Below are 71,237 nucleotides of genomic sequence, written 5' to 3' on the forward strand. Positions count from 1 at the left end.
AGGGTCCAGCGTTGCTTTGTGTGTCCTTAGTTTCTTCCCCTTAAGGCTGGGAGTCTAGTTGAAGCTGCTCATGATTTCTTCTCTCACCATGGAGAAGTTAACTTTTCTGGGGTGGCTGGTGCACTCACTGTGAATGGGAACACTGGGCGTCTCCCAGACTTTCCCTCTTCCCTGCTTGGCTCCACCCCTGGAATTGCCACATGCCTTACCGCAGGAGTCTCTAAACTATGATTGGATTCGGTTCAGTGCCAAGGTGCTGGTCCTAAGGGAATGTGACATAGGACTGATAGATTTTGGTGGAGGAAGAGATGGAGGTGAGTGGAAAGTTTGGAGCAGGGGGCAGCCTGACTGGAGAGCCTGCTGGAGGTAGGGTCTATGTCCCTGAAAGCTCATTCAGCTGTTCCATCCGTCAAGTAGTCAGTCGACAAGCATTTCCCAGGTTGCCTCTGTGCCAAGCTCTGATGGTGGCCTCCACCCAACCAGAATGGATGAGGCACTTCCGCTTAGAGGGCTCCCTATTGAGGGGGTAGAGAAAAGGAGAACTTCCAATGGCTGAAGACTATCACATGATAGGGGTAGGGGTGGGAGAACAGCATTTTAGTAAGACAGAACAGCATGTGCAAAGGCCTGAAGAGCAGATAAAAATCAACATGTGTATATGCACCTGGATGTATCAAAATACAACCCTGCCCTTCCTTGGACTTACGATGGGGTTACACCTGAATAAACCCATCGATGGCTGAAAATATCATTAAGTCGAAACACCTAACCTAATGAATATCATAGCTAAGCGTAGCCTACCTTAAACGTGCTCAGAACACTTATGTTAGTTTACAGTTGGGCAAAATCATCTAACACCAAGCCTATTTTATAATAACGTGTTGGATGTCTCATGTAATCTATTGAATACTGCACTGAAAGTGAAAAGCAGAATGGTTGTCTGGGAGCAGAATGGTTGTAAGTGTATTGGTTGTTCAGCCTTGTGACTGCACGGTTGACTGGGAGCTGTGGCTCGCTGCCGCTGCCCAGCATCATTACAGATAGTTAGCCTGGGAAAAGATCAAAATTCAAAGTTTTTCTACTGAATGCATATCACTGTCAAACCATTGTAAAGTTAAAAAATCGTAAGTTGAACCATTGCAGGTCAAGAACTGTCTGTACATGGAAAGCTTCCAAGGTCTGGATTAGTGGAATCTTTTAATCCATCATCCTCAGAATAAAACCCACACCCTCTGATACAGTGTCTAGTCCAGAGTAAGGGATGAATAAATACATAATAATAGACAACATATTGAAAGGGAGGGGAATAATGATTAGAGAATTTCTTGGAGGACATTTGATGCAGAACAGCTCGGGTATCCTATATGAAGACCAGGCCTCTTCACGGTTATATTTCTGCAAGACCAGTCATGTACTATGTAAAGTAAAAGCAGTAACCAATGTCAAAAAAAAGGATCATAAATTATTTTCTCTTTCTACTCAGGAAACTTTAATCAAAGCCCACATCTCTATACTTAATGTGAATGTATCTGGATGTCAGCCCTTTAGTGGTTACAAAGTTTTCACAAGTAACCTAATGTAATTCTGAAAGACACATCATTTTGACTCATACTTAAATTTGTGAGAGTATTACAGCCAGAGAAATAAATTATACTTTAACCCTTAAAAAAAAAAAAACAAAACCCACACCCTCACAGCGGCCTTGTCTGTCTCTCCAACCTCATCCTCCTGTACCCATACATGGCTTATTATCCTCAGTTGCCCCTTTACAGTCCGTGGCTTCCTTTCATTTCGGCCTCAGAGCCTTTGCACTTGCCCAAGATAATAAAGCGAATAAGCTCTGCCTTTTTGTTCCCTTTGGTCCGTCTGATTCCATCTCATTTTTCAGGTCCGCCTCCTCAGAGAAGCCTTCCCTGACCTGCCTAAAGTAGCTTCCCCTCCTCCCAGAAAAAAATACTTAAAGTCATAGAACATGTCTCCTTTTTTTCCTTGCTTATAGCCCATCTCACTTGCTGGACTATGATTCCATGAAGGCAAGGATTTTTGTCTTTTCATTCATGGCTGCATCCCTAGCATCTAGAACAGTGTCTAGCCTACAATAGGTCCTCAATACCTATTTTTAAGTTAATTAAATGAATGTGAATGTATTAATATATTACTTGAATAATTTGAAAAACGTAAGCAAGTTATATTGAGAAACTCTTGCCGAGAAGACATGATGAGAATCTGTGGCCATTGGATCAATGGGGACGTTAAAAGAAGACAGGGAGGAGGGAAGCCTGACCTTACTCTTGCCAGAGAGGCAATGGGAAGGGGGGCTCGAAGTGGGCCCTGGGTCTCAAAGGTTCCCAGGAAAAGAGGTGGGACATGGAGTCTGGGAGAGGGGGTGGGTTCTCCTTGGGGGACATTTGCTCAGAGCTAGCTGTGCAGGGGGGGGTGGGAATAGGAAAGGAAAGGGTGCTGGTGGCGGCGGGGAGTGGTGTTCAGAACAGGATGGGGGGTTCATGGTAGAAATGCACCTTTAGGCAGAGGGTCTTTGAGGCAATTTATCAGGAACAGTGGCTAGCAGTGTCCTACAACGACAGTGGAGCTTATTGGAACAGGTGTACATTTTTTAATTTTAGGAGTTATATATGTAGTGAATATAAGAAAATGAAAACTGTGATTTTTGTGATGGTTGCTTTGGATGAGGCTAAAATAATTATTAAATAAAAAAACAATGAGAATGTTTAGAGTCAACGTGGGAGTCCAGTTGTAGGAGGATATGCCTATGCTCGTGGGAGAGATCATGATTGTTGGCACCTCCATGGTTCCCCTCTCCTTCCCGTGCACACCCCAACTCTTCCTTGTGGCCCAAATGTACTTCTTTGAAACTACATCACACCTTGAAATTACACAATTTTTTTTTTTTTTTTGCGGTATGTGGGCCTCTCACCGTTGTGGCCTCTCCCATTGCGGAGCACAGGCTCCAGACACGCAGGCCCAACGGCCATGTCTCACGGGCCCAGCCGCCCCGCGGCATGTGGGATACTCCCGGACCAGGGCACGAACCCGCGTCCTCTGCATCGGCAGGCGGACTCCCAACCACTGCGCCACCAGGGAAGCCTGACATTACACAATTTTTAAGATTTAATATCTGTTTGCTCCCCCTGACCCCTAACTCCATGAGAAAGGACCACTGTATTCCTGGAGCTATTATAGGACTTGGTACATAACAAGTCCTCAATGAGTGGCTGATGGAGCATAAAGGAAGATGGCAGAGGGGACTGTGTGTGATGCAGGATCCAAATGAGGGGCAGGAGGACCCCTGAGAGACCTGAAAAGGCTTTCAGTGAGGCTGGACTGGGGGTTGCTGAAGTGGGTATTGGGGGTTTATGTAACAGAAATGGGGTCCCCGAGAGGCAGGGATGAAGGTCTGTGGGAAGAGGAAATGGAGGCTCCTAAAGGGTGGAAATGGGGGCTTACATAGCAGCCAAGAGGACTCTCTGAGATGATGGGGGATTAAGACCAGGCAGAGATGGGAGTCATGTGAGGAGAGGCTGGTGGCTCCCAATAGGTAGAGATGGTGGTCACTGTGGGAGGGGGAATGAGAAGTTTATGACAAGGGATGGGAATCCATGCTGCACAGTTGGGGCAGGAGTCCTGTATCTGCTGGAGATGGGGGTCCTTGCGAACGAGTTGGGTGGTCCAGGTGAGATGAGAATGGGGGTTGGTGTTGCAAAGGCAGGGGTACTGTTGTTACCGAATCCAAGCTCGGTCTGCTCGCCGCACGACAGGCCAATGATCGGGAGACGAGGTGTTGAGGCAAGGAATAGCGACTTTATTCAGAAAGCTGGGTATCCAAGAAGATGGCGGACTAACTGTGGTGTGCTCCAAGGACAAAGAACAAGATAAATTAAAAGGGCCAATAGTGCCAGGACGGAGAGTTACAGGACTCCTATCACTCTGTCACAATGCGACCATGGCAATGTCCCAGAGCTCACCCAAGCCGCATGCCCTGTCCCTTTCCCATCTCATATAAGGAAAGACATTTGCCTCGTTTTTCTCCCGCTCAGCACACTGAAAGTATACATGCTCTGTCCAGTCAGCAGATGACTTGCAGGTTCCCTGGCTATAAAAACAGACAGGCAACCCATGCTCATTGTCGACTTTCCCTGGCTATCAGGAAGTCAGCCCGCTGTTCTTGCAGCGACCCTTCTCTTTAAGAAACTCTACCTTCCTCACATTCTGCCTTGGGTCTGGAAATTCTTTTCCAACTTGCGCTCGGACCATGACATTTTGGTGGCCCATACGGGGATATCTCTTGGGGGGATCTCCTCCTCCACCTCCTCTCCATTTCTTGGGACCCTCTGTGAACAGGCAAGTTGCCAGGGAAGCAACATAGGAACTCTGGCCAGGGCCACACCCTGGTGTGTTTCAAAGACTCACTTCACCCCAGTAACTGCCGCCCAGAACGGGTGAGGGTCCCTCTGTCTTCCTTCTGGCTGAGGACTAGGCCAATTGATATTATGCGGGCGCAGATCAGGCATTTAAAAGCCATTAGTGCGCCTGCCACCTGAAGACTCCCGTGAAAGGATAAGGGGGTCACGGACCAGATCAGGCTGTTAGAGCATCTGCTCCCAGCAAGACAACTTATGTGCACCGTGAGGCACATACTGGTTCAAGCAAAACACTGAGCTCCCTCCCCTTGGCCACCACCTTCCCGGCAGAATTCCTCAGACTGTCTTCTCTGTTACTTTCACTTTTTTCTCAGTCCAGGTTGACTTAAAGGAGCCTAGGTGTTGCCTCCAAGGAGTGCCTTTTCACGTTTCAGGGAATCGCCAAACAGTGAGTCACCCGGTGGGTCCCGGGAATCTCTCTCTCTCTCTCTTTCTTCCCCTGCCCGAGTCACACGATGCCTCAGTCACACGGGTTTGTGCCTTAGTCGCATGCTCAGGGGTCACCTCTCACGGTCGGATGCGATTGTTCGGACAGTCGGTCCATTTTGTGCATTAGTCGCATGGAGAGATCACTGGGACAAAGGGGACGCCTTTCTGTCAGCCGGTGACTCTCAGTACCCCCTTTCTACGGCATATAGGCTAAGAATGGGTTCTGGTACGTCTCGGGAGCCTCCCTCAGACTCATCCCTCGGCTGTATCCTCAGGAACTGGAAAAAATTTGACCCTGAAAATCTCAAAAAGAAGAGGCTCACTTTCTTTTGTAACATGGCTTGGCCCCAGTATAAACTGGGGGACCAAGAACAATGGCCCCTTAATGGCACACTAAATTATAACACGATCCTCCAACTTGATCTCTTTTGCCGGAAACAAGGAAAGGACTCAGAGGTTCCTTATGTCCAGACCTTTATGGCCCTTAGTCAGAATCCAGATCTGAGGGACTCATGCCGCATGTGTCTTTCTGTTGCCGCCTTATCCCCCCGACCCCCTCTGTCTCCCTCTTCAGCAGATCTCCTAGACGACCCTCTACTCGACCTTTCCTGTCCCCCACCCCATCAACCCTCTTTGCTTCAGCCCCCGCTCCCCACCTCAACCCACAGCTCCCCGACAGCCACCCCCTTATAAGGGCAAAACCCCCTCCCCCCTCCCCACACAAGATCAAGGACTGCCCAACGCCAGGAAACAGATTCTGATGTGCTTCCCTTGAGGGAAGTAGCAAATGGAGACATGGGCACTATTAGAGTCCATGTTCCCTTTCCCATGTCTGACATTTCCCAAATTCAAAACAAGTTAGGTTCCTTCAGTCAGGATCCCACCACTTTTATTAAGGAATTTCAGGCTCTCACTATAGCCTTTGACCTGACCTGGCAAGACATTCATGTAATTCTGACCGCTTGTTGTACTCATGAAGAGAAAAACAGGATATGGACATTAGCCCAAGCTTGGGCAGACGAGGCAGAATTCTGTTTCCAAAGCCTGGACGGATGGTGACCCATTTTGGGCTGGCTAAATGACTCTCTTTGTAACTACACTCTCAATTTCAATCAGACTAGCCTGGAGTGGAATCCCTGGTCAGACGAAAATAAATATGATGTACATGAAGGTAGTTTCACTTTGTGCTGGGGAAATTCAAGGGAAAATGCGACTAAGAAGTATATTTATGAAGACCATATTCCCATAAACAGCTCAGCCCTGGGAACTAAATATGTGGGGATCGGTGTGACCACCGGACACTTACTTAGTTTAACCTCCCAGCAAGATCCTCCTCTAAAATATAACATAATTCAGCTAACATTCAGAAAGTTGTTATGCCAATCCCCCCGTCACACTCATAATCAGTCAGAGCCCGGATTCTCCCCTTTATGTATAGATGATTACTTCCTCGGAGTTTGGCCTTCCCAGTATAATCCTAGGCCATGGACCCCAGTCTATTTCTAGAGGAAAACTCCCAAAAGGTCTGGCTCTGGGGACCCACAATGGGGGTATCCTTGAAGGGCACCAGATTTTCATTTCTATGAGGTAACAGGGTCTATCTGGATCTTCCCACACTTTGAAGGGGCTCCTGCACAATTATTGCTGTGGTCCCAGAGATGACCATTATGACTATAAAGGATTTAGCTTCCTCAGGAGGTATTCCCAACCTTGGGTACTTCCTCGAGGAGGCCTTAAGACCTGTCCGGAAGAGACAAAAATGAACCACTGACTGGGGGCAACAAGCTTATGATAACCCAATTCTTTTTTTTTTTTTTTAATTTTTTTTTTTTTTGGCTGCGTTGGGTCTTTGTTGCTGTGCACGGGCTTTCTCTAGTTGCGGCGAACAGGGGTTACTCTTTGTGGTGGTGCGCGGGCTTCTCATTGCAGTGGCTTCTCTTGCTGTGGAGCATGGGCTCGAGGCATGTGGGCTTCAGTAGTTGTGGCATGTGGGCTCAGTAGTTGTGGCTCGTGGGCTCTAGAGCACAGGCTCAGTAGCTGTGGTGCACAGGCTTAGTTGCTCTGTGGCATGTGGGATCTTCCTGGACCAGGGCTCGAACCCGTGTCCCCTGCATTGGCAGGTGGATTCTTAACCACTGCGTCACCAGGGAAGTCCCTTTTTTTTTTTTTTTTTTAGATAACCCAATTCTTGATTGGCCCAAAATAATACATTGTGTCACCATCATGGTCCAGGAATCTTGGAAGGCTACAGTAGCAGCCATTGAGGAAGAGCAGTCAGCCCTAGGCTCTTTGGTTGAGGTGGTTTTACAAAATAGGAGGGCCCTTAATGTTATAACAGCTGAGGCAGGGGGTGTCTGTGCCCTATTAAATGAGACATGCTGCTTCTATATTAATACCTCTGTCCAGGTTGAAGAAGACCTTCAGATTCTAAAGAAAAACATCAAATTCATTGAAGGTTTAAAACAGAGAGCAGGACAGGGCCCCAGCTGGCTTTCCAGCCTCCTCTCCTCTATGGGGATCCAGATATGGACATTGTTGCCCTTGTTGGGACCATTAATCTTGAAGCCTTTGTTTTGTTACTTGGCCCCTGCATTATTAACACATTATCTAAGTTCATCTCCTGACGGGTTCAAAAGATTCAATTCCAGATGGTGCTACAACAAGCGTACCAGCCAACTGGCACACGGACTACATTGGAACAAGCCGCCTTATCATTCCGTGGGCTCTCATCTCCCTCCGTAAATACACCCTGACAGAGAGCAGGCATCGGGAACCCAGGGCCCCTACAAAGCCCCCACCCAGCAGGAAGTAGCCAGAGAGATCGTCGCCCCTTCTCCTTACTAAAAGGGTTCCCGATCGCCTGAGAAGGAGCTAGGCAGGTAGGTAGACATGAGCAGGATATCCAATAGGGCCAAAAAATTGGTCCTATAAATAAAGAGAGGGGGGAATGTGGTGTGCTTCAAGGACAAAGAACAAGATAAACTCAAAGGGCCAATATTGCCGGAACAACGAATTACAGGACTCCTATCACTGTGTCACAATGTGACCATTGCACTGTCCCAGAGCCCTCCCAAACAGCATGTCCCTTTCCCATCCCGTATAAGGAAAGACATTTGCCCCATTTTTCTCCCGCTCAGCACACTGAAGGTACACATACTCTGTCCAGTCAGCAGATGACTTGCAGGTTCCCTGGCTATAAAAACAGACAGGCAACCCATGCTCATTGTCGACTTTCCCTGGCTACCAGGAAGTCAGCCTGCTGTTCTTGTAGCAACCCTTCTCTTTAAGAAACTCTACCTTCCTTACATTCTGCCTTGTGTCTGGAAATTGTTTTCCAACCCGCACTGGGACCACCACACTAACGTCCCAGAATAGCATCTTATTGGGGTCTGTATGCCAGTTTCATTTATAGAACAGAGAGGGGGAGGAGGTGAGGAAGTAAGGTAAAAAGGCCATAAGTCTTGCAAACTATCTCATGGCTTGGCCAGAACTGGAGAGGGGATGTGTTAATTTCTTCTTTTCTGCAGCCATTCACAGATGGGTAGGGTCTGAATGTTTTCCTGTGAGCTGAACAAAGGCACTTTAACATTCAGGCAGAGGGTCAGGGTTCCCTGAGGTAAGCCATTATGTATGCTTACAGCTATAGACAGCATCCTCTTAGTGATGATAGTAACAAAAGCATCCAAAAGCAAAGATTAAAGTAAAAGAAACAGATCCAACGTGGAGTCAGATTTTGCTCTTCCCTGTTACTCTGCGTACAGTGGAAATATTCAGTCCCTGTTGCAGAGTTGGGGGTCTAGGCAATTGGACAGAGGTCTGTATCACAGAGTTGGAGTCAGGTCCAGTGTGGTGGGGCTGGAGGTCCAGAAAACAGGGTTGGGAGATGCCTGTGTGCAACAGGGATGGGGTCAGTGCACAGAGTTAGGGGTTCAAATTGAGACAAGCTGGGACCTGGGACCCTTTGCTGCAATGCTGCAATGCTTGCACCTGGACACACATCTCCCTGAGCAACAAAATACAAAGAAACTATATGGGACTAAAAATAACTGCGTGCGTGCATGCACGGTTGGGGCAAATTCTGGACCCCAAAGATACAAAAAGACAAAAAAACCCAACTGCCATTTGTGAAGAACCAGGAACAAAAACTGGGTGTTGGGAGCAAAAGCAGGGTACTGCACATGTCCCCTTGCACACAATACCACCTAAGTGGTGGACAAAACACCTAAGCCACCCCTCCACCTAACCCCTGGACACACCCCTACCTTCACCCCATATAAGGAACAAGCTTGCCCTCCTTCAGCAAGCAAGCAAGGGAACCTGTCGTTTGCTCTCCCTCCCCGCTGCTGCAGCAAGGGCCCCAATAAAGCCTTGCCTGAATTTCTTATCTGGCCTCTAGTCAACTTCCATTCATTGGGGAAAGCCAAGAACCCTGGTTGGTATCAAAATGCTGCAGAGATAGGGGTCCACGTGTCCAATAACTGGGTTATCCAGGTGGGGCTGGGAGAGCCCCGGGATGCTGGGGGTCCCGCGAGCCATTCCTGGTTTTCCGGGATGGTGGAGGAGCTCCGAGGAGGAAGGAGGGCGCCCCCTGGCGGCCCCGACGCCGCCGCCACCACGGCTCCCACAATGCTCGCGCAGCCCGGCTTCGGGCTCCAGCGGCGGCGGCTCCAAAATGGCGCAGACGATCTTCGAGGCCCTGGAGGGTGAGCGGCGGCGGGGACTGGGGAGGCGGCTGTTCCGCCTTGCGCCTCCTCCCGCCGCGAACTCGCAGCGCGGGGCCCAGGGCGCGTGGCGCCTGCGGGGCGGAGGGCGCCGGGCCGGAACAGCCAGCGGGGCGGGAGGGCCACGGATGGGAACAGCCGCGGGATCGGAGGTCGGCAGGGGTGGGGGAGCAGTGGGGCCTGAACAGAAGCGGAGTTGAGGCTCAGTGGTGGTTGTGGGGGCATCTCGGGACCGGAACAGCCGCGGGAGCCTAGGCCCGGCGGCGGCTGCGGCGGCGGGTGGGGGGGGGGTAGGGTGGTGCGTTCAACCGGACAGGCACAGCGGGAGAGAGAAGGCCCTGGGAGAGAGCACCGAGAGCGGAACAGCCGTAGACGGCTGGCGCAGCGGGAGGGGAGCCTCGGACCAGAACAGCTGCCGCCGCTAGGGCCCGGGCGGCGCGCGGTTGGGGCTGGGGGGCAGTTTCCTGGAGGGAACAGCCGGGGGATAGTATGCAAGCCAGGACGGGAACCGCGAGGCGAGCATGGCTGCACCGCGGACGCGAGGGCTGGGGAGGGCTGCATCCAGGGGGACCGTGGTGCAGCAGCGGCTGCGGGAGGAGAGGGGCTGAGTGAGGGGTCCTGACCATTGAGAACTTGTATTGAGCGCCAACTGTGTGCCTCGCGCTCTGACATAGTGTCTTCAATTCAGACCAGGAAAGGATCGGCGCCACCTGTGTGCAAGGCCAGGCCTTGGACCGAAACCAGCAAACACGGGGTGACTACTTCGTGCACCATTATGGGGTGCAGAGTATTATAAACCCAGACCAAGAAAGGATGGGTGCCAACGGTGTAGTTGGCCGGGACGCCAAGTTACCAGACCCAAACCAGCAAACACCGCACCGACTGGTTGTCCCATGCTCTGCGAGATCCTAGGATGTGAATGGTCCTCAGGCTCTGGGAATTGTGAGCTTTGGAGACAGGCAAACACTGAGAGCCTCCATGTGCACTTGCTAGGAGTTGGAAAGGAAGCCTCAGAGAATTCAGGGCCATGGCACAGAGTTGATGCTAGGGGGATACAGACCCAAGAATGCTCTTGGAGGGATGAGATGAGTATACACATAATTAGAGTGCAAACTGAAAGTAGGCTGGACTAGTGGTATGTGGCCGAGGCTTTGAGTCCTGCAACTCCCCAGGAGGTCTCAGCTGTGTCTCTTAACATCTTGGAGGATCAGCTCTCTCACCACGAAATGTGTAATCCTCCCCACATCTGGGAAGGTTAAGTTTCAGGAATACTCGTTGGTAAGGGATGTAGAAATTATAGAATTATAGAAAAGGTAAACAGTAAAGATAACCTCAGCTGGTGTTCAGTGCTGTGATGGGTGATGGATGTGGAAGGCCAGGGTCATTGGTGGCTCCCTCTGGGAGGCCAACAGGATGGTGTGAGGCCTGCTTTCTCTCTAGGTTCATGGACTTCCTCAGTGTTTGAGTTTTCACTACAAGAATGTGTTCCTGTATTGAGTGATGAAGAAGGTAAAGGAAAAATCAGTTCCCGGGACTGTGTGATGCGTGCTGGGCTAGGAGAAGGGCAGCAGAACTGTGGGGATCCAGAGGTGACCCAGGCAGTGGGGACTGCATTTGCAAAGCCCTGGTGGGGAGAGAGGTCTAGGATTCACAGAAGTTCATGTGAGCAGCTAGAGATGAGGCTTCTGAACTTTGTCTTGGCATCAGTGTGGAACTAAGAAAGGGTTTCCAGCAGGGGAGCTGCACAAGCTAACGTATGTTTATTATAAAGTTCACCCTGGCTGCTCTGAGAACAGACAGGAGGGGTCAGAGTGGCCGAGGGGAGGTGAGACCACTGCGGCTGTCCTGCTGGGAACTGATGGTGGCCTGGGCTCTGGGGACAGCTGTGGGGATGGAGGAAAAGTGGATCTGAGAGATATTTGGGAGACAGAGTAGGCTAGACTTGCTGAAGGACCGGAAATCAGGGTGTGAAGGGAGATAGGTTAAGGGAAGAATCCCTTAAGGTTAAGGGGTGCCTCAGGGGCTTTAGCTGGGTGGACAGTGGTGCCCTGTTCTTATTGATGAGGATTACTAGGAGAGGAACAAACTTAGGGGTGGGGAATGACACATTTAGTTTGAGTTTTACGTAGACAGTATTTTTTCCAAAGACAATTTCTTTAGAGCAGTTTTAGGTTTGCACAGTTGAGAGGAAGGTACAGAGACTTTCTGTATGCCTTTGATCCTATGCATTCATGACCTCCCCTTTAATCAACATAACTCATCAGAGTGGTACATTTGTTACCAAGGATGAACCTGCATTGACACATCATAACCACGCGAAGTCCATAATTTATGTTAAGTTTCACTCTTGGTGGTGTACATTCTTTGGACAGTTGTATAATGACATATATCCATCATTGTAATATTATTGTACAGAGTATTTTCACTGCCCTAAAAATCCTCTGTGCTCTGCCTATTCATCCCTCCCCCCACCCCCGGCAACCACTAATCTTTTTATTGTCTCCATAGTTTTGACAGGCAGTATTTTTTATTTTATTAAAAGAAAAATAGTCATTGATTTATTTTGGCTGCACCGGGTTTTAGTTGCAGCATGCAGCATCTTAGTTGCAGCATGCATGTGGGATTTAGCTCCCCCGACCAGGGATTGAACCCGGGCCCCCCCGCATTGGGAGCGTGGAGTCCTACCCAGGCTGGACCACCAGGGAAGTGCCAATATATTTTTTAAAATAAATTTATTTATTTTATTTATTTATTTTTGACTGTGTTGGGTCTTCATTGCTGCGTGGGCTTTTTCTCCAGTTGCGGGGAGCGGGGGCTACTCTTCGTTGCGGTGCGCAGGCTTCTCATTGCGGTGGCTTCTCTTGTGGAGCATGAGCTCTAGGCACGCGGGCTTCAGTAGTTGGGGCTCGTGGGCTCTAGAGCGCAGGCTCAGTAGTCGTGGTGCACGGGCTTAGTCGCTCCGCGGCATGTGGGATCTTCTCGGACCAGGGCTCGAACCCGTGTCCCATGCATTGGCAGACGGATTCTTAACCACTGCGCCACCAGGGAAGCCCCCAATATTTTTTTTAAATTAAACTTTTTATTTTGACATACTTTTTTTTCCTGTAGATTCACGTGCAGTTGTAGAAATAATACAGAGAGATTCCATTTATCCTTTACTTAGTTTCCCACAATGTAACATCTTGTAAAACTATCCTATAGTCTTATAACCAGTCGACATACAGAACAGTTCTATCACTACAAGATGTTGCCCTTTTATGGCCCCACCCACCTCCTTCCCCTGCTCCCCATCCCTGACGTCCGCCAACCACACTAATCTGTTCTCCATTTCTAAAATATTATCATTTCAAGAATGTCATGTAGGGCTTCCCTGGTGGCACAGTGGCTGAGAGTCTGCCTGCCAATGCAGGGGACACGGGTTCGAGCCCTGGTCTGGGAAGATCCCACATTAAATGGAGCAATTAGGCCCGTGAGCCACAACTACTGCGCCTGCGCGTCTGGAGCCTGTGCTCCGCAACAAGAGAGGCCGCGACAGTGAGAGGCCCCCGCTCGCCGCAACTAGAGAAAGCCCTCGCACAGAAACGAAGACCCAACACAGCCGAAAATAAATAAATAAATTTATAAAAAAGAATGTTGTGTAATTGGAATCATAAAGTATGTAACCTTAGAGATTGGCTTTTTTCACTCATTGTAATTCCCTGGAGATCCGTCCAAGTTGTTGCTTGTATCAACAGGTTGCTCCTTTTTATTGCTGAGCAGCGCTCCGTGGTATGGATGCACTGTAGTTTGTTTAACTGTTCACCCACTGAAGGACATCTGACTTGTTTCCAGTTTTTTACTATTATGAATAAAAGTGCTATGAACATTCATGTACAGATTTGCACACAAATGCTGACATACAGTTTTGCATTAGATGATAGAAGATTTACTGAAGCTCCTTCTGGAGGAGCATGAACCCCAGGTTTGAAACTCCAGATATTAGGGAGAACTAAATGAGGGCAAGTGAGGATTCTCAGGGAGAGTGTAAGAGGGAGAGGAGAGAGAGCCAGATGAAAGGAAGCCTTCAAAAATAGAAACATTTAGGGGATGGACAGGAGAAGAGAGTAAAGGAGGCTGGGAAAGAGCGAGCAGAGAGGTAGGGGAAGACCCAGGAAGGGTGGCGCCCTGGAGCCCGAGAAGGGAGTGTTTCAAGAAAGAATGTCTGATGCTGCCAGGTGGTCTTTGGTGATTCTGGTGGAATGATGGGGGCTTAAGCCCCACTGGAGTGGCTGAAGGAGGACTGGGAGGTGGGCAGAGGAGATGGAGGGTGTAGCCAACTCTCATCAGATGCTTGATGTTGAAGGGAGGAGAGATGAGAACATGAGTTCGAGGGAGGCCATTCTAGAGAAACCTGAGTGTGTGTAGCCGCTGCTGGGAAAGAGTTGTGGGCACAGTGTGAGATGGGCCAGCTAGCGGAGAACGGCTTCTGAAGGAGCTGGAGGAGGTGGAGAGAAGGGCTGGCCACAGGAGGCACACAACCTGCACTGTGACGGGGAAAGTATGCATTCAGTTTGGCTGCAGGAGCTAATGGTTCTAGTTACCTTTCAGTTAGAAGCTGGGGCAGGTGTCCAGGTGAGAGGTTGGCTGTGAGGACAGAGAGAAGGAGGCGCCCTCTGGGTTATTGGGGAGGGAGGCAGTGTGCCTTGGTGGCCACTCAGATGTGAGGAGGCCTGTCTTCCAGCTGGTGACACGGCTGGACCGTGTACTACTGAGAACCTCAACAGTGACAACTGGTTGGAAAACATGGACGTAGGCAGCTTCTCAAGAGTCCCCCCGACCACAGTCCAGATTACGCTGTTTATTGAGGAACTGAAAAAACAAGCACACATTGGAAAACAAGAGAAGCCCAAGTGCAAACAGATTTGTGGGATTTGTGGGGTGTGGATGGGGAAGACTTAGTAACATGATTTCCAGAGGGCTTGTTGCATTTCGGATTAGATTCAGCCATGAGTAAGAGAGAAGCCCAACCCAGCAGTGGCTTAAACAGGCTAGAAGTTTATTTCTCTCATGTGGGAGTCCAGAAAGAGGCAGTCTAGAGCTGTGACAGTGGCTGTGTTCTACAAGGTGCTCAGAGACCCAGAATCTTTCCAGTCTTTTGCCCTGTAGTGCCCTTGTCCTCATGATCTGGGATGGTGGCTAGAGTTCCCACCATCATCTTCTTGTTCTAGGAAGCAGGATGGAGGATCGGACAGAGAAGGGGGGTCACGTGCCAGGCAGCTTTTAAAAAAACTTCCCCAGAGCTCCCGTTGACCAGAACTTAGACATTCTCTAGCTGCAAGAGTGGCTGGGAGGTGTAATCTTTATTCTGGGGCCATGTTCCCAGCCAAAAATCTTGGGATCTATTGCAATAGAAGTTGGAGAGAAAGCATTTCAGTGCACAGACAGACATTTTTGCCGTGGGGGCCTTGCAATGGGTCTGGCTTGTAAGGGTGAAGTCAGGGCGGGATGCTGGGCCCACCTTCCAGAAAGCCTGCTTTTCTTTCTTCAGGAATGGACAATCAGACTGTCCTAGCTGTCCAGTCACTGTTGGATGGCCAAGGAGCAGTTTCTGATCCAACAGGCCAGAGCGTCAATGCACCCCCTGCTATCCAGCCACTGGGTGAGTATCTGCTCAGGTTCACCAGTGGGAAGGGTAAGTAGCTTCCTGTGAAAACAGGTGGGGCTGATGAGGGGGTGTGGGAGTGAACTGCCCACTGTGGTTCCCAGGTTGTCCTCTCACGTCTGAAGCCTCTCCCCTTCCTCCCAGCCTGGATCTTCAGGCTCAGACTTTTCTCTGCTTAGCTCTGAGGACAGTCTTTTTCAGTCACTTAGTGAATGTGGGGATCATGACAGAGAATGACTAGGAGCCCCGATGCTTAGCAATGCTTGTCCCTTTGACCCAAAGTCATTTCTCAGCTTCCCCTCTATGAGGCTAAGCATGAATCTGTCCAATTTACAGCCCAGGCCCTTGCGACACACAGAGGGCAACGAACTTCCTTTAGAGCCTGTGTGAGTCTAGGTGTTCATCCATTCATTCTGCAAAGATTTTTGAGTACTTGGGAACCATGCTGGGGACAGAGAGACACACACCTGAGTTTGAATCCTTGTTCACATAGTTTGGCTCTGTGACCTTGGGCAAGTGAGTTAACCTCTCTGTGCCCTCAGTTTCCACATCTGTAAAATGGGGATAATAGTCCTACCTCATAGGAATCTTGTGAGGGTACTTGGGATTCGGTTTTAGCTGTTATAAATAAGAAATGCAAGTTTCTTGTAGTTTGTACAAGATTAAAGTTTATTTCTTTGTTGCGTAAGTCCTGATGACTCAGACCCCTTCTTTCATATGGCTCTGCTGCTCTCATCATGCGGTCCAAGATGGCTGCTCCAACCTCCCACTTTCACTTCCACACTCCAGCCAACAGGAAGGGAATAAAGAAGGAAGTAGAAGTCATACCCCTTCCTTTTAGGAGGAAGTTGTGTAGACAGTATACTTCTCTTCTCCTATTGGTCAGAATTCAGTCACATGACATGTCTAGCTGCAAAAAAGTCTGGGAAATATGGTCTTTAACTAGATGGCCGTGTTTCTCACTAAAATTTGTATTACATTTTAAGAAGGAAGAGTGAATATTGAATGACAATTAGACATTTCTGCCACAACATATCAAGAGCTTGGCACAGTGCATGACCTGTGGTGGGCCTTCAATAATGGATGGTGTTACTGTAGCTGATCATTGATTTAGTTTCTCATGCATTCAGCAGACATCCACTGAAGGCCTCCTATGTGCCCAGAAAATATTTTAGTTATGGTGATAAATAAGAGATATTTCCTTCCCTTAGGAAATATGGTGGTGATGGGAAAAATGTGATAAGAGAGGCTTGCCCAGAGGAAGGAACTGTGAACACTGCTTGAGGAGGGCTTCCTGGAGGAAGTGACATCTGAGCTGAACCTTGCAGAATGAGTTGTTCTGAGAGAGGCAGCTTGGCAGGGAGGACAGGGGATGCAAGGGCACTGAGGAGTGTGATCATGCAGCCCATTTGGGGACTGGTGAATAAATTTAGGCAGGATAAAGATTCTGAATGTCTCAACTTTTGAAGCGAACCCACCTTACGATTTCCTGATTTCTAATTTTTTGATTCCTGGGCGAACCTGGCTGGATATTCCTTCAGGTGCCAGCATGGTTTGAAAGCTCGTAGGAAGCACAGAGTTGATGCTTGACCCTCACGCGTTGAGTCATGGAATGCCGTTACTTTGCCTTTCTCATGGTCCAGCCACGGGCCTCCCGTTTCTCTCTGTGATGCCCCCTCCTTTTTTCTTGCTTTTTTTCGTTATTTCCCTCCCTCTGCTGCTCTGTGGGCATGACCCCTAGATGATGAGGACGTCTTTCTCTGCGGGAAGTGTAAGAAGCAGTTCAACTCACTGCCGGCGTTTATGACCCACAAGCGGGAACAGTGCCAGGGGAGTGCCCCACCCCTGGCCACAGTCTCCCTGGCTACCAACAGCATCTACACACCTTCGGCAGCACCCACAGCAGTCCAGCAGGCCCCGCCTCCTGCCAATCGCCAGGTATTTATCCATTCGTTTGTTCATTTATCTAGTCAAGTCTTTTTTGAGCACCCACTGTGTGTCAGGCACTGTGTGGGCACTGGGGGTACAGGGGTGGACAAACAGACCAGGTCACTGCCTTCATGGCATTGAGTGAGATAGATAGTACCCAAACAGATGTGTAGAGATGTACTTTTCCCAGGATAAGTGCAGAGAGATAAGGGATGTCAAGACAGGGATGGGAGCTTTTGCCCTTTTGTATGTGGGGCTCTGGGACGAGCTCTGTGAAGAGGTGACATTTGTGCAGAGACCTAGGGAGGTGAGAAATAGTCATGAAGCTACTTTGGGGAAGAGTATTCCAGGGGGCCGGATCAGCAAGTGCAAAGGTCCTGAGGCGGAAGCATGCTGGCTTTATTCCAGGAACAGCAAGGAGGTGAGAGTGGCTAGAGCTGAGTGAGTGAGTGAGGAGGGTGAGAGGTGATAAGGTCAGAGAGGCAATAGGGGGATCCTGGCAAATCGTGTCGGTCTGTGGGCTTTTACTCTGCATGAGATGGGAACCATTGGAGGGTTTTGAGCAGAAGAGGGATATAGTCTGATTTACACTTTAACTAGGTCACTGTAGCTGCTGTAGGCAGTAGATTTTGATGGGAGTCGAGAGAAATCCAGGAGCCTGATTAGGGTGCTACTGTACAAATCCAGGCAGTGGGTAGTGGTGGCTTGACCAGGATAGTGGCAGTGGAGGTGGAGAGAAGGGGTGAGATTTTCAAAATATTTAGAAGGTGGAGCTGACAGAGCTTGTGGATGGATTGGATGTAGGGTGTGAGCTTAAGAGGAGTCAAGGATGACTAGAGTTGGAGTTGCCATTAACCGGAGTGGGGAAAACAACAAGGAGAAGGTTTGTGTGTGTGGGGGGGTATCAGGAGTTCAGCTGCTCATGTTGAATTTGAGATGCCCATTGGACCTTTAAGTGGAGGCAGTGAAGATGCAGACAGATACACAAGTCTGGAGGTCACAGGGCAGGCTGTGGGTATCTGGAGAAGCTTTCAGAGTTCTCAGTCAGGAACACAGTTCTGGAGCAAAGACACTGTGGGTGGGAGCTCAGAGGGATTAAAGACTCCTCTAGGGAGGGTGGGAGGAAGGGAGATGCAAGAGGGAAGAGATATGGGAACATATGTATATGTATAACTGATTCACTTTGTTATAAAGCAGAAACTAACACATCATTGTAAAGCAATTATACCCCAATAAAGATGTTTTAAAAAAAAAAAAAATAGGGGGCTGGGCATGTCCCAGGTTGCCAGGTCACGGGGTCAGGTTTCCCTCTGGCTTCCTCTTGTCTCCTTATTCCTCTAAAACATTATCTTCACCCATTGTATAGACATAATTCCTGCCATCAAGATAAAAGTGTTCACCTCCAGATCCATAGGACATGTACATTTTCAAGTTACCATAGACATCTTCTAACACAGAACAGTCGTTTTCTCACTCCTTGATTATGAGTTTTGTTAGTAGAAAATGTTCCTTCTCCCCCCACTCCCTTTTTTTTTTTTTTTTTTCAGTAGGAGAGAGGAAAATTCTTCCAGTCCTGGGCAAGGAAAAAACTTTAGAACACAATCCGTTGTTAATGGGCAGACACGAATCCCTCTGCCTAAGTGAGTTGGATGGACGTGAAAATGATTTCCCATTTTTTTTTTTTTTTTGTGGTACGCGGGCCTCTCACCGTTGTGGCCTCTCCTGTTGCGGAGCACAGGCTCCGGAAGCGCAGGCTCAGCAGCCATGGCTCACGGGCCCAGCCGCTCCGCGGCATGTGGGATCTTCCCGGACCGGGGCACGAATCCGTGTCCCCTGCATCGGCAGGCGGACTCTCAACCACTGCGCCACCAGGGAAGCCCTGATTTCCCATTTTTTGTCTCAGCCTAATGCATGTGACATTGTAAAAATACATGTCACTGCCTTTCCTGGCCATGACATGGGGTGTGTCCCTAAACTGCCTGGGTTGTCCTTGCTTGGTTGAGGGCAAGGACATCCTGTTTGAGCAGGGACTCTGGGTTCAGGGGCCCAGTTGCTGCTGTCCCCAGGGGTCCTCCAGACAGATGACTTAGGAAGATGCCAGGAAAGAAAGGCAACAAATAAACAAAGCAAAACACGCTTTACATCTGCTGACAGGAATAGTCACTGCATGTTTGACACCCTCTTGTAAGGTCTGCCTTTCATCCTTGCTGTTAACCTGAGAGCATATAATTATACTTTCACATACTTACTTAAGTACGCACAGGAATTACATAGTAGTATCGTTTTAGATTTTTAAAGATGAGGATGTATAATGTACATGTTATTGTATAATTTGATTTTCCATGCAATACCTCTTACTTGCTCTCTGTAGTATTCTATTCATGACTATATTGTATTTTTTGATCTATTCTCCTACTGATGGACATCAAGGTTATTTCCAGTTTTTCACTATTAGAAACAAGGCTGTGCAGAGTACTCTTTTTCTGTGGACTCCCTGTGGACAGGTGTGAGTGTTTCTCTAGGACAGAGGCCCAGAAGGATTGTTGCTGGGTCACAGGGTATATGCCTTACATGGAGGTGTGACTTATTCTCCTCGTTTGATAGACGAGGGAATGGAGGTTGAGAGAGGTGGAGTGACTTTCCCAGGGTCACATGGCAGGGAGCAGTAGCAGAAGTGGAAATAGAATCCAGGTCTGTGGGACTCCAGAGCCCAGATCTTTTGCATCATGCCATCTGCTTCCTTCCACAGTCTCAGGCGTGTTCTTTCTCTCCCTTCCTCTCCCTTCCTCTCTGTCTCTCTCTCTCTCTCTCTCACTGTCCAGATCTCCACGTACATTACCGTGCCCCCATCCCCACTGATCCAGACCCTGGTGCAGGGGAACATCTTGGTAAGCGATGACGTGCTCATGTCTGCCATGTCGGCCTTCACGTCCCTGGACCAGCCCATGCCCCAGGGCCCCCCGCCTGTGCAGGTAAGAAGGTGGCCAGTTTCTCACGGGATCTTGATTCTAGGCCTGCATGTTGACTCCTGCAGATTCAGAATCTTGTAGAGAGAAGGGGGCTTGGCCCCAACTCTCCCTCAAGCTAAGGAGGCCTGTCAGCTTCCCCTTGGCCAGCCCTGCTGTGGGTGGGGAAGCTGCCGCATTCAGCTGGGACCCAGAACATGACTTTGGGGTTTCATAGCCACAGTCCAGTTGTTTTGACTCCTATTTTTATTCTTAACAGAAGTGTTCCATGTGCATTAGAAAAACACTAGAAAGTACACAATAGAAAAGTAAAAAAAAAAATTTTTTTTTTTTTAAATTATTCTCAACTGGAAAGTAGAGAGACATGGCAACTGACTGAATTTACAATTCTTGGCTGGATCCTGTATTGGGTGGGGTGTGGGGGAAGCGGTAAAGGCCTTATTGGGACACTTGGGGAGATTAGAATTTGGAGGAATCTGAATATTTTATTTTATTTATTAAAAAAAATATTTATTTGGTTGTGCTGGGTCTTTAGTTGCGGCAGGTGGGCTCCTTAGTTGAGGCTCACCAGCTCCTTAGTTGAAGCTCATGGGCTCCTAAATTGTGGCAGGAGGGCTCCTTAGTTGTGGCATGTGAACTCTTAGTTGTGGCATGCATGTGGGATCTAGTTCCCTGACCAGGGATTGAACCCAGGCATCCTGCCCTGGGAGCACAGAGTCTTAACCACTGCGCCACCAGGGAAGTCCCGGAATCTGAATATTTTAGATAATAGTATTATATCAATATTCAATTTCCCGTGTATGATCATTGAATTGTGGTTATATAGGAGAATGCCCTTGTTCTTAGGAGATGCATCTGAGTACAGTTTTAAGGAATAAAGTGTCGTGATGTCTGTAACTAACTTTCAAGTGGCTTGACAAAGCACAAATATGTATATGTGTGTGTACACACACACACACAGACATTGCAGCTGTAGCAAAATGGTAGCAACTGATGAATTAGATGAAGTATAAAGACTGTTCATTGTATTCTTTTTGCAACCTTTCTGTAGGTTTGAAACTTTACAGAATTAAAATTGGGAAATCAGGGAATTCCTTGGTGGTCCAGTGGTTAGGACTCCACGTTTCTACTGCCTAGGGCCCGGGTTCAATCCCTGGTTGGGGAACTAAAGTCCCACAAGCCAGACGGTGCTGCCAAAAAAAAAAAAAGAAAAAATTGGGAAATCAGTCAATCAGTCAATCACCCTTACTCTCTCTACCCAAAGAAAACACTGCCAAAATTTTGGTGTCTGGCTTTCCTGACCTTCGAATGCACATAGAGGGACTTCACTGGCGTTCCAGTGGATAAGACTCCACGCTCCCAATGTAGGGGGCCCAGGTTTGATTCCTGGTCAGGGAACTAGATCCCACATGCATGCTGCAACTAAGAGTTCGCATGTCGGGATTCTCTGGTGGTGCAGTGGTTAAGAATCCGCCTGCCAATGCAGGGGACGTGGGTATGAGCCCTGGTCTGGGAAGATCCCACATGCCTCGGAGCAACTAAGCCTGTGCACCACAACTCCTGAATCCCGTGCGCCCTAGAGCCAGTGCTCTGCAACAAGAGAAGCCACCCCAATGAGAAGCCTGTGCACCACAATGAAGAGTGACCCCCACTCGCCGCAACTAGAGAAAGCCCGCGTGCAGCAGTGAAGACCCAATGCAGTCAAGAATAAACAAACAAACAAATAAATAAATAAAAGTGTTCGCGTGCCACAGCTAAGGAGCCCATGTGCTGCAACTAAGGAGCTGGCAACCCACAACTAAGAAGCCCTCGAGCTGCAACTAAGAAACTTGCCTGCTGCAACTAAGGAGCCCGCCTGCCACAACTAAGACAGTGCAACCAAATAAATAAATATTTAAAAGAAAAGAAAAGAAAAGACTCAGATGTGTATGTTTTAAATATATTTATTTAAAAAGCTATTTCTGGGACTTCCCTGGTAGTGCAGGGGTTAAGAATCTGCCTGACAATGCAGGGGACATGGGTTCGAGCCCTGGTCCGGGAAGATCCCACATGCTGTGGAGCAACTAAACCCGTATGCCACAGCTACTGAGCCTGCTCTCTAGAGCCTGCAAGCTACAACTACTGAGCCCGTGTGCCACAACTACTGAAGCCTGTGCGCCTAGAGCCCATGCTCTGCAACAAGAGAAGCCACTGCAATGAGAAGCCCGCGCACCACAATGAAGAGTAGCCCCTGCTCACCACAACTAGAGAAAACCTGTGCGCAGCAACAAAGACCCAATGCAGCCAGAAAAAAAAAAAAAAGCTATTTCTGGGCTTCCCTGGTGGTGCAGTGGTTAAGGATCTGCCTAGCCAATGCAGGGGACACAGGTTTGAGCCCTGGTCCGGGAAGATTCCACATGCTGTGGATCAACTAAGCCCATGCGCCACAACTGCAGAGCCTGCGCCCTAGAGCCTGTGAGCCACAACTACTGAGCCCGTGTGCCACAACTACTGAGCCCACGCACCTAGATCCCATGCTCCACAACAAGAGAAGCCACTGCAATGAGAAGCCCGTGCACTGCAACGAAAAGCGGCCCCCACTTGCCGCAACTAGAGAAAGCCCGTGCACAGCAACAAAAGACCCAAACGAGGCCAAAAATAAAAATTAAATTTAAAAAAATACGTACATATCTATATATATACACACATCTATATAAATGGGTCAGGCTATATGCACTGTTGTGGAACTTGCTTTTCTTACTTTGCCTTTTGTATAACATCATTCTCTTTCTGTGCCTACAACCCTACATCAGTATTCCCAAAGTGTTCCTTAGAACAGTGGCTCCTTGGGATTTTCCAATAGAAAAAGGATCCCTGGTCAAAGCAGGCTGTGAGGGCGGCATTCTTCCTCTTCCCTTGCACTGTCCCTGGGTTCTTCCTGCAGTAAAGGAATACTTTTGATTTTGTCACCCCCAATTTTTCTCTAGACATATATGACTATGGAACCCAAGGAACAGCAATTAAGAGAGACACCCTTTAATGAAATATTGATCAGCACCATCACTTTTTTTAATTTTTATTTTTGTGGTATGCAGGCCTCTCACTGTTGTGGCCTCTCCCGTTGCAGAGCACAGGCTCCGGACGTGCAGGCTCAGTGGCCATGGCTCACGGGTGCAGCCGCTCTGCGGCATGTGGTATCCTCCCGGACCGGGGCACGAACCCATGTCCCCTGCATCGGCAGGCGGACTCTCAACCACTGCGCCACCAGGGAAGCCCAGCACCATCACTTTAACAACCACAAAGGGTTCTGTTCCATTCCATGTGGATGGACCATCCTCTGTTTAGCCAGGCTTCCATGGAAGGACATTTAGGTCGTTGCCATTTTTTGCTGTTATAAAAACTACTGGAATACCATCCACGTATGGTTATCTTTGCCCACCTGCCTGGTTATTTTTGTAGAAAAAATAATTATTTTTGTAGAATCAATTTCTAGAAGTCATTGGCTGTGTTTTGGGGATCCATGCCACCAGCACATTTGGTGACTCTCTAGAAAGACTCCCAGAACTCAGGATGGTTGTGCTCATGGCTGTGGTTTATTAGGTAAAAGGATACACAGCAGGATCAGCAAGGGAAAAAGACCCAGCAGCTGAAGTCTGGAGAAAATTAACATTCTTCCAAGTCTCCAAAGTGTTCTCTCTCAGGGAAGTGGCGGGGCTGCATACAGCATGCATCTTCCTTCAGCAGAAAAGAGCGGCAACACGTGCACAGTGTTTCTGCCAGGGAAGCACACCTACGACTCTAAGGCCAGGGCTTTCATTGGGGATCGGTCACGCAGGCACCCAACCACAAACAAAAATTCCAGACCCCCATGTGGGAAGGAGAGGTTCACCATCAATCACACTGTTTGTGCGAACAGTCTAGCTGGGTTGTTGTAGGGTCAGTGCCCAGGTGGGCAAAATAGCCTTATCGACATAGGAAACCTTCTGCAAGGCACGTTCTCAAATGCCACTTCAGAGTCAGTCTCTCAAGGAAGCCCTTCTAAAGACAACAACATTAGGCCTGCTCTGTGAGCTCATTTCTTCACAAGCTGGGCCATTTTTGCTGACTGTCATGGAGAAAAGGGATAGCAACGCCAGACTGATGGCTCCTCGAACTCTCCCATGACTTTGTTTCCATGCCCTCTCTCAGCCCCGTCCTCTGAGCTGCCTATGAGTGGCTGTTCTTTCCACATGGCTGGCTAAGGCAAATGTCCTTCCCCACTGATAAATCAGACAGCTGGTATCAAGAGGCTGTGACACTTTAATTTTCTCTTCTGATTTCAGAGTAGCCTGAACATGCATTCCGCGCCGAGCTACCTCACCCAGCCTCCACCTCCTCCTCCACCCCCTCCACCACTGCCTCCACCTCCACCCCCCCAGCCTCCACCACCCCCATCCCAGAGCCTGGGTCCCCCCGGGCGTCCCAACCCCGGCGGGAATGGCGTGGTGGAGGTGTATAGTGCCACAGCACCCCTGACTGGGAGTGGAACGGTGGAGATCCAGGCATTGGGAATGCAGCCCTACCCACCCTTGGAGGTGAGCAGACGCTGGGGCTTGGGGTGAAGGGGGAGAAACTGGTCATGGTCATCATGGGTAACCTGAACCTTTTCTGAACACCAGCTGTGTGCCAGACACTGCTAGAGATACCGTGGAGGGCAAAACCAGATCGAGCCATTACACGTGTAAATGTAAAATGCAAACCACGAGAAACTGGAATGAAGTAGAGGTTGTAGCAGAAATACAAGCTGCCCTCAGGGAATGCTCAGGACAGTCAAGAGAATACCTGCCTTTTGGGGAAAGGATTCCAAAAAATTACATATGTGAGTGTCTCATATTTTTTAACAAGCTAGGTGTATTGGTTAGCTATAGCCTTGTAAGAAATATCCACCAAACCTCAGTGGTATATAGGATAAAGTGTTTATTCTTCTCACGTCTGCGGTGCTCAGCTTGGCAACTGCTGATCTTGGCTGGGTTCTCCCACATGTCTGGAGGTTGGCTGGATCTGCTGTTCTAGAACGGCCCGGTGTGGGATAAGTCTGGTGGGGTGACCCGGCTCTGCTGCATGCATCTTTCATTCTCCAGCAGTTTAGCCAGGCCTGTTCTCACCACAGTGGTGGACGTGCAGTAATGCAGGCAGAAATGCTCAAGACTTCTTGAGGATTAGGCTTGTAGGTGATACAGTGTCACTTCCGTTGGTCAAAGCAGGTCACAAGGCCAGCTTAGATTTAAGAAGTAAGGAAATAGGTGCCACCTCTTGATGGGAAAAGCTGCAAGTCACACTGTAAAGGGCCTGGCTACTAGAAGAGGTGAAGAATTGAGGCCATTCAGTCAGTGTACAGGCATACCTTGTTTTATTGCACTTTGTAGATATTGTGCTTTTCTTTTTACAAATTGAAGGTCTGTGGCAACCCTGTGTCAAGCAAGTCTATCAGTGCCATTTTTCCAACAGCATTTGCTCACTCCATGTCTCTGTGTCACATTTTGGTAATCCTTGCAATATTTCAACCTTTTTCATTATTATTATATTTGTCATGGTGATCTGTGATCTTTGATGTTATTACTATGACTCGCTGAAGGCATGGGTGATGGTTAGCATTTTTTAGCGATAAAGTCAAAAATTTTTTTAAATTAAGGTATATATATATATTTTTTAGATATAATGCTGTTGCATACTTAACAGGTCACAGGATAGTGTAAGCATAACTTTTATATGCACTGGGAAATCAAAATTTTTGTGTGACTTGCTTTATTGCGATATTCGCTTTATTGCAGTGGTCTGTAACTGAACCCACGATAACTCCGAGGTGTGCCTGTTGCATATGTACCATATTAATTCCCGGCTAAAGAGCTCTGAGCTACAAGCAGTCTACTCTCAAGGCACTAAGAGTTCAGAACCATGCCAGACGCCAGTGCTGGGGGGCATGGTTATGATAGAAAGAGACTACCTGCACTTGAGGTCGCATTATCTCAGACTCACTCTAGAATCCAGCCATATAGACATTCCATGTAAGGTAGCATTTATATGGAAAGAGAACTAGACCAGTGGGAAAATTCCTCCACCAGCCATGTGATGTTATAAGAGCCTGCAGGGGGATTTTCCCTAGCCTGGGAGAATAATGCAAAAGGACCTTGTTCAATTAAAAAAAAAAAAATTAAGTCAGTGAGATGCTGAGAGGACGATGGTGGTCTCATAGGCAGAGGGGGCCGGCATAGGGGTAGCTGCCATTGTTTATTTTCCATGTAGACGAGGGTGCTCTTTGAGGACAGAGCCTGAGTCTTTTTTTTTTTTTTTTTGTGCGGTATGCGGGCCTCTCACTGTTGTGGCCTCTCCCGTTGCGGAGCACAGGCTCCGGACGCGCAGGCTCAGCAGCCATGGCTCACAGGCCCAGCCGCTCCACGGCATGTGGGATCTTCCCGGACCGGGGCACGAACCCGTGTCCCCTGCATCGGCAGGTGGACTGTCAACCACTGCGCCACCAGGGAAACCCCCTGAGTCATCTTTGATTTTGCATCCTTAGCACCTGGCAGAGTGCCTGGCCTGTGGTACACCTACAGTAGGTATCTGAAATAGGGTCCTCTGACCTCAGTTTCCTTTCCTCTAGAATGGGAACTCCCCTTGCAGAGCTGCGAGGATAATGAGAACTAACCCAGTGGCAGTCATGTAATTGCTCAGTAATGACTTGAACGATGAGTGAATTCATTCACTGTGACAAATATTTATTGAGTTGCATATTGGTCAGGAAAATTGAAACCACTCTAGGTATTTCTGGCAAAGGGATTTAATACAGGAAATTGGGTGCTTACAAAGCTGATGAAGGGCTGGAGGAGCAAAAGTCAGGGTTGTTGAGCACCACTCATTTTCAGGGTCGCTGGTGTTCCTTGGCCCTTAGAACCAGGACACTGCTGCTGTACCCAGAGGTGAGGAAACTGTAGGATTCTGTTGCTGAGGTTCCAGCTGCGCTGCTGCCCTTGGGGCTAGTGGTCAGGAGGGGAATGTAGGGTTCAGCCAGCCACTCCGAAACTCATGACTGCAAACCCACCTATCTCCCAGCACAGCTGCCGGAGAAGAATGGTTTCTACCTCCCTTCTGCCTTCCAAATCTCACGCAGATGCTTCTCATGGGCAGAACTTAATCTGTGTTCAGAACTGTGCTGGCAAGGATGCTTGGGAATGTGGTTCCCAGCTTCCCACCTTTACATTTCAGGAGAGAGCATGGGCAGGTGTAGGAATGGTTCCAAGGCCCGACAGACAAGACCCGGCAGAAGCACCTACTGGTGCCATATTAGATGCCCAATACGTACGTAAATGAATTCATTCATTCAACAAATATCTATTGAGTCCCCACCCTGTGCCAAGCATTGCTCTAGGCCTGGGAATAGAGGAAGAAACAAAAGCAAAGCAAAAGTCCCTGCCTTCACGAAACTAGGCAGACAATAGACAAGATAAGTAAGTAAAATGTACAATTTATTAGATAATGATATATCTAAGGAGAAAAATAAAGCGGAGAAGGATAGGAAATGGAATTTTGGATAGGCTAGCCCAGGAAGACCAATGAATGCTGAATAGATGAGTGAGTAGATGAATTCCTCACACCCCAGCGTCATGATGTAAGCTTAGAGGTCACTGAGTTTGGGTGGCTCAGAATTCATTTGGTAATTTTCTTGTGGCTTCAGTGTCAATTCTTGGCCGAGGGATGTGTGCTGGTGTGGCATCAGGTGGAGTCGGTTAAGAAGTGGAGTTGCTGGTGAGGGCATAGACCCTTCTGACTTCCTAGTTCTCCTGTGCAAGCAAACTACTACTACTACTAATAATGGCAATCACAACAGCTAATGTTGATTGGGTGCTTACTATATGCCAGGCACTGTTTTAAGCTCCTTACTTGTTAACTCGTTTAATCCTCATAACCCCGTGAGAGGGGTGCTATGATTAGCCCCATTTTACAGATGTGGAAGCTGAGACAGAAGTTTAAAAGACTTGCCCAAGGTCAGTTAAATGTTAAGTGGCAGAGTCAGGATTTGAACCCAGGCAGCCTGGTTCCAAAGCTCCTTGTAGCCTGCTGGCATCATGAAGTTCTAAGGGGTCTTGGAAGTGACTGGGGTGACTGAGCAAGGTGGAAGAGTTAGGATGGTGATGTAGATTGGGGGTGGCTAAGATAAGCCAGGGACACAGTGAGGGTCCCACTGGCTGGGGCAGGTCTTCTCCTCCCTTCCCAGGGCACTCTCCCTGACTGTTCTGTACTTATAGGTGCCAAACCAGTGTGTGGAGGCTCCAGTATACCCCACCCCCCAGGTGTACAGCCCCGGCAAACAAGGATTCAAACCGAAAGGACCAAACCCTGCTGCCCCCATGACCAGCGCCACCAGGGGCGCAGTGGCCACCTTTGACTCCCCACCATCGCTGAAGACCCGACGGACCAAAGGTTCCAGTGGACTCCCAGAAGGTGGGCCCACAGCCTGCCATGGCATCTTTCCTCAGCGTGGGCCTATCCACAGGCTGCTTAGTTCCAGTCTTCCCTTTTGTGATAGTTAGGATTAAGTTTGGTTGCATGTAATGGAAAATCCAAAATAAGAGTGACTTCAAAATGATACAATTTTGTTGTTCTGTGCAAACTAAGTCCAGAGGCAGGCAATCTGGAGATCGTGTGCCTATATAATTACCATGTACCCACATTTCTTCTATCTTTCTGCTCTGCCATCCCTAGAACATGGGTTTTGTTCTCAGGGTGCCTCATCATGTAAAATGGCTGCTGGAGATCCAGTCATCAATTTCATATTCCAGGAAGTAAGAAGGATAAAAGAGGCATCTCCCACTCCCAGACGTTCTGCATGATGCTTTTGCTTACATCTCATTGGTCAACACTTAGTCACTTGACCATATCTAGTTGCAAAGGAAGCTGGGAAATGTCTCTTTTGCTAGGAACATTGATGTTCCCATTATGTTGGGGATTTATGAAGAAAGAAGAAGGGGTGAGTGGTTAATAGGCAGACAAGCAGTGATGTCTGCCACCCCTTTGGAGATGGTAAGCATGGGGTTAGGGGCAATGTCAAAAAGTGGTGGTAGTGGGGAAAGGCAGAGGAATTCAGAATTTTTCAGGGGGTTTCAGTCAACCTTCCTTCCTTTCACAAACGTGTTGAGCATCTGTGTGCTAGGCTTGGTGTCAAAAACTGGAAATCTAGGGACTTGCCTGGTGGTCCCGTGGCTAAGACTCCACACTCCCAATGCAGGGGGACTGGGTTCCACCCCTGCTCAGGGAACTAGATCCCACATGTCACAACTACGAGCTCGCATTCTGCACCTAAAGATCCCAAATGCCACAAAGAAGATCCCGCATGCCACACCTAAGACCTGGTGCAGCCAAGTAAATAAATAAATATTAAAACAAACAAACTGGAAATCTAGCATCTTGGGTCATGATTTCCTTACCCTTAATTATTCACAGTGTAATGGGAGAGACAGGGAATAAATAAATATTTATGGGTCACCCTAGGAAGGAGATTAACAGAGTACTATGAGAGTACTGGGGAGAGGCTGGAAAATGATGCTGCCTATATGTCTGGGATGAGAAGGAAACAGTCTTGTGACTATCTGAGGGACAAGCATTTTAGGGAAGGGGGAACAGCAGGTGCAAAGGCCCTGAGGTGGGACCATGTTTAAAGTCTTTCAAGGTTAGCAAGGAGTCCGCTGCAGCTGGATGGTAAGAATGATGAGGTTGGAAGGAAGTAGAGGATGCAGAGCCCCATAGGCCACAGCAGAGAGGTTGAATTTTATCCTAGGGCAGAAGGGAGCCTTTGAGGGGTTTGCGCTACTCTCCCAGCCAGAGCGTGTCCTGGGCTTTTCTCCCCCAGGCACTGTGAGAGACTCACCTGTGCTTCTTCCCCTGCCTGTCCATGGGTGTAGACCTCCCAGGGTCTGAGCTGTCTGGCCCCAAGTCCAGGGGGTAGAGTGGCTGGAAGCTGCCCTTGGCACCTTCAGTTCTGTCCTCAGGCTCACCATCCCCTTCTTCCCTCTTTGTCTTTTTTTTTTTGTCAGCTGCAGGGAAGCCAAAGGCTCAGAAACTCAAGTGCTCGTATTGTGACAAGTCATTCACCAAAAACTTCGACCTGCAGCAGCACATCCGAAGGTACCCAGGCACGGTGTGGCAGGCGTTTCCTGGGGGGAGGTAGGCTGAGGGATTCACATGGAAGCAATGCTCCTTTCTCAGCCCCTTGGTCTGGGTGGTGACCAAGACCCCATCTGGTCTGTCATGTTTCTCAGACCTTCAGTCCAGCTCAGGATGATTTTTCCCTTTTCTTTCTCAGGAGCAGTGGGAAGGATCTGTGGGGCCTTCCTGCTGTGATGGGGAAGGTCCAAGTGGGCTGAGGTGGGGGAGGAATTTACTTGAATGGACAGGGGCTTTGTGGGTGGGAGGCGTGCCTCAGTCTCACTTCTGCAGAAAGGGCTGACCTCGAGGACAGCCATGCTGTGTGAATATGCCTCTGCAAGCTCTCTGCTCACTAACCTTGACACCCCTTGTCCCAAGAACCTGCAAGGAGCCCCTCTGGGCCTCAGGTTTTCCATTGTGAAGTGGAGGGGTGGACTTGTTCAGTGTTTCCCACAGAGTGGCACATTGGGACATGAGATGATTTTAGGTGGTTTATGGATATTGGTGTTGAAAAGACTTGAAAGACATAGTGAGAAAATTATTTTTTCAATTTCTTTCAGGCAAAGGAGAAAGCCTCAGTTTGGTGTAGTTTGTCTTTAATGCCTCTCACGTACTTGTTCATCTTTTATAACAGAGAGAGAGAGAGCCTGAGATTCCAACCATGGCATGCAGCAGCTTCTCTCTAGACCAGGGTCTACCAGCCTATTGAGATGTTTTAGATCCCATCATGCTTTTCTCTGGGGGCTGCCTGGGGCTTGGTAGAATGTTTAGCAGCATCCCTGACCTCTAACCATTAGATGCCAGTAGCACCCCTCACTCCTCAGCTGTGACAACCAAAAATGTCTCCAAACATTGCCAAATGTCCCCGGGAGAGCAAAGTCAATCTCTCTTGAGAACCACTGGTCTACACTAGTGTGTGTCAATAGAACTTTCTGCAAAGAAGGAAAGGTCCCAATAGCCGCTGTCCATAGGGTAGCCAGTAAGCATATGGCTACTGAGTACTTGAAATGTAGCTAATATGACTGAGAAACTGAGTTTTTAACTTTATTTTATTTTAATAAGTTTAAATAATGCCATGTGGTTTGTGTCTATCTTACTGGATGGTGCACCTATAGATCTTAATAATATTGTTTTATAAATAATTGCATTTTTTTTGTTACTTTGTATTTATAAGTGGTTTTCCATATATAATAACAACAGGAAACTTCATTTTAAATTATTAAGTTTTTAAAAAGTACATTGATTTGAAGGAAAATGTTAAATAATGGTACAAGTGCTGTGCTGTGACAGCTAGGATGTCTTCTCCTTCAAAAACCAGAAATCCCTATTTAAACAATTAGGAAATGTTTTATCTCACAATGTGAGATGGCCACAGAGAAGGTCAGCTCCAGGGCTGGTTGATTCAGCAGCTCAGTAATGTCACCAAGAGCCCAGGGTCTGTCTGTCTCTGGTCTGCCTACCTCAGCAAGAGGGCTTGTCCTCATGGTGTCAGGATGGTGGCCAGCAGCATCTGGACACTCTGCCTGGGCCTTCCTGGTGGCTGTGAGCTCCCGGGCTGAGGCCACAGTCCCGTTCCGACACGTGGGTGCTGACAAGCCTTGTGTCTGCAGCCACACTGGTGAGAAGCCCTTCCAGTGCATTGCATGTGGCCGTGCCTTTGCCCAGAAGTCTAATGTCAAGAAACACATGCAGACCCACAAGGTGTGGCCTCCAGGACGCAGCGGTGGCACCGTTTCTCGCAACTCTGTGACTGTACAGGTCATGGCCCTGAATCCCAGCAGGCAGGAGGATGAGGATAGCACAGGTGGGTAGAAGTGGCCATTGGGCTGTGTCTGGCTGGAGCCTCCCTATGCAGCCCGGGGGGTGAGCAGCTAATGTGCAAGCAACATATGCCCACTTTTACATGACCTGCCAGTTGGAACTACCCTACTGCGTTGTTTAGCCATTCTGTGTGTGCCCTCTGAGTTCTTGTGAGCTCTAGAGAAGAAACCATTTCTTTCAAAACTCCTACAGTGCCTGGCACCAGAGGGTCTACCATTGAGCAAACATTTGGAGGGAGGCCTACCGTGTGCCAGGCCACTGGGCCTACGGACATGAGGCCAGAGGCCCCCGTCCTCAGGGAGAGTGAGGGAAGGACAACTAAACAAATGCTTGTAATTGGAACAAGGAGCTGGGAGGCATTGTGAGTACAGCTGGGGGTGGCAGTCAGTGTTGTTAACAACCACGGAGAGGTCTAGAGTGTCCAAGGGGAAGGCCTGCGAGGGGAGACTTGAGGCATAGCTCTTCTGGAATGTAAGTATTCAGTACGTTGGCCCCTGGAACGGCTGTGTCTGTGTGCACCAGCTGAGTGTGAGTGCAGGGCCTCGGGTACAGCATCCAACCCCGAGCTCGTGGTGGGTGGCGGGGTGAATGCAGGGGAACCCGCAGGAGGTGCCCTGGGAGTCCTTCCCGAGGGGCGTGGCTCTGTCCTGGCTCTCCCTGTGCCTTTCTCAGTGACTTCCCTCCCTGACTTTCTCCGTAGGGTTGGGCCAGACCCTGTCGAGTGCCCCGCAGCCCCAGGCCTTGCCCACAGCAGGCGAGGAGGAGGGGGACAAGCTGGAGGCCAAGCAGGTGGTCCTCATCGATAGCTCCTACCTGTGCCAGTTCTGCCCCAGCAAGTTCAGTACCTACTTCCAGCTCAAGTCCCACATGACCCAGCATAAGAATGAGCAGGTAAGTGGGTGGCGGGGAGCAGGGGTCGGGGTGGGCGGGCAACACCGACTCTAGTCGTGAGCCTTGACTGGTGCTGCCTAGAAAGGGACAGGAGTGGGCCTCGGCTGCTCTGAGCTGCCATGTGACCATGATGGACCAAGCTTCCTCGTCCGTTCTGCCTGGGTGGGGCCAGCTTACTGGGCGGTTATGGTGCTTGCCCAGGGGAGGAAGCCCACCTCTCAAGGGTCGTATAATGAAGGGACCAGACACAGGAAGCATCCTTACTCCTCTGAGAAGATCTAGGGTCTAAAAACCTACCTATGGGGATTTAAGACTACAGCCTTTTTTTTTTCCATTGAGGCATAATTCATATACCATAAAATTCACCCTTTTAAAGTGTACACTTTAATAGTTTTTAATCTATTCATAATGTTACGCAGCCATCACCACACTAATTCTAGAACATTTTTATCACCCTGGAAACTTTATACCTGTTAGTAGTCACACCCCCTACTCCCAGCCCCAGGCAACCACTGATCCGTTTTCTGACTCTTTGGATTTACCTGTTCTGGACATTTAATAATGGAATCATATAGTACGTGGTCTTTTGAGATAGTGTTTTCGTTTGTGTTGTAACATGTATCAGTACTTTATTCCTTTTTATTGCCGAATAATATTCTGTTGTATGGATATAGCACATTGTGAATATCCTTTTATCAGTTGATAGACATTTAGGTTGTTTCTACTTTTTGGCTTTTATGACTAATACTTTTGTGGACATTTGTGTACAAGTTTTTGTATGAACATATGTTTTCAATTCTCTTGGGTATAAACCTAGGAGTGGAATTGCTGGGTTATATGGTAACTCTATTCCAGTCTTTATTTTTTTTAAATAATCTTTATTAGTTATTTTTCTCCTTATAAAAGTATCATATACCCAATGTAAGATTAGAAAATTCAGAAAAGTCTGAAGAATGTTTAGGTTAATATTTACTATTTATTATATGCTGGGTATTCTGCTAAGTGCCTTACATTCAATACTTTATTTACTTCTCATAACAACCTTAGAGATAGGCATTTTCAATATATCCAGGTGAAGAAACTGAAGCACAGAGAGGTGAAGTGACCCATCCTAAGTCACAGTAAGTGACGGAGTCAGGCTTCAAAGCCATGTTGATTTGACTCCAAACCCCATGTCATTAACCACCTTGCAATGTGTCCTCCCATGAATGCAGCCCAAAATGCAGTATGTTTTGTAGATTTTTTTTTTTTAAATTATAATTGGGATCGGTACACATATATAATTTTGAAGTATGCTTTTTTTCTGAGATAGCTTTTTAAAAGACTTTTTAAAGAATTGTAGGTTCTCAGGAAGTTGCAAAGATGGTATAGAGAGGTCGCTCATACCCTTCAGTCAGTTCCCCTCAATGGTTACTTCTTACATAACCAGAGCACAGTATCACAAATAGGAAACTGACTTTGATATAAAGTGTATGTATAGTTCTATGTCATTTTATCACCTGTGTAGATTTGAGTAGTCACCACTGCAATCACGATACAGAAGGATTCCATCACTACAGAGACTCCCTTGTGCTGGGTTTCTGTAGTCACACCCACGCTCCTCATCAACATCCCTGGCCTCTGGAAACCACTAAAATTAATCTGTTCTCTGTCCTTATAAGTTTGTCATTTTGAGAATGTTGTATATGTGGAATCGTCAAGTATGTGGCCTCTGAGACTGACCTTTTTCACTCGGTGTAAATTTTCTTGTGCTTTTTGTTTTTGAATCTAATTTTATATTCTGAGCATTTACTCGTGTCACTATTTTTAAAAAATATTTATTTATTTAATTAATTTTTGGCTGTGTCAGGTCTTAGTGGTGGCGCGTGGCTTCTCTCTAGTGGGCTTTTCTCTGTGGTATGCGGGTTTTCTCTCTCTAGTCGTGGCGCTTGGGCTCCAGAGTGCATGGGCTCTGTAGTTGCAGCACACGGGCTCTCTAGCTGTGGCTTGCATGCTCAGTAGTTGTAGCGCGCAGGTTTAGTTGCCCCGCCACGTGTGGGATGTTAGTTCCCTGACCAGGGATCAAACCCGTGTCCCCTGCATTGGAAGGCAGATTCTTAACCACTGGACCACCAGGGAAGTCTCCATGTCACTATTTAAAAAAACAAAACAAAACATAATTTTTAACGGCTACATTTTTTTTTTTTTTGGCCATGCCATGTGGCACGAGGGGTCTTAGTTCCCTGACCAAGGATCGAACCTGTACCCGCTGCAGTGGAAGCAGTGGAGTCCCAACCACTGGACCACCAGGGAATTCCCAATGGCTACATTTTTTTAAATTCTCTATTGTTGAACATTTAGGTTACTTCCTGAGTTTTGCTATTATAAACAAAACTGTTGTGAACATTGTTGTAATCAAATCTTTGTCCACATCTCTGACTTCTTCCTTATGATAGATTCTTTTTTTTTTTTCTTTTGGCTGTGTTGGGTCTTCGCTGCTGAGCATGGGCTTTCTCTAGTTGCAGCGAGCAGGGATTACTCTTCGTTGCGGTGCGTGGGCTTCTCACTGCGGTGGCTTCTCTTGTTGCAGAGCATGGACTCTAGGGAGCTCAGGCTTCAGTAGTTGTGGTGCGCAGGCTCAGTAGTTGTGGCGCACAGGCTTAGTTGCTCTGTGGCATGTGGGATCTTCCCAGCCCAGGGATCGAACCCGTGTCCCCTGCATTGGCAGGAGGATTCTTAACCACTGCATCACCAGGGAAGTCCCCTTATGATAGATTCTTAGCAGGGAGATTGATGGAGTTAAGTTAGGATATCTTTGGGGGAAAATCACAGAAAACTTTGACTCAAACTAGCTTAAACAATTAGGAAGTTTGTTATCTCACATAACAAGGAAACCCAAGATAGGGCAGCTCTGGGCCTGAGACAGTCAGTTGACTCAACCCAGCATCAAGGACCCTGTGTCTTTCTAGCTCTTGTCTCCACTATCTCAGGGTGTGGCCTTGTCCCCTGCTGGTGGTTTGCCTGTGGTCCTGTGATGGTAGTCACTCTTCCTAGGCAGAAGATCAAACACAGTATTATCCGTGAGCATAAAGGGGTTGTATTTTCTGTGTCTTCTTTAGGAGCAAGGAAACCTTTCCCAGAAGCCTTCTGTAGACCTCTCATTGGTCAGAGCCAGTGCATATGCTCTGTCATTTAGGAGTGCATTGTCATGCTGCAAATAATAGATAACTGGCTTACTGGTTAGGGTTTTTTTCCTCTCACATCACAAGAGGTCCATAAGTAGGTAGCATTGGGCTTGTATAGCAGGGTTCTCTTGGCTTTCTGCTCTGCCATCTTTAGCATGTGGCTTTCATCCTCAAGGTAGCAGGATGGCTGCTATACTTCCAGTCATCACATCTATATTCCAGTCAGGACAAATGCAAAAAACAGAGGGAACTTCTCCTAGGAAGCTCTTGCCTTTTTGTTCTGGGAGTGATTCCTTCCCCAAAGACTACTGCCTACTTATCATTGGCAAGAAAGGAGTCACATGGCTGACACTCGATGTAAGGGAGCCAGGGGATCAAATGTTTTAACTTGATTTGGCATCTTACCACTCTGAACAAATCAGGGTTCACTTTGTTAGGAAGAAAGGGCATGTGGAATTGTATCTGAGTGTGTCATGCAGCCCTATGAGGAGTGTGTACTACTTGTCAAAGTATAATTTTCAAAATGTTAAAAAACATCATTCTCATACAAATAACATAGTGAACATGAGTCAGAATTTTACTTAACTCATTAATGAGGGAACTGGGAGGATGACAAAGCCAGTCAAAAGAGGATATGAAACACTGATATCTATACCCTTATATAACTATGTCAGTGAAAAAAAGGAATCCTGAAATAAGATTACTAAGTTAGATACAAATCTGGTTAATGTCTTCAGGGCACCAAAACCTTTGGAGTTATCTTTTCTACATGAGAAAAATCATTTACATTGGATCAGTTTTCTACAAGTTGACATTTAACTTTAGAGTCTGGGTCCTAATCAGTAGTAAACAGTCAAAACAAGTCACATCACCCAGAGGGTGAGATGACCCTCAGTGGCTTAACTGCCTTTACCTAACTGCCTGCCAGACAGCAGTTCTCCAATTGAGGTCCCTGGCCCAGCAGCTTCAGCATCACCTGGGCACTTGGTAGGAATGCACATATTCAGGCCACCCAGACCTGCTGAATCAGATTCGCTGGGAGTAGCATAATCTGTTATCGTGATGCAGGCTCAAGTTGGAGAGCCACTATTCTAGCATGACATTGGAAGGACGTCATGTCATCTTTTCACATCTTTTCAAGATGTTATCATTCCAGGTTTTGGATATTTTTTCTTAAGCATACCCAGACCACACAGAGCCTGCAGGGAGGGTAATGGGTCCATTGTGACTGGCTGAGAGGAGGGGACCCTCTAATCAAAATAAGACCAAGGCTGCAGCAGCAGGGGAGCAGGGAAACAGCGGTTGGGTCTTCCACAAGCAGTGTTCGAGGTGGATGCCACAGGGCAGGGGGCGGCAGTGGAGCAGCTCTCCTGCCTTTCCTCACCGACCCTGCCTCTTCCCTCAAGGTGTACAAGTGTGTGGTCAAAAGCTGCGCGCAGACATTCCCAAAGCTCGACACTTTTCTGGAGCACATCAAGAGCCACCAGGAGGAGCTGAGCTACCGTTGCCACCTCTGTGGCAAGGACTTCCCCTCGCTGTACGACCTGGGTGTGCATCAGTACTCACACAGCCTCCTGCCCCAGCACAGCCCCAAGAAGGACAGTGCCGTCTACAAGTACGTGCCCTCCCTTTTCCCTCTCCCTGCAGGGAGCCCAGGGGTCTGGTCCTTTGGTGGTTCTGACTGCTCAGGACCAGTGGGACATCTCAAAGGGGAATCTGAGGCTCCAGGGTCCAGCCTGGCAGAGAGGGTTCTGTGTCTTGGCACTGAAGGGGGCAAGAGATGCTGGCCCGCCTTATATCATTCTTCAACTTGGCAGACAGTTATCCTAAAAAAAAAAGAAAAAAAATCTTAAAAAAGGGAAGCCTATGTTCTTTCCTTGTTCATAATGGAAAAAAGATTTGTTTTTTTTTCTAAAGTAAAATATTATGAAAATAGTATTCCGTCTGATAGTCTACACAATTTAGGTTACAGTTGGAATGGTACGCTGATTCTTAAATGAGAAAATGAACAAGTCTGAAAGCAAAATCTGAAAGCAAAAATCATAAAAATAAGATGCATTTGTTTTATAATCTGTACAATTTAGGTTAAAGTTGAAGCTATATGCTGATTCTTAGAATGGACAAGGAATGAATCAGATGTAGATTTCATTGGGGGTAGTTTTCTGACAACCCTTTACATTGTTGTAGTTTTCTGTTTCAGTCATAAAGAAGGTCCCTTTGGCAGAAATGATGAAGGGCTCCCTCCGTTTTGCCTCATGCTTTTAGTCCTTAGATCTTCAGATCATTCTCTTTGGAGCCATCGATCCTGTGATCATCCTTGTAGAGTTTCTCTTCCTCGATTGCTTTCTGGTCCCTCTTCTAGACTCTCATATGCCGATGGTGTCATCCAGCATCACTTTCATGACTTGGTGGAACCCCTCATTTTTGCTCTGCATTCATTTCGCCGCGCATTTCCCTTATGTCTCTTGGGAGCCGCTGCCTCACAAAACCCAGCACGTAGTGCATGAGGATAGTGAAAAAAAAATTGGAGTGTTTGTCTAGGGACTTCTTCTAGTCCACTAGTGAATATTTTCATGTTAGAATGGCTTTTGCTTCTCTGTACAAACTGTATCTGCACAGACTTAGCTGATGACCTCTGTTAATGGGGCCCCCCTCTAACTCCTGGGTGAGGCTTCTGGGGTTCAAAAATAAGTAAATACAGACCTTGAGTTTAGAATGCATGGGCTGCTTAGGGAGACAGGAGTGTATATATTCTTAGGATATACTGTGATAAAATGCTATCATAGACATATTACGCAAAGTGGGAGGTAGGGCAGCAAAGGTGTCCCAGGAACAATGATATCTGAACTGGGTTTTGAAGGATGGGTAGGAGTTTGCCAGGTAGACAGTGGGTAGTGGGAAGTGCATTCCTAGCAGGAGGAACAGCAGGTGTAGCGATATAAAATGAAATAGCATGTGGTTTAGAATGACTGTTCTGTAGAATGGAAGGGGGAGGAGATGTTTAGATGGGGCCTGGGAGAGAAAGTGGGGCCAGGGCATGAGGACCTTTTAGAAGTCACAAGAGCTTTGAGAAGTTGGCAGGGGGACTGGGGCTTGAGAAATGGGATGTAGGGCAACTGACCCTGAGGGAGATTAGGAAATGGGGCCAAAGAGGCAGGAAAACCAGGTGAAGCTCTGACCAGCTAAGGGGTAGAGATTTCTGGATAATGATGAGTAATTCTCATTTGTTCTCAGAGGGCATTTTCTTTTGCTTTTGCCATTCCAATCTGTGGATATTCTATAAGTCCCTGTAGCTGTGTGTCTCTCTAGAGTGAGATGCCAAGTAAAAGGAAGGGAGCAACTACTAGGTGCCTTGGCCTGACTTAGGGACATTGATCCCCGCAATCCTGGGAGGTAGGTTGTATCAGTCAGCTGAGGTGGCTATAACAAAATATTATAGACACATGAGAGAGAGAGGGCATCCTTTCTGTCTGGTCTTTTCTTATAAGGGCACTAACCTTACCTGGAGGATCCCACACTCATGATCTCATCTAAACCTAATCACTACCCAAAGGCTCCATCTGCAAATACCATTACATTGAGGGTCAGGACTTCAACATGCAGATTTTGGAGGGACACCGTTCAGTCCATAGCTGTGGTGTTCTCCCCATTTTGAAGATGAGGACATTGAGGCTCAGAGAGGAGAAGTGACCTGCCCACCAGAGTAACAACGTCAGTACAGAGCTGGGATTCAAACTCTTGTCTTGGACTGTGGAAGCCTCATAGCTCTGGTTTTGGAGTTCACAGGCTGAGAATTGAGCCCCATGATGGCCCTGTGCCTGCAGTAGATCACTTCTCCCAGGTTCTCTTGCCAAGCTTAGAGTGTCACAGGCCCTTTGTAGCCATTGGAGCTTCTGGCCCCAAAGTAAGGTGTGGGGAGGCAGGACACCACCTGGATGGCCCAAGGGTGGAATGCTGTAGTGGGTAATGATAAGAGCTCTGGAGCTACCTCCCTGTGCTCAAATCTGAGCTCAGCTGCAAACCTGATGGATGAGCTCAACAAGATATTCAGCCACTCTGAACTTCAGTCTCCTCACCTGTGAAATGGCGATACGATAGTGCCTACCCTATTGGTTTATTTACAAGGATCAAGTAAGATGAGTCCGAAGCAGTTAGACATGGTGCCTGGAACATAATAGGTACTCAATAAATATTATTGCTGCAATGTTTATTAATTATATAATTTAAATCTAGGTTTGGTTGCTTGTAACAGGGACCCAAAATAACAGTGGCTTTAACAAGGTGAGAGTTTATTTCTCTCTCATGGTGGCATTTAAGTGGGTGTGGTGGTTTCATTCCATTTTCATGCGGGCAGATCCTGTCAGTCTGGCTGCTCTGCCTGCTTTGGGCCACATTGCCTTGGCCTGCCTGTGGAGCCTCCCCAACTCCCTCAAGTGAATTTCATACATGTCACTATATATATGCTGTATGTTTACTTTTTCCTTTTAAAAATAAGATGTATTTTTTTTCTAGTTACAAAAGTCATCCGTGTTCAATGCACAGAAATGGATTTTTAGAAAAACCCACAAGAAGACAAAAAACAAAACCCTGTTAACCTCTTGGTACATGTCCTTTGGTATATATCTGTAATAAGCATATTTATAGCTATAAATATCACAGGTTATATTTGAGTTAGGTTATCCCAAACACAGTTATTGAATCTGGTGAAAATTCATCACACCATCTTCCTGTTGCACAACTTCCGACAAACAGTCTAAAATTTAATAGGATCATTCCGTGTACTTGGCGTTACCACTTAAAACTGTAATGTTTATATCTTTGCACCTCAGCACAAACAGACCTGCCTCAGTCTTTTAAACAGCTACTTAGTATTCCATTGTATGTGGATGGGCTGTAATTTATTTAACTCATTCCTTATTGCAGGTTAATTGGGTTATTTCCAGTTTGTCATTATTATAAACAACACTACAGGAACAACTTTGGACATATATCTTTGCTCATTTGTAAATAAGTTCCTAGAAGTGATTTTGCAGGTCAAAGATCACAGAGGGGTTTAAAAAAGATTAATTACCTACTTGAAAAAAATAATTGCTATGTGCATACAATGCAATATTTAAAAACTACAGGAGGGCATAGAGTGAAAAGGAATTCCCTATCCACCCTGACCCGCTCCCTCATCCCATAGGCAATCACTTTCAGGAAGTGTTCTTTTTAAACTTATTTTGACATAATTTTAGACTTCTAGAAAAGTTATAAGAATAGTACAGAGAATTCCCACATACACCCTTCATCCAGATTTCCCCGATATTACAATCCTTACACACTTACTTTATCACATTCTGAGCTTTTTGGGAATAATTTGCAGACATGATGCTCCTTTACCCTTTCTCTTTAGTGTGTATTTTCTAAAAATGAGGATAACCTCTTACCTAAGCACAGTGTAGTTATCAAGATCAGGAAGTTAAATCAATACAATTCTGTTACCTAATGTACCCTATTCAAGAATTCCTAATTGTTCCAATAACATCTTTTATAGACAAAGAAAAAAAAAAGTTTTTTCTGGCTCAGGATCCAATCCAGGATCCCAGATTGTATTTGGTTGTTGTGTCTCTTCAGTCCCCTTTAAGCTGTAACAGTTCTCATTCTGTCTTTGTCTTTCATGACCTTAATATTTTGGAAGAGTATAAGCCAGTAATTTTGTAAAATGCCCTCAGTTTGGGTTTGTCTGATTTGACCTCAGGGTGGAGCCAGGATTGGCACTTTTGGCAGGAGTATCACAAAGCGACGCTGTGTCTTTCTCAGCGTGCTGTATCAGGAGACACCTGACTCTGGTTTGGCCTGGTGCTGGGGATGTTACTTTGGGTGACATAGTTAGGGTGGCGTTTCTGGCAGGGAGTTTTCATTTAATGGTGCTGCGAAACTGCATCCTTGCTGCCGGAGCCTGTGCGATTCCTGTCTTCTTCCTCCCACTAGCTCACCAGGTCTCTGCTCTCCTGGTAGCTCTGCTCTCACCTCTCCTGCTCCTTCTTTCTTGCCATCTGGAGGCATTTAGCTTGTGGTTTTCAGGGTGTGGCCTGAAGGGGCATCCCTGGGGCCCACGACAGGTGCAGCCTGACTGCGGGTTTCCCACGTGCCCTGGTGTACAGATGGCAGGGTCCATGGTTCTGTTTTTAACATGAATTGCCCACCTGCCTCTGGCATTCCTCAGTGGTACTGCATTGTAAACGGGCCCATTTGCTGGTGAATGTTCTGTGGTGGGGGGATGGTGGGACCTTTTCCTTAGAGCGGCTTGAGGCCTGAAACTGCTCTTTTGTGGACATGTTAGCGAGTGATGTTTAGAGTAAAGACCATGCCTATGTGCTTTGAATTTTATGAGCTGTTTGGCACCAGTGTGTCCTTTGACTCTTGTTATGATCTTAAGAAAAACTGAGAGGCAGGTCCACTTGGAATTCCTACCTCATTTTATGGATAAGGAAACTGAGGGTCAGAGATGGGAAGGAGCCAGACCTGGATCCTTGTCTGTCTGACTTTTTTTTTTTTTTAATTTTTATTGGAGTATAGCTGATTTACAATGTTGTGTTAGTTTCAGGTGTACAGCAAAGTGAATCAGTTATATATCTATCCACTCCTTTTTAGATTCTTTTCCCATATAGGCCATTACAGAGTACTGAGTAGAGTTCCTTGTGCTCTACAGTGGGTCCTTGTCTGACTGTTTCATGTAAGAGATTGTCCCTGGTGCTCAGAGCAGGTTATGAACAAGCCAAACAAGACAGATATGGTCCTGGCCTCCAGAGCCCACTTGCTGGTGGAGGAGACAGAGAAGTAAGCAAATAAATGATTCCAGATAATAATTGCTAAGAAGAAAATACAACTGGAGAGCATAGTAGGAAGTGGCTGGGGCTGGGCTCTGGGGGGCACCTTGAGACGGGGTGGTCGGGGAGGGACTCTCTGAGGAGGTGACATTTGAGCTGAGATGTGAAGGCTGAGCAGGTGCTGCCAAGGGGAGGACTGGGGGGAAGAGTGTTCCAGGTCATAAGAACAGCAAGTACAAAGAACCTGAGGTGGGGTCGAGTTTGGTGTGTTCTGGGTGCATTCAGGAGACCGGGTGGCCTGGAGCAGAGGGTGTGAGATGGGCAATGGGGAAAGGTGAAAGCTGAGAGCTGGGAGTGAGTCAGGCCAGTAGGGCCTTGTAAGCCAAGGTGGGGATTTTTAAGCAAGGGTGTGACATAGTCTGATTTTGATTTTTTTTTTTAATAAAATAAGTAAATCTATTAAAAAAAAAAAGGTTTTGTCGTAAACACATAATTTTATTTTTTTATTTTTATTAACATCATTATTGGAGTATAATTGCTTTACAATGGTGTGTTAGTTTCTGCTTTATAACAAAGTGAATCAGTTATACATATACATATGTGCCTATATCTCTTCCCTCTTGCGTCTGCCTCCCTCCCACCCTCCCTATCCCACCCCTCTAGGTGGTCACAAAGCACCAGGCTGATCTCCCTGTGCTATGTGGCTGCTTCCCACTAGCTATCTATTTTACGTTTGGTAGTGTATATATGTCCATGCCACTCTCACTTTGTGGCACATATATACAATGGAATATTACTCAGCCATAAAAAGAAACAAAATTGAGTTATTTGTAGTAAGGTGAATGGACCTAGAGTCTGTCATACAGAGTGAAGTAAGTCAGAAAGAGAAAAACAAATACTGTATGCTAACATATATGTGGAATCTAAGAAAAAAAAAAAGGTCATGAAGAACCTAGGGGCAAGACGTGAATAAAGACACAGACCTACTAGAGAATGGACTTGAGGATATGGGGAGGGGGAAGGGTAAACTGTGATTTTGATTTTTAAAGGCTCCTGCTGGCTCCCCTGTGGAGAATGAATTAGGGCCGGGAGGAGGCTACTGCACACGTTCGAGCAAGATGGTTTGGATTAGGATTGAGGCGGTGGCAAGCTCGAGAATGAATCAGATGTGGGATTTTGCCTCCTGGTGTTGGGGGCAGGGAGTGGCCGGTTCCCACGCCTGCTGGGGCATCCAGCCCCGAACACAGCTCTCTCACTTCTCTGCTCCTCCCCATGTAGGTGTGTCAAATGCGTCAACAAGTACTCCACCCCGGAGGCACTGGAGCACCACCTGCAGACCGCCACTCACAACTTCCCCTGCCCGCACTGCCAAAAGGTGGGGAACCCTGCCCTTGCTGGCTGAGCGAAAATAGGGGCGAGAGGTGATGGAGTGAAGACCCCACCGTCTCCTTCTCCCCTCCTGCCTCAACACACATGCAGGCCAAGCTTGGGGTTGTCTCCGCAGACGACTTTGCCTTTGAAGAGCGAGAGCTCTGCCTGGCCCGTCTCACCCGTTGGACACCACCCGTGGCCATCCCAGTGCTACTGCTGGGCCAGGCGGGCCAGGCCAGGCTGACGTGGAGTGAGGCCTCTCCTGGGCCCAGGCCCAGCATCTGAACAGCGGCCTCCAGCTTCCTGATGTCTTATCATCCTTGTTATTACTGGTTCTTCTTTTCAGTGGATCTGGAAGCCCTCACTAAAGCCTGGCCCTTCATATCATCAAATATCCAGGCAGTGTTCCATTTTCCACTTTTCCCAAAAACATAATTTTTGTAAAGTTTGTTTGAATCAGGTCGATATATTGTGATTGGTTGATACGACCAAAGTTTCTGTTAATCTACAGATTCCCCCCATCGATGCTCCTTTCTTTTTTCTTTTAATGTATTTGTTGAAGAAACTGGGCCATCGGTCCTGTGGAGTTTCCTGAAGTCTGGATTTTGCAGATTGCATCCCCCTGGTGTGTTTAACTGGTTTCTTTGTTCTACTCATTTTCTTACAACCTTATGAGGCAGATTTTCCAGGACAGACAGCCCTGGTTTCACTTCGGCCTCATTGTAGATGTTTCTAATTATATAGCCTAATTTAGGGGTTTGGAATTTGTGGTCTGAATAAAAGGCATCGTGAATTAGCAAGAACCATGTGCCAGATGCTATTCTGAGCATTTTGTCCGAACGGACTCATTTAACCCTAGGAGGTGGGCAAATTATTACTGTCTCCATTTTATAGACAGGGAAACCGAGGCACAGAAAGGTCATCCAGCTGGGAAATAATGGGGCTAGTAAGTTGATGGGTCTGTGTCCTTGACCACTTCTCTGTATCAGATGAATGAAAAAACGAACGAATGCTTTTCCTATGCCTGGGGAGGAAAGAGATTTTGGCTTCTGTGTTTTCTGGCTTTTTATTACCTTTCCATTTATTTCTTCAGTTATTTGTTCATTTTTTCATTCATTCCTTTGCTTGTCAGTCATTTGATTCAGGCCCTGTGCTGAGGAATGAAAGCCCTTCTCTGCCCTCTTGGAGATCCCGTACAAGCAAAGGGCTGTGTTTCAATAAGTTAGATGCTGACTTTAAAAATATGGGTGGACATTCAAGGGCGGAATTTGCTTTGCCTGGTGTGGCATTGAGGAGTCAGGGAGGGCTTCACAGAAGCAGTGACCTGAGTTGGGTCTTAAAGGATGAGTAGGAGTTTGTCAGGCTAAGAGAAAGGCTCCCTGGGTAGAAACAACAGCCTGGGCAGAAGCTCAGGGCACGCGTGTCTTGACTGGGCTTATGGGTGAGTAGTGGGAGCCATGAGGTTCTAATGGCTGAACTTGACACTGTGGGCCTTGACCCCCAGTGGGCAGAAAGGAAGATGTTTCTGTAAGGGCTGGTAACGAGGGGCCCCTTGAGCTCATAACGTGGCGAGGGCTGGTGAGTCAGACCTGACGCTGACTCCTCTGTTCTGCCAGGTGTTTCCTTGTGAACGCTACCTGCGGCGTCACCTGCCCACCCATGGCAGCGGGGGCAGGTTCAAGTGCCAGGTGTGCAAGAAGTTCTTCCGGCGGGAGCACTACCTCAAACTGCACGCTCACATCCACTCAGGTGGGTACCCTGTCCCCCACCAACTCCTGCTCAGTCCCCCTTCCCCTCCCCCCAGGCACCCTCCCTGTTCCCCTTCCCATCCCCCTCTGGCCTTCCTCCCCATCTCCTTCAGCCTTCTTCCTGAGCCCCCTCCTGCCCATCCCCTCCCTCTCTTCATCCCCGCTTCCCATCCCCTTCCTGGCCCCTGCCTGCCCCCTCAAGTGAACAAGGGGTTCCCACCAACACTAGAGTGGAGATGAGCCTCGGGAGGCGGGTGGGGGGACTCTTGGCTCTGCCCCTGAGGTCCTTCTGAGCCCCTGGGGGTGGGGGCGTTGTGCTCGATGCAAAATTCCCTCCCAAACCTGGATAGAACCCTCTCTCCTTAGTTCCCCAGCTGAGATACATTGACACTTTATTTTCTTTTAAGCTTTAAAATGTTTTTTATTAGTTAAAAAATTCTGTTGTTCTTTATACTGAAAACAGTCTAAAGATTGAGAAAACCTGAGGAAAAAATCCTTGATAATACAAAAGCATCTCTCCTCAGATGGACAATCCTTTTTTTTTTTTTTTTTACTATGGCCTACGGTAAAAAATACATTTTATATGCAACCCGGGAAACACATACTTACACACAGAATATACTGCAACAGAAGTTTCACAAAACAATATTTTCTATCTGTACAGTTTTAGTTGTTAAAATAACCACCATCAGTTTGTGACTTGGAGTTTGCAGTTTGAAGAGTGATCCTAATTCCCCTCCCCAAAGGTGATCACTGTTAGTGGTCTCATCTGGGACATTCTAGTTTCATTTTACATCTATACAAAACATGTGCTTACTTTTACACAAACAGGCACATGTTATAACTCTATTATGCGTCATTTTTCTTCACTTATCAAGGTACCTTGAAGATGTTCCTAATGGCTCCTTCTTTTTCGCAGCTGCATAGTATTCTCTTGCATTTACCATCTTTGATTTAACCAGTCCCCTGTGGATGGACACTTAAATTATTTTTTCAGCTGTTAGTTTGTATACACAATGCTGTGTGGGTCTCCCATATTCAGACTCCCTCTCACGGCACCCTTGGTCCCCCATCTGTGTTTCCTCCTGCAGGTGAGAAGCCCTACAAGTGCTCAGTGTGTGAGTCCGCGTTCAACCGCAAGGACAAACTGAAGAGACACATGTTGATCCATGAGCCATTCAAGAAATACAAATGCCCCTTCTCGTGAGTAGAGACGGTGGGTGGGAGGGGGCAGGTTTACCCAGCTGTGGGATAGAAGGGGGTCAGGGCCGAGGGCTGCAGGCCCTTTCTCCTTTTGTCCTGTCCTGGGTCCTGCCTGGCTGCTTCACCCCCCATGCTGCTTCCCTGCCCAGCCCTTAGGGTGGATGAGCGAGTCCATCCTGCCCAGGGCTAGCAGGGGGGCCAGCAAGAGAGTCCTGTGCTTAGTGAGCTCCTCTGACCAGCGTTTTGGATCCTAGGACACACACGGGCTGCAGTAAGGAGTTCAACCGGCCAGACAAGCTGAAGGCTCATATCCTTTCCCACTCCGGTAAGTGGCTCCTGGACGTGCCAGGAGGGTCTGGTTCAGCTCAAGCCCCCTGGGCAGGAGCCCCAGAAAGAGCAGACACATCCTGTGAGGCTTATTTTCCCTGCCTGGTACCTTCCAGCCAATAGACTTTTGCTCCTGTGAGCCATGAGCCTGGCCTGTGTTTGGGTCCTCAGGGCGTACGGAGGTGAGTCAGCCACAGTCCCCCAGGCTGAGGAGGAAGCTGACTCAGGAGGAGATGACTGTATACCAGAGAGGCACCCAGTGTGACAGAGGTGGGGTCAGGTGTGGAGGGAGATCCAGTTCTGAGCGGGTCCAGGATAAGGCCAGGGAGGTTCCTTGGCCCACTCGGCAGAGCGAGGAAGCTGGGGTGTGGAGTAGGGGGTCTCCACACCACTCAGTTTCCCGGTGGCTCCGCAGAGCTTCTCCTGGGGCTGCTGCTTCCCCAGAGCAGCTTGGCTGGCTTTCCACATACCACTTGGTCCATAGAACAAGGTTTCTCAATATCGGCACTGTTGATATTTTGGGCTGGATAATTCTTTGTTGTGGGTGGCTGCCCTGTGCACTGTACGATGTTCAGCAGCATCCCTGGCCTCTACCCCATGGTTATGACAACCAAATACGTCTCCGGGGACAAGCCAAAAGATCCTTGGGGAATAAAGTCACCCCGATTAACAACCACTGGTTTATAAACAGGATCTAGTGGCTAAAGAATGTGTGAAAACTAAGAGTAGATTGAGGACTTGGAGACAGAGGGCCTGGGCTTGATTCTTGGCACTACCACTGTCCTGCTGGGTGGCCTCGGGCAAGTCACTGCCCCCTCTCTGAGCTGTCATCCCAGGGAGGCTGAGGGGGCCATGGCACAATCTGTGTGTGGGACGGAGTTGACTTCATGGTGGATATGGAGGCACTAGTGATTCATCCAGTGAGTGACTATAGCGAGAATACCATGTGTCACGCACTGGGGGTGCCATGGGGGAATCAGGCAGAAGCCCACCCTGCCCTCCTGGGGAAGCTTAGCATTTAGTGGCAGAGATCGAAAATGAACAGCAAACAAGTAAGTATGTTACAGTAAAATATGCTGAGGGCAAAGATGGAAATAAGTAGAGTGAGCGGGCAGAGAAAGAAGAGAAGTGGGTATCAGGGAGGGCTTCCCGGAGGAGGTGACACGAAAGCTGAGTCTGAGGGAGGAGAAGAGCCGGAAATGGCTTCCGGAGTGAGGGAGCAGCAAGTGTGAAGCCTTCAGGCAGGGAAGAGACTGGCGGGTGTTTGAGACAAGGAAAAGCGGGCGGGAGGCCTGGAGCTCAGAGAACAAGAGAGGGGAGAGGAAGGGGATGTGTCTGAGAGGTGAAGGGGGTGGCCAGCTGCAGGCGGCTCTGTGGGAAATTTGGGGAATCACTGGAGGGTTTGGAGCAGGGAGTGTCATGGAGAGGTTTTACCAAGACCTCTCTAGCTGCCCTGTGGGGAATGGTCTGAGGCGGCCAGGGTGAGGCAGGCAGACCAGAGAGGAGAGAGCTGATGGTGACCTGGTAAAGTTAGTCAAGGTTAGGGGCTGAGCTTGCTGTTCCAGGCAGAGGGGAAACAGCACAAGCAAAGGCCCAGAGGCAGGAGGCTGGCACAGGGTAAGTGGCTGGGAGAAGGTGGGAGATGAGAGTGGAGGGAGCAGGGCCCAGATCACACCCATGCTCGTAGGGCAAGCTGAGGAACTGGGCTTTGTTCCAAGTGCCAGGGCAGCATTGCAGGGTGAAGGGTCTGGGTGCCTCTCACTGCCTTCCCCTCGCTCCCCAGGCATGAAGCTCCACAAGTGCGCCCTGTGCAGCAAGTCCTTCAGTCGCCGTGCCCACCTCGCCGAGCACCAGCGCGCCCACACAGGCAACTACAAGTTCCGCTGTGCCGGCTGCGCCAAGGGCTTTTCCCGCCACAAGTACCTCAAGGACCACCGCTGCCGCCTCGGCCCCCAAAAGGACAAGGACCTGCAAGCCCGGCGGCCCCCCCGGAGGAGGGCAGCCCCCCGCAGCGGCAGCACTGGTGGCCGCAAGGTGGTGACCCCCCTGCCTGACCCACTGGGGCTGGAGGAGCTGAAGGACACAGGGCCTGGGCCAGTGCCCGAGGCCACCCCAGGCAAGCCACCCTTCTCGGAGCCAGATGCCGTGCTGTCCATCGTAGTGGGTGGGACAGTGGGGGGTGAACCTGAGCTGGTGGTGCCCGGGCATGCCGAGGGCCTGGGCTCCAACCTGGCCCTGGCGGAGCTGCAGGCAGGGGCCGAGGGCCCGTGTGCCATGCTTGCTGTGCCTGTCTACATCCAGGCCTCGGAGTGATGGACCCATTGTGTTTGCTCCCGCATCCTGCCTGATGCTCACCTTTGGGTCCGGGGCCTCTAGGAGCAGACTAGAGATCCTTCCCAGTGGAAGTGAGCCATTGGTCAAAATCCTTTTGGAACATGCTCTGTAAACCCTGGCCCAAGGTCGCCTCGCTGGGCACCCTGTCCTGCTGGGAAGCCCTGCAGCATTCTGGGATCTGAGGCAGCTGAGCCTGAATGGCCCAGGGTCTGGCTGGTCCAGGCTGGTGGTCAGGCTGCCTGAGAGAGAAGACAGGGGAGTCCCACCCACCCCTCCTCCAGGCTGCCTAGGGGCAGTCTCTAGTTAAGCTGCTCTTCAGGGACCTGATATGGTTGGAGCCCTTACCTGTTAAACCTTTTCACATGCAGTTCTCCCAGCATCCCCAGACGACTCTGATGTAGGCATATAGGAGGCACTCTAGTGTTGTGGTTAGAGTTCAGCTGTGAGCCAGATCTGGATTCAGATCCAAGCGCTGACACTTACTTGCTGTGTGACCTTGGGTAAGTCACTTCACCTCTTTGAGCCCCGCATTCCTCATCTGTACAATGGGGCTTATGACAGTACTACCTCATAGGGCTGTCATTGGGATACAGTATGATGAAATGTACAAAGAGTTTGGCATAGAGTTTGGCATAGTGCCCGGCACTCAAAAAGTGCTCAATAAATGTTTTTATCAACGTGGCTCAGGCCCTAGCTTTGGCAGTTTCTTTCTTAGCCCCTAGGTGGCAGCATTCCCCCCACCAAAGCTTGTGCGGGCTGAGGAGTCACTTGGCTCCTCACACAGCTACGCTGCCCCGATTGCCATAGGGAGGTTTGGTGCATCCAGAACAGTTATTTCAGAATATGTCCCATGGAAACCCCTGGAGGAAGGGGTTTATAACTCACTTTTGAAAATGCAGGGTCCTGGGCCTTGCCGTAAAACCCTTTGGAATCAGAAACTCTAACCAGAGTCAGAAGACCATTTTGAGCAGCCTTCTGGATGGCCATAGGTGCCCCCACATCCAGCATTCCCTTCCGCATCTCCAGCTAGTCCGGGGGGAAGCAAACTAGGCTGCCTGGGAGACAGGGAGGGAGAAAAGGGGCCTTCACCTGTGCTTTCTTATTTGTCTTCACCACCACCCTACTGGGCCACATTGCCTCAGTTACAGGAGAGGACTCTGAGGCTGAGATGGAACAGGGCAGGATGCGGGAGGACTGTCGGACTCAGTTTGATCACTGAGTTTCCCTGAAGGCTGATATCCTCAGACATCTGTGTGTGAGCCTGTGGCTGGAGCTCAGAGCAAGGTTGAGTTCCCCACATCCTCAGGAAGGGTGTGATGCAGTGGGAGGGATGAGTGAGGCAGCAGTGCACAGCTGAGGGGGTAAGGGCGGTAAGCATACCCAGCCCTCAGAAGGGCCAGGGAAGGGACTGATGGGGACAGCAAGTCTCAGAGCGGGAGGTAACACTTGATCTAGGCCTTGACACAGAGTGTTTGATGGACAGAAGAAGGCATGCCGGGGGATTGTATCAAGATGACGAGTAGAAGGACGTGCGATCACTCCCTCTTGTGAGAGCACCGGAATCACAACTAACTGCTGAACAGTCATCGACAGGAAGACCCTGGAACTCACCAAAAAATATACCCCACATCTAAAGACAAAGGAGAAGCCACGATGAGACGGTAGGAGGGACACAATCACAATAAAATCAAATCCCATAACTGCTGGGTGGATGACTCACAAACTGGAAAACACTTATACCACAGAAGTCCACCCACTGGAGTGAAGGTTCTGAGCCCCACGTCAGGCTTCCCAACCTCAGGGGTCTGGCAACGGGAGGAGGAATTCCTAGAGGATCAGACTTTGAAGGCTAGCGGGACCTGACTGCAGGACTTCGACAGGACTGGGGGAAACAGAGACTCCACTCTTGGAGGGCACACACAAAGTAGTGTGTGCATCAGGACCCAGGAGGGAAGGAGCAGTGACCCCACAGAAGACTGAACCAGACCTACCTGCTAGTGTTGAAGGGTCTCCTGCAGAGGTGGGGGGTGGTGGTGTCTCACCATGAGGACAAGGACACTGGCAGCAGAAGTTCTGGGAAGTACTTGGCGTGAGCCCCCCCAGAGTCCGCCATTAGCCCCACCAAAGAGCTGGGTAGCCTCCAGTGTTGGGTCACCTCAGGCCAAACAACCAACAGGGAGGGAACCCAGCCCCACCCATCAGCAGACAAAGTGGATTGAAGTTTTACTGAGCTCTGCCCACCAGAGCAACACCCAGCTCTACCCACCACCATTCCCTCCCATCAGGAAACTTGCACAAGCCTCTTAGATAGCCTCATCCACCAGAGGGCAGATAGCAGAAGCAAGAAGAACTACAATCCTGCAGCCTGTGGAACAAAAACCACAATCACAGAAAGATAGACAAGATGAAAAGGCAGAGGGCTATGTACCAGATGAAGGAACAAGATTACACCCCAGAAAAACAACTAAATGAAGTGGAGATAGGAAACATTCCAGAAAAAGAATTCAGAATAATGATAGTGAAGATGATCCAGGCTCTTGGAAAAAGAATGGAGACAAAGATAGAGAAGATGCAAGAAATGTTTAACAAAGACCTAGAAGAATGAAAGAACAAACACCTAGAAGAATTAAAGAACAAACAAACAGAGATGAACAATACAATAACTGAAATGAAAACTACAATAGAAGGAATCAATAGCAGAGTAACTGAGGCAGAAAAACGGATAAGTGACCTGGAAGACAGAATGGTGTAATTCACTGCCACGGAACAGAATAAAGAAAAAAGAATGAAAAGAAATGAAGACAGCCTAAGAGACCTCTGAGGCAACATTAAATGCAACAACATTTGCATTATAGGGGTCCCAGAAGAAGAGAGAGAGAAGACCCGAGAAAATATTTGAAGAGATTATAGTCGAAAACTTCCCTAACATGGGAAAGGAAATAGCCACCCAAGTCCAGGAAGTGCAGAGAGTCCCAGGCAGGATAAACCCAAGGAGAAACATGTCGAGACACATAGTAATCAAACTGACAAAAATTAGGGCTTCCCTGGTGGCACAGTGGTTGAGAGTCCACCTGCTGATGCAGGGGACATGGGTTCGTGCTCCAGTTCGGGAAGATCCCACATGCCGCGGAGCGGCTGGGCCCGTGAGCCTGCACGTCTGGAGCCTGTGCTCCGCAACAGGAGAGGCCACAGCAGTGAGAGGCCCGCGTACCGCGAAAAAAAAAATTGACAAAAATTAAAGACAAAGAAAAATTATTGAAAGCAACAAGGGAAAAACGACAAATAACATACAAGAGAACTCCCATAAGGTTAACAGCTGATTTCTCAGCAGAAACTCTACAAGCCAGAGGGAGTGGCATGATATATTTAAAGTGATGAAAGGGAAGAACCTACAACCAAGATTACCCGGCAAGGATCTCATTCAGATTCGATGGAGAAATCAAAAGCTTCACAGACAAGCAAAAGCTAAGAGAATTCAGCACCACCAAACCAGTTCTACAACAAATGCTAAAGGGACTTCTCTAAGTGGGAAACACAAGAGAAGAAAAGGACCTACAAAAACAAACCCATAACAATTAAGAAAATGGTAATAGGAACATACATATCGATAATTACCTTAAACGTGAATGGATTAAATGCTCCAAAAGACACAGGCTCGCTGAATAGATACAAAAACAAGACCCATATATATGCTGTCTGCAAGAGACCCACTTCAGACCTAGGGACGCACATACAGACTGAAAGTGAGAGGATGGAAAAAGATATTCCATGCAAATGGAAATCAAAGACAGCTGGAGTAGCAATACTCATATCAGATAAAATAGACTTTAAAATAAAGAATGTTACAAGAGACAAGGAAGGACACTACGTAATGATCAAGGGATCAATCGAAGAAGAATATATAACAATTATAAATACATATGCACCCAACATAGGAGCACCTCAATATATAAGGCAACTGCTAACAGCTATAAAAGAGGAAATCAACAGTAACACAGTAATAGTAGAGGACTTTAACACCTCACTTACACCAATAGACAGATCAGCCAAACAGAAAATTAATAAGGAAACACAAGCTTTAAATGACACAGTAGACCAGAGAGATTTAATTGATATTTATAGGACATTCCATCCAAAAACAGCAGATTACACTTTCTTCTCAAGTGCGCACGGAACGTTCTCCAGGATAGATCACATCTTGGGTCACAAAAAAAGCCTCAGTAAATTTAAGAAAATTGAAATCATATCCAGCGTCTTTTCTGACCACAACGCTATGAGATTAGAAATCAATTACAGGGAGAAAAACGTAAAAGACACAAACACATGGAGGCTAAACAATACGTTACTAAATAACCAAGAGATCACTGAAGAAATCAAAGAGGAAATCAAAAGATACCTAGAGACAAATGACAACGAAAACATGACAATCCAAAACCTATGGGATGCAGCAAAAGCAGTTCTAAGAGGGAAGTTTATAGCAATACAAGCCTACCGCAAGCAACAAGAAAAATCTCAAATAAACAATCTAGCCTTACACCTAAAGGAGCTAGAGAAAGGAAGAACTAACAAAACCCAAAGTTAGTAGAAGGAAAGAAATCATAAAGATCAGAGCAGAAACCAATAAAACTAAAAGCTGGTTCTTTGAGAAGATAAACAAAATTGATAAACCATTAGCCAGACTCATCAAGAAAAAGAGGAAGAGGACTCAAATCAATCAAATTAGAAATGATAAAGAGAAGTTACAACAGACACCGCAGAAATACAAAGCATCTTAAGAGACTACTACAAGCAACTCTATGCCAATAAAATGGACAACCTGGAAGAAAGGGACAAATTCTTAGAAAGGTATAACCTTCCAAGACTGAACCAGGAAGAAACAGAAAACATGAACAGACCAATCACAAGTTATGAAACTGAAACTGTGAATAAAAATCTTCCAACAAACAAAAGTCCAGGACCAGATGGCTTCACATGTGAATTCTATCAAACATTTAGAGAAGAGCTAACATCCTTCTCAAACTCTTCCAAAAAATTGCAGAAGAAGGAACACTCCCAAACTCATTCTACAAGGCCACCATCACCCTAATACCAAAACCAGACAAAGATACTACACAAAAAGAAAATTACAGACCAATATCACTGATTAATGTAGATGCAAAAATCCCCAATGAAATACTAGCAAACAGAATCTAACAACACATTAAAAGGATCATATACCATGATCAAGTGGGATTTGTCCCAGGGATGCAAGGATTCTTCAATATACACAATCAATGTGATACACCATATTAACAAATTGAAGAAGAAAAACCATATGATCATCTCAATAGATGCAGAAAAAGCTTTTGACAAAATTCAACACCGATTTATGGTAAAAAAAAAAAAACTCTCCAGAAAGTGGGCATAGAGGGAACCTACCTCAACATAATAAAGGCCATATATGACAAACCCACAGCAAACATCATTCTCAATGGTGAAAAACTGAAAGCATTTCCTCTAAAATCAGGAAAAAGACAAGGATGTCCACTCTCGCCACAATTATTCAACATAGTTTTGGAAGTCCTAGCCACAGCAATCAGAGAAGAAAAAGAAAAGGAATACAAATTGGAAAAGAAGAGTTAAAACTGTCACTGTTTCAGATGAAATGATACTATACGTAGACAATCCTAAAGATGCCACTAGAAAACTACTAGAGCTAATCAATGAATTTGGTAAAGCCGCAGGATACAAAATTAATGCACAGAAACCTCTTGCATTCCTATACACTAACAACGAAAGATCAAAAAGAGAAATTAAGGTAACAATCCCATTCACCGTTGCAACAAAAAGAATAAAATACCTAGGAATAAACCTACCTAGGGAGACAAAAGAGCTGGATGCAGAAAACTATAAGACACAGATGAAAGAAATTAAAGATGATTTAAACAGATGGAGAGATATACCATGTTCTTGGATTGGGAGAATCAATATTGTGAAAATGACTATACTACTCAAAGCAATCTACAGATTCAATGCAATCCCTATCAAATTACCAATGGCATTTTTTACAGAACTAGAACAAAAAATCTTAAAATTTGTATGGAGACCCTAAAGACCCCGAATAGCCAAAGCAGTCTTGAGGGAAAAAAACTCCCTGAGGGAGTTGAGGGAATCAGACTCCCTGACTTCAGACTATACTACAAAGCTACAGTAAGCAAGACAATATGGTACTGACACAAAAACAGAAATATAGATCAATGGAACAGGATAGAAAGCCCAGAGATAAACCCACACACCTACGGTCAACTAATCTATGACAAAGGAGGTAAGGATATACAATGGAGAAAAGACAGTCTCTTCAATAAGTGGTGCTGGGAAAACTGGACTGCTACATGTAAAAGAATGAAATTATAAGACTCCCTAACACCATACACAAAAATAAACTCAAAATGGAATAGATACCTAAATGTAAGACCAGACACTATAAAACTCTTAGAGGAAAACATAGGAAGAACACTCTGACATAAATCACAGCAAGATCTTTTTTGATCCATCTCCTAGAGCAATGGAAATAAAAACAAAAATAAACAAATGGGACCTAATGAAACTTAAAAGCTTTTGCAAAGCAAAGGAAACTACAAACAAGATGAAAAGACAACCCTTAGAATGGGAGAAAATATTTGCAAATGAATCAACGGACAAAAGATTAATCTCCAAAATATACAAGCAGCTCATGCAGCTCCATATCAAAAAAACAAACAACCCAATCCAAAAATGGGCAGAAGAACTAAGTAGACATTTCTCCAAAGAAGATACACAGATGGCCAACAAACACATGAAATGATGCTCAACATCACTAATCATTACAGAAATGCAAATGGCCGTCATCAAAAAATCTACAAACAACAAATGCTGGAGAGGGTGTGGAGAAAAGGGAACCCTCTTGCACTGTTGGTGGGAATGTAAATTTATACAGCCACTATGGAGAACAGTATGGAGATTCCTTAAACAACTAAAAATAGAATTACCATATGACCCAGCAATCCCACTACTGGGCTTATACCCTGAGAAAACCACGATTCGAAAAGCCACATGCACCCCTACGTCCACTGCAGCACTATTTACAATAGCCAGGTCATGGAAGCAACCTAAATGCCCATCGACAGACGAATGGATAAAGAAGATGTGGTACATATGTGCAGTGGAATATTAGCCATAAAAAGGAACAAAATTGGATCATTTGTAGAGACATGGATGGATCTAGAGACTGTCATACAGAGTGAAGTAAGTCAGAAAGAGAAAAACAAATATCGCATATTAACGCATATATGTGGAACCTAGAAAAATGGTACAGATGAACTGGTTTGCAGGGCAGAAATAGAGACACAGATGTAGAGAACAAACGTATGGACACCAAGGGGGGAAGTGGCGGTGTGGTGGTGGTGGTGGTATGAATTGGGAGATTGGGATTGACCTATATACACTAATATGTATAAAATGGATAAGTAATAAGAACCTGCTGTATAAAAAAATAAATAAAATTCAAAAATTTTTTTAAAAATGAAGAAGAAGAAGGCATGCCAAATAGAGCAGGGCATGAGCAAAGACCTCGAGGTATACAGTGCTCAAGGTGTGTCATGTCTTGGGGCTGGTGAATGGTCCAGGGTGACAGAGATTTGGGGGAAGTGGGTAGATCCTGGTAATCACTAATATGCATCGAGCCTCCATGTGATCGACACTGTGCTATAAGCCTTTTATGTCGTATCACCTCAGCCCCATCAGGTGAGAATTGTCACTTTCCTTATTTTACAGATGAGGAAATGTAGGTACAGAGAGGTAAAGTTTCTTGCCCAAACTCACACAGCTAATAAGTCAGAGAGTTGTGATTCAAGCTGGGTGGCCTGCCTCCACGTGGCCTTAGCCACTCTGCTCTACTGAAATATGGGTTGATGTCTAATCAGAGAGAGCCTTGGATGTTGGGTTAAGGAATTTTATTCTCTACAATGAATATATTCTCTATAATGGAAGAGTCATGGGTGGCATTAAACATTTTTTAAAAAATTGTAACAGTGGGTTTCCCTGGTGGCGCAGTGGGTTTCCCTGGTGGCGCAGTGGTTGAGAGTCCGCCTGCTGATGCAGGGGACGCGGGTTCGTACCCCAGTCCAGGAAGATCCCACATGCCGCGGAGCGGCTGGGCCCGTGGGCCATGGCTGCTGAGCCTGCGCGTCCGGAGCCTGTGCTCCGCAACGGGAGGGGTCACACAGTGAGAGGCCCGCGTACCGCAAAAAAAAAAAAAAAAATTGTAACAGTGATAGTAAAAAATGTTAAAAATCACATCTCCATCCTAATACAACTATTTAAATTATATTTCTCTTTTCTTCCTGCCAATGTACACATGCATGCACTTACCAATAATCCTGAGGACTAAAGTTTACTAGGCGCTTATATCATGCCTGGTGTGTCCTAAGCACTTTAAGGTAGGTGCTACTTTTAATCATATTTTACAGCTGAGATGAGGCAAGGTTAAGCAGCCCCAAGTCACACAGCAGTAAGTGACAGAGCCAGGCCCCCAAACAAGGGCCATATCAAGATCAGGTCAAATACTTAACAGATGTGCAGTTGGACTGCGGGGGAGGAGGCTGGGGCACTATTGGGGTTCTCATAGCTGAACGTGTCCCAGGTTGGCAGATGAGAGACTGAGGCCCAGAGAGCGGAAGGCCCATAGTCAAGGGTCACTCAAAGTTGATGACAGAGCTTCTCCAGGACCCCACAGCCCCTAGATGCAGGACAGGGTGTAGTATAAAGAGGAACTGAGCTGGGCATCCAGGATCCCACAGATTTGGGCATCAGGCAGAGCTGGGTTTGAATCCTGGCTCTGCCTCTTCCCAGCTGTGTAACTGTGGCAAGTCACTTCACCTCTCTGAACCTTGGGGTCCTCATATGTCAAATGGGGAGAATAATAGTACCTACCCAATGAGACTGTTGTTGCAGCTGAGGGAGAGAATTCTGGTAAAGCAGAGATCACAAATTGGCAGCCCACAGGTTGATAGACTTTGGCATTCACAATGTTTGAAAAATGAGCCAACATTTAAAAGTAATGAAATTAGAGACCTGCAATCATGAAAGGTAAGATTCATTCCTTCTGTGTCAGGAACAAGACCATGGTGCCTGCTATCATGACTTCAACATTATGTTGGACGTCTAGCCAAAGGAACAAGGCAAGAAAAATAAATGATGTAAGGATTGGAAAGGAGGAAATAATAGCAAGGATGCTGAAATAATAGTAAGACAAATATATAAAAATTTGCTGTGTTCCTATACTCTACAAGTAATTAGAAAATGTAATTTAAAGTTGGGAGATTTCACATAAAAATCTGGGTTTCTGACTTCTATTGAAAAATGGGGGGAATTCCCTGGTTGTCCAGTGGTTAGGACTCTGGCCCTTCACTGTTGAGGGCGTGGGTTCAATCCCCGGTTGGGGAACTAAGATCGCTCAGGTGTGTGGTGTGGCCACACACACAAAAAAAAGATAAGAGAAATGGGGTATCTGGTACCATGGGGCAGTAGTCAGGTGGAGCTGGGCTAGCCAGCCCTTTAGGTGAGCACATATATTACATCTGTCTGAAAAGTGGAAAAGCAAGATGGCCAGGCAGGGCCACATTATTTTTCATGTCCCTGGCCCACTTTATTCATTCATCTTATTTATAGACTCTGTGGGTATATGACTTTGAGGAACCCTGTAAATTCTGCTTCCTTTTCGTCCAGTCCTCTGTCTGCCTCTAAGCCAGAGCTGCCCTCAGTTTCTCTATCAATAAATGTGGGGAGTTGAGTCATGGCTTTATTGACTGTATACTAAGCACCATGCCCTGTGCTCTGTGCCTTATTTATATGTTACTGAGTCCTCAAGACACCCCTTGGAAGCAAGCTCTCTTATCATGTCCATTTTACAGGTGGGGAAACCAAGGCTCAGAGAAGTATAACAACTTGCCCAAGGACTCACAGCTGGAATGTGTGGAGCTGGGCCTCCAGTCCAGGACTGACAGACTCCAGAACTCCTGCCTACTCTTAGGATTTCTAAAGCTCTCACCAGCTCTGATGAGATGGTTATTTTTGGAAACACTTCTCTGAGGCTCCAGCCACAGCTCATCTCCTTGGCCACACTACCCTGTCCAGGACATCAGGCTCTCCTGCATGGATGACCGTATCATCAGCCTTCTCTTTTTTAAAAAAATTAATTTATTGTATTTTATTTATTTTTGGCTGCACTGGGTCTTTGTTGCTGAGCATGGGCTTTCTCTAGTTGTGGTGAGCAGGGGCTACTCTTCATTGCGGTGCGTGGGCTTCTCATTGTGGTGGCTTCTCTTGTTGCAGAGCACGGGCTGTAGGCGCGCGGGCTCAGTAGTTATGGCACAAGGGCTTAGTTGCTCTGTGGCATGTGGGATCGTCCTGGACCAGGGCTTGAACCTGTGTCCCCTGCATTGGCAGGCGTATTCTTAACCACTGCGCCATGAGGGAAGCCCACCAGCCTTCTCTTTGGTCTCCCTGCTTTCTCTCTTCCACCACCATGATCCATTCTCTTGACAGCAGCCCAAAGGATCTCTCTAGAGCCTGTTCAGATTATGCCACTTTCTTGTTTAAAACCCTCCAGTGGCTTCCAGTCCCTCCCAGAGTGAAATCTAAAGTTTTCCCTATAGATTTCAAGGTTCTTTACCATGCAGCCGTCATCTCCTACCACTCTTTACTTTTTTCTTTAAATTTATTTATTTTGTTTATTTATTTTTATTTTTTGGCTGCGTTGGGTCTTCGTTGCCGCGCTCAGGCTTTCTCTAGTGGTGGCGAGCAGGGGCAGCTCTTTGTTGCAGTGTGTGGGCTTCTCATTGCGGTGGCTTCTCTTGTTGCGGAGCACGGGCTCTAGGCACGCAGGCTTCAGTAGTTGTGGCATGCAGCCTCAGTAGTTGTGGTGCATGGGCTTAGTTGCTCCGTGGCATATGGGATCTTCCTGGACCAGGGCTCGAACCTGTGTCCCATGCCTTGGCTGGCGGATTCTTTAACCACTGTGCCACCAGGGAAGCCCTCCTACCACTCTTTTCTTATTTCACTCCACTCCAGCCACACCTGCCCCCTAGCTGTTCTTCCATCATATAAACTAGTTCCTGCCTCGGGGCCTTTGCACTTGCTATTCCCTCTGTCTAGAATACTCTTCTCCCAGATTTTTTATGGCTGGCTCCCTCCTTCTATTCACCTTTGTCCAAAAGTCATTTCCTCAGAGAGGCCTTCCCTGGCCAATCTGTCTAAAATAACCCCCACCCACTCCCATCATTTTCTAGTCCCTTACCCTGCTTCATTTTTATTCATCACCCTTGACATTATATTAGACGTTTCTTTATTGTCTGTTCCCCTCATTAGAAACCCACAAGGACAAGGACTTTTTTCTGTTTTGTTCACTGGTATATCTACAGCGCCTAAAACTTCCCAGGAATTGCTCGATTAATATTTCTTGAGACATTTTGAACGAACAAGGTCCCCTCCACACATCCCCTCCTCCCACCTCACAGGGGCCAAGGGTAAGTTTCCCCCAGTAAAAATCCGCCACATAGGCTGAGAGAGAGCTGGGCGGTAACGTCTGGTATAAAGGACTCTTTCCTTTGTCTTAAAAGGGAGCTGAGAATATCTGGGACAAAGGACAAAGGCGGTGGCTTGGAAGTCTCAGTTGACAGAGCAGGTATCCTGCCTGGCCCAGGAGAACCGGTTGTACCAATTTTATCACCCCTGGGGAGGAAGGAGTGGAGGTGGCAGCTGCAGATACTCCTAACCCCCAAGGCTGCCAGCAAGTGCCCCAAGGATTCTCAGGACCTGAAGGGTGGTGGTGTCAGGGAGTTTAGTAGATCTACCTCAGGGTTGGGGGTGACCCCCTACTGGCCAAGGGTGGCTGGTGTATGGTCAGGCACAGAACCTGAGGCAGGAGGCCAAGGCCCAACTTCTCTGTATAGAATCACAGAGAGTAAACTGAAGCCCAGAAAGCGAAAGGGTCTTGTCATGGCAACCTGAGTTCAGATCCAGCTCTCCTGACCCCCAGGTCACAGCTACCTCAGTCCATTCATTTATTCACTCAACAAATATTTAATGAGCACCTACTATATGCCAGGCATAGTTCTAGGCAGTGGCGGTACACCGTGAACCGTTCCCCTGTAAAGGAAGCAGAAGATAAATAACAAAGTAAATAAGCAAATTATATAATATGTTAGGAGGTGATAAATTACTGTAGAAAAGAGAAAAAATAGAGGCAAATAGAGGTTTGGGGAGTATGGGGTGTGGGGCAGGTTGCAGCATTATTTGGGGGCGGCCTGGAAAGCCTCACTAGGAAGGAAACATTTAGGAAGAGACTCAAGGAAGAGGAAATGAGCCACATGGTTATCTGGGAAACAGCATGTCAGGGAGAGGGCACAGCCCTTGCAAAGCAATGCCCTAAGGCTGGAGGGCCCTGCTGTATTTGAAGAACAGTAGAGAGGCCAGTGTGGCTGGAGCGAGGAGTTGGAAAGGCAGTGAGGTGATGGGAGGATCATGACACATCATGTAGGGACTTGAGGGACATTGAAAGGCCTTTGGCTTTTACTCTGAAGTATGTGGGGAGCCATCGGGGGGAGCTGTGAGCAGTGGATCTGACATGTATTTTTTAAAGGACCCCTCAGGCTGCCATTTAGAGAATGTGCTGGAGCGGGTAAGGGTGGAGACAGGAAGGCCAGTGAGGAAATGCATTAGTTTCCTATTGCTGCTGTAACAAATTACTACAAACTCTGTGGTTTAAAACAACTCAAGTTTATTATCTTTCACTGTTGGAGGTCAGGGGTCTGGTAGTTCTTAATGGGCTGAGATCGAGTTACTGGCAGGGCTGTGTTCCTTTTGGAGGCTCTTGGGGAGAATCCATTCCCATGCCTTTTCCAGTTTCTAGAAGCCAACTGCATTCCTTGGCTTGTGACCCCTTTCTGGCTTCAAAGCCAGAAAGGTAGTATCTTCCATTCTCTCTCTGACTCTGACCCTCCTGCTTTCTTCTTGTGATTGCATTGGGTCCACCAGGATAATCTCCCCATGTCAATATCCTTAATTTAATTCTTCTGCAAAGCCCTTTTTGCCACTAGATGACATTCTATAGAATGTGGACATCTTTGGAAGGCCAATATTCTGCCTACCACTGGAGGCTACTGCAAAAATCCAGGCAAGAAATGATGGTGAAATGAGTCAGAGTGACAGCAGTGAAGATGATGAGAAGAGGTGGGGTTCTGGATATATTTTGAGGGTAGAGCCAACAGGATATTTTGAGATTGGATGTGAACCTTTCTTTTTCAGTGGAGGGGGACTTCTACCTCTGTGTTGGGCCTGGACCTGGGTGAGGATGTGGATTTCTCTGGCATGAGGACCAAGGAGTCATCAATCCATTACTGGAAACTATGTGGCTCCCTAGGGCCTGGTGCCTGTCACATGGCCTGCATGTGCTCAGTTGAAGGGGTATGAAGTACGTCTTGTAACCCACCATTAGCTCAAGTGAAGGGGCCCCTCCAGGGCACAATCTCCCCCGACTCCCCACTGTCCAGGTTCTGCTGGGCCTGACCTACCCCTATTCCTAACTTTGGCCTGTTCCCCAGGAAGGTCACACTTGCTCCCATGTCTATCACACTTTATTTATGTGTTTGTTTATGTGTGAAACCGAGTCTCCCTAAAACCGAGTTCCTATACTGAGTTTATGATTAATCTCTCTATCCAAAACTTTATTCCCCTGCTGTCTCCTCTGACCTCAATCCCTTTTTTGTCCCCTCTGGCCTCAATCCTGTGCTAACTGAACACTAATCAACCAGGGTCAGCTATTGTTGATAACATCATCAATGTACTAAAATTGCTACTATGTCATCATTAACTTACAAACTCAGGTTGTTTCTCTAGGGCAAGATGAGCCCACAGATCCTCAAGCCATGGACTGCCTGGACAGAGAATTATAAGAAGGAGACCTCCTGATTCCTGAAACCATGATTAAGAAATGTCACAAGACGATAATTAATCCTAGTTCCTTTGTTCTTCCCCCTTAAAACATCCCTAACTCAAAGACCAAGATGAAGTGGATCTGAGACTTGTCTCCCACTCCTTTGCTTGATGCCCTGCAAATAAATCCTTACTTTGCTGCAAATGCCCGCTGTCAGAGTTTGGCTTTCTGCATCACGGGCACACGAGCTCTTGCTTGGTTTCATGTGTATCTCTCTGTCCACTTATTCGTTTGGATGTAGGCAGTATAAGCATAATGGCTAAGCAGGTTGTATTTACAGTAAGAATCCCAGCTCTGCCCCTACAAGCTGTGTGACCTTGGGCAAGCTATTCAACTTCTCTGTTTCTCCAGTATCTAATGTACAAAATGGGGACGATAATAGTGCTCATTTCATGCAGTTGTGTGGGCTAAATGAGCTATTTCTTGTAAAATGCTCAGTTTGGTGTCTTGCTTAGAACAAAGTGCTCAATAAATATTTTCTATTACTTGCTGGGGTAACAGATGCCAGCCACACTACTTAATAATGGTGTGACCTTGGGCGAGTCATTCAAACCTCTCAAAGCTTCTATTTCCTCAGCTGTAATCTGTACCTACCTCATCGAGCTATAGTTGGGATGATTAAATGAAGTATTCTATGTAAGCCATCTGATTCAGCATGAGGGCTCAATAGATGTTATTGACTATTATTCCTGTCATTATTGTTTATTTATTGTGTAAATATATATTGGATGCATATTCTGTGCCAGGCCCTTACCTGTATTCTCAATGAATCCTCAGAATGTGGCCTGGTGTGGAAGTTAGTGTCTCTTTCACAAATGGGGAAACTGAGGCAGATGACGCACCTTGCCATATGGCTGAATGGAAGAGCCCCAGTTCTAAACTAGGTTTGTGTGGTAGGCACCAAAACATGTTTTCTTTTTGTTGATGTACAGTATTACATAATTTACAGGTGTACAATATAGTGATTCACAATTTTAAAGGTTATACTCCATTTATAGTTATAAAATATTGGCTATATTCCCCATGTTGTACAATATATCCTTTAGCTTTTTTTATACATAATAGTTTGTACCTCTTAATCCCCTACCCCCAAACATGTTTTCTTTTCATTACTTCAACACACTTTTTTTTGAGTTAAAATTCACACAACATAAAATTCACCATTTTAACTATTTAAAGTGTACAATTCAGTGCTTTTTAATTAGGTTGTTTGTGTTTTTTGTTTTTGAGTTGTAATAGCTTTTTTTTTAAGATAATTTTATTTAGTTTTTAAAAAATATTTATTTATTTATTTATTTTTGGCTGCGTTGGGTCTTGGTTGCACGGGGTCTTTGTTGTGGCATTCAGGATCTTTCGTTTCGGTGCGTGGGCTCTTCTTTGGGGCACACAGGCTTCTCTCTAGTTGTGGCTTGTGTGCTCAGTAGTTGCAGCGCATGGGCTTAGTTTCTCTGCGGCATGTGGGATCTTAGTTCCCCGACCAGGGATCGAACCCGCGTTCCCTGCACTGGAAGGCAGATTCTTAACCACTGGACTACCAGGGAAGTCCCTTTTTAAAAAACGTATTCTGGGGCTTCCCTGGTGACACAGTGGCTAAGAATCTGCCTGCCAATGCAGGGGATACAGGTTTGAGCCCTGGTCCAGGAAGATCCCACATGCCGCGGAGCAACTAGGCCCACGCACCACAACTACTGAGCCTGCTCTCTAGAGCCCTCGAGCCACAACTACTGAGCTCACACACCACAACTACTGAAGCCCACACGCGTAGAGCCCGTGCTCCGCAACAAGAGAAGCCACTGCAATAGAAGCCCGCGCACCGCAACTAAGAGTAGCCCCTGCTCGCCGCCACTAGAGAAAAGCCCACACGCAGCAACAAAGACACAACACAGCCAAAAATAAAATAAATTAATTTTTAAAAAATTAAAGACAAATGTATTCTGAATATTAACTCCTTGTCAGGTATGGAATTTGCCAGTATTTTCTCTCATTTTGTGAGTTGTCCTTTCACTTTCTTGATAATGGACTTCGGTGCACAAAAGTTTTTAATGTTGGTGAAGTCCAATGTATCTATTTTCTTCTTTTGTTGCTTGTGCTTTTTATGTCATATTTAAGAAACTGTTGCCTAATTGAAGGTCACAAAGATTTATACCTATGTTTCCTTCTAAGAGTTTTATAGTTTTAGTTCTTACATTTAGGTCTTTGATCCATTTTGAGTCCTTTTTTGTATATGGTGAGAGGTAGGGATATAAATTCATTCTTTTGCATCTGAATATCCAGTTGTCCCAACACCGTTTGTTGAAAGACTGTTCTTTCCCTATTGAATGGTCTTGGTACTCTTGTTGAAAGTCAATTGACCATAGATGTATGGGTTTATTTCTGGACTCTCAGTTCTATTCCATTGATCTATATATCTATCTTTATGTCAGGGCCACACTGTTTTTGTTTTGTTTTGTCTGGGTTTTGTTGTTGTTTTTGTTGTTTTACTGAGAACTTTTTTTTAATTGAGGTATAGTTGATTTAAAATATTGTGTTAGTTTCAGGTGTACAGCATAGTGATTCGATTATATATTTTTTTCTGATTATATTCCATCATAGGTTATTACAAGATGTTGAATATAATTCCCTGTGCTGTACAGTAAATCCTTGTTGCTTATCTATTTTATGTATAGTAGTTTGTATCTGTTAATGGGGGTGGGCTTTTTTGCATTTTTAAATTGAGATATAATTGACATATAACATTATAGTTATCTCTTGCTATCCTCAGGGGATTCGTTCCAGAATCCCCCTCAGATACCAAAATTTGAGGGTGCTCAAGTCCCTTATTATAAAATGGTGTAGTATTTGCATATAACATCCTCCAGTATACTTTAAATCATCTCTAGGTTACTTACAATACCTAATACAATGTAAATGCTATATAAATAGTTGCTGGTGCACAGCAAATTCAAGTTTTGTTTTTTCGAACTTCCCGGATTTTTTTTTGTTGTTGCTATTTTCAAACCTCAGTTGGTTGAATGCATGGATACAGATCCTGTGGATATGGAGGGCTGACTGTATATTAGTTTCAGGTTTACAACATAATGACTCAATATTTGTGTATATTGTGAAATGATCACCACAATAAGTCTGGTTAACATGCGTCACCATATGTAGCTACAAATTCGTTTTCTTGTGTGTGCTGAAGATATTTTTAAGGAGCAATCCCAGATACCCTCCCTCCCCTGCAAAAAAACCCTCACCTAAATCCGATTCCCCCACGTTGCTCTTCATGGGCTCCTAGTCCATCTGAACCACCTGAAACCAAGCCGGTGGCTCACTTTTAAGGTCGCTCAGCTTCCGCTCTGAATTGAGGAATGTGTACTTGAACTTTAAAACAGATTCTCTCCTGGAAGGAGAGTCACAGGGCAGCATGCTAGGCAGAGTAACTGCCAGGGCATTGTTCGGGGTAAATAATAACGACCAAATAGCTGCCGCTGGTTATGGGATGTTCATGAGCTTTGGGAGGAGGCTGGAACATTGAGGGCCAGTGCAGGTCTCCCCGTGAACAGGCATATAGAACATGGGACTGAGAGGTGGGCTCCCAGGCTGAACATGGAGACCCTCAGGGAGATGGTCTCACCAGCACGAGGCGTGGAGATGTGTGTCCCTCTGGTCCGTGAGATCCAGGTGGTCGTGCACCAGATACACAGTGTCACAGTAGGTCAGAGATTCCAACAAGGGAGCCCAGCGAAAGGCATGGCAGGAGGTTGTCCCTACCACTGGGGGCCATCTTGAGAAGGCCAAGTGTGGGTTTTGATGCAGAACCAAAGGTCTGTGTTCCCTGCCAGAATGATGCCTACAAGGTACCATCTGGGTTTTGCCTTTTCCTGAAAGTTCCTGCCACCAAGTGTGCATTTGCTTGTCAAGGAGCAAAACTGTCACCCTGAGCAAGTGGCTAACCCAATCTTACCCTCGCCCTCATCTCCAGGGCCAGGCCGTGACTTGGCTTCTCTGCTTGAGCTCCTGGACCACAGAGAGCTTCTCTCTGCTGTGATGAGAGACCCAAGGGTCACTCCTAGGCCCGGTTACTCTGAGATCCCCCAGTTACCTCCTCCCCCAGTTACCTCCTTCCCCAGTTCTGCCAGCTGTGTTGCAGGAAAAGAAATAAATGGGGTGCAAGAGGATGGTCACATTCCAGGTCTCAGGCGAGTGCCTGGGACGGGCCGCCAAGTAGGCGTCCTTGGCTTCGCTTAGGAAGGAACTCAAGAGTGAGCCCAAGTAGAGGGAAAGCAGATTTCTTTAGAAATATACGCATTCCATTGACAGAATGCAGTCCATCTCAGAAAGTGAGAGTGACCAGGACTACATCGTTTTGATTATTGCAGATTTGCAATAAGTTTTGAAATTGGGAAGTGTGAGTCCTCCAATTTTGTTTTGACTATTCAAGACCCTTTAAAATTCCATATGAATTTTAAAATGCAGCTTATCCGTTTCTGCAAAAAAAGGCAGCTCATATTTTTATAGGGGTTGTATTGAATCTGTAGATAAATGTGGGGAGTTTTGTGACCCAACAATAAGTCTTCCAATCCATGAATATGGGATGTCTTTCAACTTATTTAGATGTTTAATTTCTTTCAACAAAGTTTTGTACTTCTCAGTGTACAAGACTTGACTTTATTAGGTTGAACACTTCTGTTCCTAGTTTGTTGAGTGTTTTTATCAGGAAAGGGTGTTGGATATACTCTGCTTGGTTTTTACAGCTAAAAATTAGCAAAGTCCTCTGTATTTGACTTGGTATAATTATGTGAGACCAAATCATAATAATTTTTATGATTCATATTCAAAACCCATTCTTCATAATAGGCTTTATTAATTAAGTTTTTCTTGACTTTTTTTTTTTTTGGCTGCATCACACGGCTGCCAGGATCTTAGCTCCCCGACCAGGGATCGAACCCAGCCCCCTGGCAGTGGAAGTGAAGAGTCCTAATCACTGGACCGCCAGGGAATTCCCTCCTTGACATATTTTTAAAGAAAATTACAAATATATGGCAGGGTATCTTTAACCATGTGACCTTGGACAGTTTTTACTTCTATGGTTCTCAGTTTCCTCAGCTATAACACGTAGAGGGTATAGTAATGCTTATTTCATGGGGCTGTGGTGGATGGAAATAAGATGAGATTTTTGAAGGCAGGGTACTTTGTAAACAAATCAAAACTGCATGCTTCTATTGCTGCTCTTACCAGAGATATTTTAACATTGCAGTGTAACGTGTTTAGTTAATACATAAGATATGTAAAGGACATTGATCTTAAGTACAAAAATATAAATTTGTATACACCCATGTGAACACCATTGGATCTTGATACTGAACCTGTCAGCACACCACAATGGTCATTCTTCCTGGTCTATACTATCCCAGGAGGTAACTACTATTCTGACTCCTATAACCACAAATTATAAATTAATTTTGCCTGTTTTTGAACTTTGTATAATTGGAATCATACAGGCTTTTGTGTCTAATTTCTTTCAGTCAGCATAATATCTGCAAGTTATTCAAGTTGTTGGAAGTACTGGTAGTTCATTCTTTTCACAAAGTTTTTAATGAGCTAACACCAGTCGGTCACAGTTTGAAAAGGCTGTGCATTTGCCCAAGAGACCAGAAAAATGAGGACCAGGGAAGCCCAGGGCTCTCCAGTATTGAGCCAATACACCCTGTGAATCTCTACCAAGGCAGTTGAATCCAGGATGGCAGCTACCTTGCCCATGTTGTCACTATCTCCCATCCCACATGCTAGGCAGACATCATGATTTTTTTTTTTTTTTTTTTTTTTGCCATGCTTCGTGGCCTGTGGGATCTTAGTTCCCCGACCAGGGATCGAACTCGCACCCCCTGCATTGAAAGCGCAGAGTCTTAACCACTGGACTGCCAGGGAAGTCCGCAGACATCATGAATTGATCTCAGAACATTTTTAAGAGATGTCCTGATGCAGACTCAGAATTCTTCTCAACCCAGTAATCCGAGTGACCCACACACCAATTAATTGGGGTTGGTACTAAAGATTAAATCGGAATGTTCTGCTATCATATTCCCAAGATGTATTTCTGGGCTCCCAGAGTTATGACATGAGGGGCTCTGCTATCATCCCGGCTTACCCCACAGCAATATGAGACTGACGGTGGTGAGGTCTGCAGAGTCAGACTGTTCATATAGCCTTTTGGACCATGGCTCAAACCCAGCAAATGTTTTGCTACCTGTGTGCCTGGTTGCAGCATGACTTAGATAAGGGGGGAGAGGCAGATTTTGTAGATATGGAGGGGTTGCTGTACCCATTAGATGGCTTGATGGAACCCACCTCGTTTTTGTTTTTTATTTTGATAAAAACATTGCAATGTCTCAATTACAAAACAAACAGAAGTGTGATTTATGTTTCACAATTTATGCTGCTGTGAATTCTTGACAGTTCTAGTATGTCTCTCACATTTGAAAAATTTCTTCCAACCTGGAAAGTTGGGTGAGATGAACTCTCTCATCCTCTGGGAATAGTTACCTTTAGGTGCAGGCTGGGGTTGTGGCAGATTACGACAACAACAATGACAAGGACAACATTCAAGGCATATTTTTGTCTATATGTAGGTAATAGTCTGGGGAGGAGACAAGACTCATATATGTGAAATAATAGAGGAAAAGTTCCATTAAGCTCTCATTTACTTGAAACTCTGTTCCTAAGCAACAGAGTCCAGGAAGGGATAAAAAAGAAGCCAAGTTTTTCTTCATTGGAGAGCACTTCAGAACTGGTTTACTCAGAACTGCTTTACTCTTTGTTTTCATGCAAGGCTAATAAATGCAAAAGATTGGAAGCAGCAAATTAGATTGGTGGGCTTGGGCGAAGTATTGGCTACTAGACACAGCCTCAGTGCTAGTAGATGGAGAAGTGATTCTTTTTTTTTTTTTTTTTTTTGGCCACACCGCGCGGCATGTAGGATCTTAGTTCCCTGACTAGGGATCTAACCCACGCCCCCCGCATTGGAAGCGCGGAGTCTTAACCACTGGACCACCAAGGAAATCCGGAGAAGTGATTCTTGACAGCAAAAGACAAGGAAAAACAATGAAATGTGACCCCACAACCAGTTGGCCCTTTGTAATGCGGGGGCAGAAAAATCCTCAATTCTGCTACTTTTGAAAGTTTGAGTCTTCTCCCGGTTTAATTGCTATCGTGCATAATGATGACCCAGAATAAAATATATATTTCTGAGCACCTACTGTGCTAGGCCTATGCTAAGTAAGCATCTTACAT

The 71,237-nt window shown here is 46.8% G+C and overlaps 1 protein-coding gene across 1 annotated transcript; it reads left to right on the top strand.

Moving 5' to 3' along the window:
* The first annotated feature begins 9,498 nt into the window (after positions 1-9,498).
* On the top strand, positions 9,499-51,446 carry ZNF341 (zinc finger protein 341). The gene is made up of 15 exons (XM_082671707.1): positions 9,499-9,571; positions 15,117-15,227; positions 16,972-17,168; positions 19,982-20,131; positions 24,427-24,678; positions 28,387-28,582; positions 30,172-30,262; positions 31,894-32,087; positions 32,805-32,995; positions 37,566-37,774; positions 44,250-44,346; positions 45,959-46,091; positions 47,182-47,293; positions 47,548-47,618; positions 49,404-51,446. The coding sequence occupies exons 1-15, from the start codon at positions 9,541-9,543 to the stop codon at positions 49,931-49,933; spliced, it is 2,565 nt and encodes an 854-aa protein (XP_082527833.1). The 5' UTR covers positions 9,499-9,540; the 3' UTR covers positions 49,934-51,446.
* Positions 51,447-71,237: the final 19,791 nt, after the last annotated feature.

Source organism: Grampus griseus (assembly GCF_964374135.1).
Source record: "Grampus griseus genome assembly, chromosome: 14".
NCBI lineage: Eukaryota > Metazoa > Chordata > Mammalia > Artiodactyla > Delphinidae > Grampus > Grampus griseus.

Excerpts from the sequence above, each read along its gene's own strand:
- ZNF341 (XM_082671707.1), top strand. The coding sequence starts at position 9,541 with ATGGCGCAGACGATCTTCGAGGCCCTGGAGG. Across the intron at positions 30,263-31,893 it reads CTGCAGCAGCACATCCGAAG|CCACACTGGTGAGAAGCCCT; the intron begins GTACCCAGGCAC and ends TTGTGTCTGCAG. Across the intron at positions 32,088-32,804 it reads GGAGGATGAGGATAGCACAG|GGTTGGGCCAGACCCTGTCG; the intron begins GTGGGTAGAAGT and ends CTTTCTCCGTAG.